Source organism: Vicugna pacos, chromosome 13, assembly GCF_048564905.1.
Source record: "Vicugna pacos chromosome 13, VicPac4, whole genome shotgun sequence".
Taxonomy (NCBI): domain Eukaryota; kingdom Metazoa; phylum Chordata; class Mammalia; order Artiodactyla; family Camelidae; genus Vicugna; species Vicugna pacos.
In genome coordinates, this window is record NC_132999.1 from 18,617,439 (window position 1) to 18,678,386 (window position 60,948).

At 42.2% G+C, this 60,948-nt stretch overlaps 1 long non-coding RNA gene and 2 pseudogenes across 2 annotated transcripts; 1 reads left to right on the plus strand and 2 right to left on the minus strand.

Moving 5' to 3' along the window:
• Positions 1-12,200: 12,200 nt before the first annotated feature.
• Positions 12,201-24,844, plus strand: LOC140700886 (uncharacterized). Of its 2 annotated transcripts, none has more exons than XR_012079623.1 (3): positions 12,201-12,389; positions 19,833-20,024; positions 24,004-24,844. It is a non-coding gene; the product is annotated as an uncharacterized lncRNA (long non-coding RNA). The 2 variants fall into 2 exon arrangements; XR_012079624.1 differs by lacking the exon at positions 12,201-12,389 and adding an exon at positions 19,620-19,692.
• Positions 24,845-38,510: 13,666 nt separating this feature from the next.
• LOC140700850 (saccharopine dehydrogenase-like oxidoreductase) lies at positions 38,511-60,498 on the minus strand (annotated as a pseudogene).
• On the minus strand, positions 50,319-51,638 carry LOC140700837 (EMI domain-containing protein 1 pseudogene; annotated as a pseudogene).
• Positions 60,499-60,948: the final 450 nt, after the last annotated feature.

Sequence of the window (60,948 nt, forward strand, 5' to 3'; positions counted from 1 at the left end):
CAAAATGCATCATGAAAAAGCTAAATTTGTCTGCTTTCTTACTTCCATGTCCTTCCAGTGTCTGGTGTATGCCCTCCATCGCCCTCAGGATAAACGGGAACCACTGTAACGGTGTATGGGCATCCGGCTGCAGATTCCTAAGAACAGCATAATTCATGTTCCCAGGGATTGGCACCTAAGGATTTTAATAAAATGAAAGGACTTGATTTGGAAAACTTGTACAAGAAATAATACTTCAAACAATAAAATACTCAAAACATTTTAACCCAAGACCAAGTCAAGAAGGAGGTTCTATAATATTGGGACCTAAGGACATGCCACCATACAAATTGTTATAAGAGTTGATGAACACTTCTCTGCACATGCCCTCACACCTTCTTGAAAAGTCCCTGGAATGATTCAATCCTCCAGCCCCTATACCCCAGAAGCTTCCATCGCCCAGGTTCTAAGGCCCCAACCGACTACCCTCTGTCAAGTTCTACTGAAGGAACATGAATTCCTTCAGCACTGTGGTGAATTGGTTAACTCTTGATCTCCACTTCGCAAGCTACAGCTGAAACTAACATGCACTTTTCCCTACAGGAAATAATGACCAGTTTCTTCAGATCACCTGCTGTTGGTGCACAGAAGAGCTTGCAGTGGTCAGTATTTCCCTCCACGTGGTCCCAGCGAACGTTCAAAGTTCTGGTGGCAGGGTCATACACTCTGTAGTTCCTCACGGTACTCAAAGGTTCTGAAAGGCACAGAAAGCACATCACATGTGATCTGACAACCCAGCACACATGAAGCCCAGGTTTACTGAGGGGTCCCAGGAACCCTAGAACACAGCAGGACCCCTGTAGTAGGCACCCCACAAATACCTGCTAAAATAGTGAATAAAGGAAAAAAGGTCTGTGATCATCTGGGTCATGCCTCATCCCTTCACAAGGTATTTTGGCCCCAGAGCATAGTTTGTTTTCTTGTCTGTGTTATCCTAGAAAGTAATAAACACCCTTCTCCAAGACCAGAGACAGGTAAGTCCACTAAGGATATTAAAAACAATTAAGATCTTGGGGGGAGGGTATAGCTCAGGGGTAGAGGGTGTACTTAAAATGCACGAGGTCTTGGGTTCAATTCCCAGTACCTCCATTAAAAAATAAAACCTTATTACTACCCTCTCATAACACAAAACAAACAAAAACAATGAAAAGCATTACTAACATGCATTTTAAAAGCTTAGCAAAACCCTGTGTCACCCCAGTGTTTACAGTGGAAGACGTGATTCCATCCCCATGATGGTTACTAAAAAAGCCACAGGAGTCCAGGTTCACTTACTGGTCTTGCATCTTCCCATCATCAGACCTCCATCCGCATCAGGACACAGGGAGGACAGGGTGATGGTGTAAGGAGCATCAGGCTTCAGCTTCTGCAGGACCACACTGTTCTGTTGTCCGCTTATCCTTGTCTGGAGAAAAACAGGGATAAGTGTCAGCTTTGCTCTCTCCACCTCACTTGTCTGTTAGAAAAAGCTCTTTCTACGGGGGAGTTGTTTGAGACCTTTGCCAAGATCTGGAAACATGTCCCGCTGTGAAATTGTAAAATATATCTTAGGGTATCATTTTACATGCAAACTATGTACCTGAAATCATAAAAAGGATTTTTGAAAATATATTTCAACTGGCAAGGCAAGAAGCCAGGACTGCAGAATTTTATCCAAAACATATCTCACAGATCTCTTCTCCAAAAAGGCATTAGTCCTAAGTGAGCTGCAAAGTAACTTGAAGGCAGCGAAGAGCTGCATGATAGTACAGGCCATTTGGTATTATTCCCACCTTTTTACAAATGGTTTTTATTTGCTTTAGAAGCACATTAAAGTGATTCAGCAAAAGATCTAAAGCTTTTTGGTTTCCCCCTCCAAAACTGACCCTCGACCAGCATTAGCTGTGCGGACTGTGTGACAGGACCCCCTGCGGGGCCACACTCAGTGCAGAACTGCGCTCTGTGACTCCAGCCTGCTGGTATGAAGCATTTTCAATATCCTCGGATTAGAGTTTGAAGGTTTTTGTTTGCCTTAATTCACTGCTTAAGGCCATCTAGCTAACTTGTCGAAAGAAAACTTGGATACTTTAACAGCCTATTGAATTCAGATGTTTATGCCATATGAAATAAAATCACCTGAAAATAGCAGGCTGCCTGCAGCGGGTGCACATGCGGAGAGCTGGATGCACTAGCACAGTTCAGAGGCTTCCACTGAACACCGTCCACTCGAGCAGCCTGAGTTTCAAAGAAAACCTCAGTGAATCACAGAACTCATCCTCACGATGAGTAAGGATAATTTGGACAAACTTAGTAAATTTTGAAATTTGAGATTTGCAAATGTTAAAACCAGATAAAAAACAAATCTGTTGTGTATAGCACAAGGAACTATACTCAATACCTTGTAATAACCTTTAATGAAAGAGTATAAAAATGAATATATGTGTGTGTGTATATATATATATGTGTGTTTATATATTATATATGAATGACTGGGACATTATGCTGTACACCAGAAATTGACACATTGTAACTGACTGTACTTCAATTAAAAAAAAAACAAGAAAAAATTAGTATGTGAGGTTATGAGAACAAAGCATCGATGTAATATTTGTTACTTAACAAATCTGAGAGCATCCACTTAGCAGAAGCAGCCTCACGATGAAGCAAAAGGGCATGCGCCTACTTCTCCCATCCAACTCTCCAAAATCATTCCAGTGCCAGGGAGTTGTCACTTTGATTATTCCTTGGACTAGCAGTAAAATGCAAATATGCCCAAGAATAACAAATCTTAAAGGATTGTCACCTAATGTACTACACAGATAAGTTTATGAGACTGAGATGCTGTCTAATTACAATAAACAGCTGAGAGACAGTTAGAGGGCCACAGTTGGAGGGTCAGTATCACCAACAACAGAAATGCTGAGGACAAGCTTTGCCTAAATATGGCCTGACACAGACAAAAGTTCTGTTTCTGCTATTAAAATATCAATCCATCAAATGTGTCTTCTTTTATATAAAAGCCAGCTGATCACTGTTGGTCTTTAGTTTATTACTGATAACCTGTAAGACAGATCCTCAGTCCAAGTATATCATACTACTTAAGTCTAGTTCCATGGAAACCGCAACAGGGCAACTCACAAGTCACACTGGGGACAGAAGGGGCACTGATTCAGCTAAACCACTTACTGTGCAGTAGAGAGACCTGTAACCACTGCCAGCATCCACCTCTGCTAATATTCGAGCATGGTAACAGGTATGAACATTTGGTGGAGCTCAGCAAGTCAAATAATTAAAAGTGAGTAACTCATCACTCTCTCAGGCTAATTGAGAAAATATGACCAAAAAAATCGACAAATTGCTGGCCCTCATCAACAGAGGCATTTGGAATAAATCAGAAAGCATCACCCTGTCTGTGTAAAATCCTGGTGCTTCCTGACCCCAGGGGAACAGGTGTGGTTCTAGTCACATGTCTCATAAAGGCAAAGCTGGAGAAGGTTCAAGGACACACAACTAAAGCAAGCAAGGTGAAGTGGACAAGGGTTCTGTTAAATGGGGTGGGCTGGGAAAACAAAGGAGACAAGCTTCCAAAGGTGGAGTAAACATGTCAAACAAGATCTGGGAGCCAAGGAAATGCCTTACCAAGTCCAATAATAAGACACTGACCTCTGGGTTCTGCCTATTCTGGCTTTCTGGGAAAACACTGAAAACTCTGCAAAGCACACCCCAGACCTGGAATAAAGGGAACTGTGAAAGAGGGACAGCAGCTGAGAGTGCCTGTGACTGAGACCACAGTCACAGTCTGAGTGGTCTTCGAGGACACCCCTGCACTTCAGTCCCATGGACCCTGGTCTCACCCGCCTGCCTACGTGGCATCCGTCTTAGCAGTACCAGACACGCTGTAGGATGACCTCAGACCTGGTGTCTTTCGCCCTCCCCCGAGGCTGCACTCCAGTGTTCTCCTGGGGCAAGGCCAGGCATGGGTTGTCCTCTGGGGCCTCAGAACAAGACTGGGTAGGTCTGCCCAGCCCAGTGCCACCCCCACTCCGGTGCCCTGCACACCTCAGAGTGGAAGAGAGCAGCCCGTGGACACTCAACCTGTTAGAGCAAGGCCGGGATGGAGTGCGGAGAGGCTCCCGCAGGACCTGCCACAGGGCTCCAACCTTCCCTCAGGATGGAGGCTGGTCCGTGTCCTTCCGGTGGACTCTGCGGTACTAGCATTAGCTTGAGTTTCTAGGAGTTGTGAGGAGAGAATCCTGAGGGACAGACACCTGCATCCATCAGATGATAACCATGTGATTGATGGATCAAAGGGGGACTCGCAACACTGGGTTCAGCAGGTGCTTCTCTGTCCTATTCACTTTACAGTATCTTTGAAATCTTTACCAGACGGATGATGCATAAAGGTTCCTTTAAGACATTAAATTACACAAGTGTTACATGCCCTAAGCAATTTATAAATCCAGAACAGCCGCGTACTAGACACTGTTGTTAAATAACCAGCCACCCACTTCTGATTTCTAAGAGGAGTGGGCTTGGTCCCCAGGGCTGGGCCTCTTCCTCAAGGCCTCAGGGCACCAGACACAGCTCAGCCCAAAGGTGTCTTAAGATTAATCTAAACCCCAACGATGGTCCCATCCTTCCTGCTACACCTGGCCCAGCGTGATGGGGCAGGAGGGAAACACTCCTGAGGAACCTCCAGGTGAGGTGTATTCACTCCAAAAACGATACCAGGAGGGCTTCACAGAAACAGCCCGTCACAAACCCCTTCTGCTTCTTCCCTGCCTCCTTTGAGGCCTTGAGGCCAGTGCGCACGGGACAGAGGCTAAGCTGGACCAGAAGAGCCCACGTGGCCCCCAGCTCGCCCCGCTCTGGGCTGGATGAGGGTGACAGTGGCAAAGCCACCAGGCAGGAAGAGCCTGGTTACAGAACGACCCCTCAAGGGACCAAGAAGACCTCCCAACTTGACCTGAGCTGAGGACAACTTGTGCTCTGTTTCCGCACACGTGCTCCAGAGGGTCTGATATGGCAGCTTGGGGACCTCAGGGAGGGACAAGTCCCCGTTCCACCAGTTGTCACAACTTAGAGTGATGGCTTTGAATGGTGATGGCCCTCTGCAATGTGGGGGGTCAAGCCACCACTGCGAGGGCTGCAGAGCAGGAAGGCGAGGAGAACTGGGGTTCTCGCATATTCTGCCCCAGCCTCACTAGGAGTTAACAGACAGTCCTGGTGAGGCCACTTTGTCTGGGACTTTCTGTGACCTGAGGCCAAACATTCTGATGCAAATAGAAAAAAAGGAAAAAGAAACCAAACCATCTCCAGGCTTGGCACCCCTGGATAAGGAGTGTTGGTACTTTGATTCTGTCCACTTGCTGAGCAAGCACTGCAGCTGGGTCCCCAGGCCAGCACCCTGCCCTGACCCAGACACACCACACTGCAGCCAGGGGCCCTGGGGACAACAGCTACAGATCCAGCTGGGCAAGACCCCACGCAGGACTGCCCCTCTTCCTGGTCTGGCCCCTCTTCCGAGCGGCTGGCCTCACAGGGGTGGTGCCACGAACAAGACAGTGCACATACCACACTCCACAGGGCACGTGACACGGAGTAAGAGCTCAGGAGATGCCAGTCATACCAGCAGAACTGGGGACCAGACACCCACATGTAAGGAGTAAATCCTGTAATACACTGGCTAGCAACTGGGAGGTAGGGAGGTAGGGGAGTGATGGAGTCCACTCACTGAGGAAGTGCCGCATGGGGAGTGACCCTCAATGTCTGGGGAGCACACGCGGGCTGGTGAGGCCCATGCAAAGGCCCTGACACCACGCCTCCCAGGTGGCAGCTCAGGGAATGGCCCAGAGAGAGGCCCCCCACCCCAGCAAGGTGCAGATGCCACTGGATGAACAGCCCCTCACTCCCTGGCCCCGGGGGTCCTCCCAGACTGCCCTCTGCACAGCAGCTTCAGGGAAAGGGGACCACACTGTGCATCCTGTTTTACAACCTGCTTCCTCCACTTCGTGTAATAGGAACACCTTTCTGTAGCATCAAATACTGCACTTTCGTCTTTGTAATGGATGTGTATCTTTTTTCAAACTGCTTTATCATAATGAACTTATCCAATCTCAGTCATTGCTAGCTTCCAATATTTTACTGTGAAACAAAATTGGAGTGAGTATCTTTTTAGCTAATTTTCTGTAAATTCATGATTATTTCCTCAGGATACATTCCCAGAAGTGAAATTGCTGGGACTAGTTATATGCAAAAGATTTTTTTTTTAACTGAGTGCCTGCCATGACTCTTAATAAAGTATCACTAGAGGACAAGCCAGTGGATGAACTGAAGACTCAGACGTGCCGTCTGGTTGCTTTATAAAGCTGTAGAACCCCTGCTGCCCTGGGTACTGGTTTCCTTTCCAGACTGGCCACGCCGCCCCACCCTCAGAGGCTGTGCAGTGTTGGCCCTACATCCTTCAGCTTTACTTCCTAAACTTCCCTCAAAGGCAGGTACCATTCTTGGCTACAAAGAAATGCCATGTTCCTCACAGGGGCACTTACTCCTGAGCGAGGGGTGTGGTCCTGACTTCCTGACCCCACTAGGACCCACCCTCAAGCAAAGAGTGGGCCCACCACAGCCAGATCCTAAAAGTGGGCCAGGCTGGCTCTCCAGAGAAATCCCCATGCAGCTGTCCTGGGAGGCTGGATGGCACAGGTCACGGAAGCTGTCCTAATCGGACTGGTGAGCTCAACTCCTTGGAGACCCTCCAAGGAAGATGGAGCCTTCAAGAACACACACAGTCCACCCCAGCATGGAAACCATCAGCGCCAAATCCGGAGACGTGGTCCCTGAGAGCCACCCAACTGAAGCTCCTTGTGGGAAGTGTGGGAACAGCCAGAAATGGGCATCCCCCTGATGGGGGGCTGAGAGTGGGGGACCCCTCGAGGGGCTGCCTGACTCTCTTATCACAGGTCAGGCCAGTGCACAGACCACACAGAAAAAAGAAGAGCTGGCTTGCACGTGGACTCCCACTGCCTTTCCCAGGAGAGCAACACCAACTCAAACCTGCTGTTTGTAGCTGGTGTCAAGCCCTGGAAGGGACTCGTGCAGTAAACGTAACCGCCCTTCTGACAGCAGGTGCAGTTAAAGAGGAGTCTGCACCCCCACATCCCCACCATCCACCCGAGGCCCACAGCTTAGCTCCCAGAAACCAGTGCATTTGTTGTGAATAAACAAAGTCACCCAGAACAGGCTTTGTGACCGAAGACAACGGCACCTACTTCAAAAGCTGGCGATCAGCTGGGAAGATGGTTACTGAATAAAAACAACTTATACGTAAACCTGTGGTTGATCAGAATGATTCTTAACCACAGAGAACGCTTTTCCTGCTAACTTCCTGTTTGGTGGCCCATAAATCTTTTATAACCAACATGTGGCAATGCTTGAAATATGACTTCCATCTGGCCAAAATGATGAATCGTTGTTATTTTTATTATGTCCAGTGAATGACCATGGCATACCCATTCCAAGGGTCGATAAATAATATGTTTGATTAATTTCCCTTTAAAATCTATAACCAATGTATCATTCAACTCCTTGGAAAACTGAGAAACCATGAAGTTCTTTCTCAAATATAAAAGGATTACAGCATTTCTTCAATCTCATCGTGCAGGCACATGATGGGAGATGCTCTGTTAAAACCACAGACAACAAATCCTCTAACAATCTTTAAAATATTAGAATTTAGTTTCAGAATTGGTTGGATTCTGGGTGTTCAGAATCCAATGTGACTCAAATTTGGCAAAGTGCTTTTTTCCTTTATATTAAATGTGAAATTTCCACCAATTTCAAAAATGAAGTAGACAAAAATAAGAGAAGCAACAGATTGCCACAGGAAGACATTTACATTGCCAGAGACAAATCATGCAAAGTAATCTGAACTCCATTAAAATAAACACTTTGTTATTAATTTATTTACAACTGAGGAAACCTAAAGCTCACAAAAACATTGCTAAATAAACCCGTGTTTATTTCTGACTCCAGCAGCACCACTTAGGACAGCTATACTATAAGTGCAAGCAAAGCTCTTTGGAAGGAAAGGGAGAAAATGATTAACAGCATTGAAAGCTGACTTAGATGTCATATTTCAGAAAGCATCTTTGTGGTGAGAAACCTCCAATTACCTCATCACTTTGTATGATCTGATAAAGAATTCACTGTGCTCTTGAAGCTAACCCTGATCACTGGGGTAAGTCAATGAACACCTACAGACTTCTTAACCAAGAGCAGAGAAGTTAGTGAGGAGAGGCCAGAAGGGGGAAAAGGGGCTCACAGACACAAAGCAGCCTTCCTTGACAGGTGATCAGGGAGAATCAAGGCCCCACGTGTGGAACTCCTGACCTGGGACGAACTCGAGGTGGTGGGGGAAAGGGGCCGTGTGCTCCAGGACTGCAGTGTTTCATGCTGTTCCCATTCAGTAGGTCCACAGCCCTCCCAGCCCAGATGTGCCTGGGCAGAGTATTCCCCACAGCCTGCTGGTCATGTTGCCAGATGTGGGGTGTGAAATATTCTAAGGCAGTCCCTTCCAAGCCATGAGAAAGTAACAGTCACCCAGCTGCCTGTACCAGACAATTTGGCTACTGGAAAATCCTAATTAATGACATTTTTTAAAACACCAGGGTAACAACCTGACCTGCCAAAAACGACTTTTTCATCATTTCATCATTTTTTGCTTTGGTTACCTATTATCTTCTGCAGAGAATACAAAGGAAGTAAAATGAACATGGTGTTTTTAATGTACAATAACCTCAAATTAAAATGCTGTTCCTTCCAAGGTGTGGGAAAGGGGAAAGGGTTCTGTGGTGTTAGCTTTGAGGGAATGAAGGACTCCTTTTAGATGAGGCTCTTGGGCTCCTTCAGGCCATGCTGAGATGCCAGGGGATTTTCTAATAACTAACACTATTAATTGACACCTGCAAATCAGAGTCCTCTTGAAGTCACAGATTACCAGGCCTCCGAGTTCCAATCAGACACACTGCCCACCAGGACGCACCGTTACTATGAGCAAAGTCCCAAGACTCCCGGGGCTGAGGCCCCTCAGGAAAGCCGTTGTCTGAAGTCCTCCGCAGACAACAGAAAACCCAGGTGAGCTTTACATTTCCGGCTCCAAAACCACCCACAGCACAAGAACAAATTCTTGCAGACAACTTTATTTTCGCTCCATAGGAGCCAATCGCGGAGTTAAGTCCCGAATCCAGAGACCTGCCAAGTCGCCATTCATGGGGGAAGCGACACGCAGTTGGCCGGAATACTTTTGGGAGAAGAGAGAGAGCCAAGGGAGACACTCCTGAGTTTCTGACGCAAGTCGACCCCGGGGGCTGGTTCTCACTGTTCTCCCCCTGCAAACCGGCTAGGCCTCGGGGCTCTCGGCCCAGTTGCTTCTCTCCAACCCCGACTCTTTCCCGGTCTCCACCGAATCCCATGTACTCCGCTCCATTTCTTCCCACGCAGCACGCCCAACTGGGGTGCCAGGAGCCAGGCACTCCCCTGGCCCGGCACGGGGCCACCATGTCTGCCGCCTCTACCCGTCACTGAGAAGACTGTAATAATTACATCTTCCAGCTGCCCTTAGACAGCCAGGCCAGAATGGCAACAGCTTCCAGGGGAAATTTCTAAGAATCCTTAGCCTCGCTCAACAACCGCTCCTAAAAAATCCTCCAGGCTCCCCTTTCACTTGGAGAACTCGTGGCAACCTACCCGGCGCAATCCATCAATCCCCTGGTAGCCATGGACTTCAAACCCTGCACGAATGACACCTCCCGCCTTCCAGCCGCGCCCTCTATCCTCTGCGCACTCCGCGCCCTCTACACGAAACCTAGGCTCCCGGCGCCTTCCATCCATTTCCAGAGACGGTCGGTCTACCCGCCTGCGCTGGGGAGAGAAATGGGGTGCAGTTTGCTGCCACTACCATCCAGTTGCGGTGCCTAGCCTGAGCGGGGCACGCAGCCCCTCGCCAAACAGCGATCCCATCCCGGGTGTACGCGGGTCCCTCAGCTTGCCAAGCCAAGAGAAAAATTTCACATCTCTTCAAAGCCACGCTTGGTGCTTGCTCCCGCACCCCTGGGAGCCTCCCGCAAAGATACATCTGAGTACCTTACCTCTAACTAGCAGTCGAGGCGCCACAGCTGTCCGTCTAACTGCGCAGTCCTCTTTTCTCCAACTCCAACTGGCTCCCACGTGGCATCGGTCCGACGGCTGGCACCTTCCGCAGGGGAGACAGCCTCAAGAACTCCAGTTAAGAAGGTGCCCAGGAACAAGGCCCACCGCTCGTCAATCAGGCGAACCAGAGATCCTTGCCGCTGCCGCCGCTCTGACCAATGCGAGCTCCTTGACCCTGCCGGCATTATGGATGCCGCCTGTGCGCAGGGAGCGCAGGGTAGCACCACGCGTGGCACACAGAAGCGGTGGCCAGCGCGAGGCCTCCGGAGAGGAGAGGGGCGGGGACCGCGCCGGTGGGAGCGCCAGGCCTCGGACCCGGTACCCCTGCACGCGCACCCCCCGGGCCACCAACTGTGGCGTGGGGAACGGCGGGTGAGGCGCGGGAAAGCGGGGGTCTCGAGGCGCCCGAGGATGCCGCCGGGTGCCCGCCGAACCCCGCTCGCGGTGCCTTCAGTGGCGCGCAGTGCGCAGGCGCCAGCCATAAGGCCCCACAGTGCAAAAAAGCTAGAGCAGGTCGGAGCGGCGGTAGCGCTGAAGACCCCTGGCCGGGCGGACTGAAAAGCTGACCTCCAAAGTCGCCGATCACCTGCTGCCCTCATCCCTTCGCGGTGCCTAAGCTAAGCGGAGCGCGGAGCCCCACGGCAGCCGGCGCTTCCTCCCGGGTTCCCTCGCTCCCACCCCACCCCCCCCTCGACTCGCGGGGCCAAGTTGAGACTGTGACCTCTCCGCGAAGCCCTGCTTGGTCCTCGCTCCCATACCCATGGGGGCTCGGGTGCCGGCTCCCCACGCAACTCTGCCCCTGGGTCCCTGCCACGCCCCAGCCGCCCTCCAGGCGCCCCAGCTTTCCGTCTCGCCGCGCAGCACTCGAACCCCAACCCCAATGGTCCCCACGTCCCGTGCCGGTCCCCGCGTGGCTTTGGCCCGCTGGCTTGCACATTCCTCACCAGAGACATCCTCGGGCGCTCCGTTTAGCAGGTGCCCAGGAACAAGGCTCAACCGCTCGTCAGTCAGCCGCCCCCCGCCCCAGGAATCCTCGCCGCTGCCGCCGCTCTGACCAAGGGGAGCTCCATGCCCAGGACGGCTTTATGGATGGCGCCTGCGCACTGAGAGCGCAGGGCGGCACCGCGCCTCCGGAGAGAGGAGCGGGGATGGCGTCTCCGGGAGCGCCAGGCCTCGGACCCGTTACCCCGGCACGCGCATCACGCTGGCATCCCAGCCCGATTGGCACTCAGGACCTGGGGAGCGCGCGCACCCCCCGGGCCACCAACTGTGGCGTGGGGAACGGCAAGTGAGGCGCGGGAAAGCGGGGGTCCCACACCCATGGGGGCTCGGGTGCCGGCTCCCCACGCAAGTCGGCCCCTGGGTCCCTGCCACGCCCCAGCCAGCCGCCTTCCAGGCGCCCCAGCTGTCCTTCTCGCCGCGCAGCAATGGTCCCCCACCACCCCAATGGCTCCCACGTCCCGCGCCGGTCCCCGCGCGGCTTTGGCCCGCGGGCTCGCACCTTCCTCACCGGAGACATCCTCGGGCGCTCCGTGCAGCAGGTGCCGAGGAACAAGGCCCAACCGCTCGCCAGTCAGCCGGCCCAGGGATCCTCGCCGCTGCCGCTGCCGCCGCTCTGACCAAAGGGAGCCCCTTGCCCAGACCGGCTTTACGGATGGCGCCTGCGCAGCGGTCGCGGAGAGGAAAGGGGCGGGGCTCGCGCCGGTGGGAGCGCCAGACCTCGGACCCGGTACCCCGGCACGCGCATCACGCTGCCGCCCAGCCCGCTTGGCACTCAGGACCTGGGGAGCGCGCGCACCCCCCGGGCCACCAACTGTGGCGTGGGGAACGGCGGGTGAGGCGCGGGAAAGCGGGGGTCTCGAGGCGCCCGAGGATGCCGCCGGGTGCCCGCCGAACCCCGCTCGCGGTGCCTTCAGTGGCGCGCAGTGCGCAGGCGCCAGCCCTAAGGCCCCACAGTGCAAAAAACCTTGAGCAGGTCGGAGCGGCGGCAGCGGTGAAGACCCCTGTCTGTGCGACTGAGATGCTGATGGCCAAAGTCGCCGATCACCTGCTGCCCTCATCCCTTCGCGGTGCCTAAGCTAAGCGGAGCGCGGAGCCCCACGGCAGCCGGCGCTTCCTCCCGGGTTTCGTCGCTCCCACCCCGCCCCCTCGGCTCGCGAGGCCAAGTTGAGTATGTTACCTCTCCGTCAAGCCCGGCTTGGTCCTCGCTCCCATACCCCAGGGGGCCTCGGGTGCCGGGGCCCCGCGCAAGGCTCCCCATGGGTCCCTGCCCCGCCCCCAGGCGCCCTCCAGGCGCCCCAGCTGTCTGTCTTGCCGCGCAGCGTTCGTCCCCCCAACCCCAATGGCTCCCCCGTCTCGCGCCGGTCCCCGCGTGGCTTTGGCCCGGTGGCTCTCACCTTCCTCACCGGAGACATCCTCGGGCGCTCCATGCAGCAGGTTCCCAGGAACAAGACCCAACCGCTTGTCAGTCAGATGATCCAGGGATCCTAGCCGCTGCCGCTGCTCTGACTAATGGGAGCTCTTTGCGCTGGCCGGCTTTATGCCTTGCGCCTGCGCACTGGTTGCCTGGGGGGAGGCACCGCGTGTGGCGCACAGAAGGGGTGGCCAGCCCGAGGCCTCCGGAGAGGGGCGGCGCTCGCGCGTGCGGGAGCGCCAGGCCTCGGACCCGTTACCCCGGCACGTGCAATCATGCTGGCTGCCCAGCCCGCTTTGTAGGCACGACCTGTGGGGCGCGCTCACCCCCAGGCCCACCAAGTGTTGCGTAGGGAACGGCGGGTAAGGCGCGGGAAAGCGGATGTTTGGAGGCACCCGAGGGCCTCCGTGCCAACATTCTTGGAATGGAAAGGTTCGTCCTGATGTGAGACAAGCATAGTATGTCAGTCAGGATAGTGATAATCCCAGTTTACATGACTTTAATGCCACTGTCAATCACACTTCGTTCCCAGAAGCATCTGGTTTGGGCACTAAATTACATGCTGGGTCTGAACTTAAATCCCCATTACATTTGCAGAGCACAGATCAAGTTGCAATTGTTTCACGTTCTACACCTTTAAGAATTATACCTGTACCCAGTGTTTGTCCCATAAATAGCCTTTATCCTAATACCTCGGGAAATACACTTGTATATAAACAATGTAGATATAAAATCATGATTCTTAGAAAGTTAAAGTAGGCACAACATAAAAGATGGCTGGTTCTACTTTTCACTGGGCAGCTTGATTGTCCAGAGATCCTTAGTAGGATAATAAAATAAAGAAATGTATGACTCATAAATTACTACTAAACTCATAAATATAAAAAGGTGTTAAATATTCTTGTCATAAATTCATTTTTCTTACCTTCATTTCTGTTAAATCACTAGTTATATTGAGATCAACAAAATGTTTACATGGTTTATGTACTAGTGATTATAATACCAAATCAGATGACCTTTCTTAAAGAATTGTCCTTCTGTGTTTTTCTTAATTTCACTTTGGGGGAACTTCACTCTCCTGAGGCAGTCACATTACACCTGTTGATAAAACTCTTAGAGTAAAGTTAGGCTCAGAATTTAGTTTTCAGGGCACATCAGAGTGTCTGAAGTCATAGTGGTTCTGAAGTGTATATAGATCAGAAGAAAAACAAACAGATCACACAGTATCCTTAGAAAATAAGACTATTCCACTCTTCAAATTTCCTGTAGTGCATCATCTAGAAAGAGTCCTCCCTGAGCTCCCCTGGCAAGCCCTGGCAGACAGAAGTCCTGAAAAGCCGTCCCAAAGGAGACAAGGTTCTTTTTTGGGTAAAGGTCTTTCCCATGGATGGAACTAAAAATACCCCAAGATTCCAGAGAACGAAAGAAATGCAGAAAGGGTCCTAGGGGGTCCAAACACTACGGAGAAGGACTGAGTACTGCAGGGAGCAGGATGGGAAGGCGCTGAGGGAGAGAGGAAGGTAGGTGGTGAGGACCCGCCTTTGGTGAGGAGGGGCGGGAGACTCCTGGGACCCTGGAAACACGGGGGCACAGGTGATACACAGACCAGCTCCCCACATCACTCACATCTTTTGCTGCCCACTGGGAAGAACTTCCAGAAACAGGACTCTCAACACAATGAACAGATACCTGTCCACAGGAAACACACCTGGAAGCAGTTCCCATCAGTCCTCATCCATACAGATCTGCTAGCAGAGGGACAGACTGAAAATCAACACATTGCAGGTAATTAAAAGTCCCTCTCCCAATTTCCTCTCTTCAAAAAAAGTGTAACTCAATTACTCCAAGATCAACTAAATAGCCTCAAAAACATGTGATTTTTTTTAATGAATTAGAACAGCAAGCATTAAAAACAAAAATGGATCAGTAACAGAAGAAAGGAAAAATTGTTGATTGGACTCAACAAAAAAAAGAAAAACACAAATTCAGTAATTTAGTCTCAGAAATGAAGGCTAAACTACTAGATAATGGGAAAGAACATTCAAATAAAAATGTAATGAGACAGTGAAGGAAGGCAGAAAAGCAAACAAAAAACAAAATGAGGCAAAAAGTAAAAAGTATCAGAGAGGAATAGGCTGAAATGGAGAAAGGGGCTACTGAAGAACAAAACCCAAACAAAAGAGCAGGATTCATCTGCCCAGCTGTCATAGAACATTCCAGAAATAAACTGAAGATGGACAGGTCCACCAGGTGCCTGGCATAATTGACCCAGAATGATGTTCTTAGAGACATATCCTGTTAAAACTCTCAGATTTTGAAGACAAAACTTTCCCTGGAGCTTCAAAGCAGAAAGATCAAACACTTTCCAAGGGCAAGAGAGTTAACTGTGCATCAGACCTCTTAAAAGCAACATGCAAGCAAAATAAAAAGAGCAGCAATAAAGCAATATTTTCAGGAAAATCAAGGGAAAAAACCAAACCAAGGATTTTGTAAACAGGATTTTTGGCAGAATTTTGTAAACAGCCAAAGTGCTATTTGGCTTTCAGGCCAGAGAAAAACAGTCTTATGGGGACTCCTACACACCATCTCTGGCTTCACTACAAGCTGCCTCCGTCTACAAGGTGGCTGCAGGGAATCAGAAAATCCTGCAGTGAGAAATTAACATCCTACCCTGCACAAGTAGGACTAGGACAGGAAGGGAGGGTGACGGGGAAACACCCTGTGTCCCACCACTTACACCTGTGTCTCTTGTTCATGTCTTTTACACATTTTGCTATTCTAATCCTAATGATTTGTACTAGCTTTTTAAAAATATGTAAATAGTAACACTTTGTTTATCATCTAAAGTTTGTGCTTATTTCCTTTGTAATGTCCACATGTTTCTGATGATGTTTGTGGCAAGGATTTTAAACTGACTGCAGCTACAGGAGGTACCCTGTTGCTTTCATACTCTTTTTCACACTATGTGTTTAAAACTCTTCCCTATTTACTTGCGCATCAGATATTTTTCTCTTTTTCTGCATATTACTATTTTTCACCCTTGATTTTTAATCTGCAAGGACATTATTTCAGAGTATGATGTGAGGTAAGGATTTAACTTTTATTTTCATGAAGGTAACCAATTTGATCTGAAATAGCTGAGGAAGAAACTTCCCTTCCACTGATTTACATTGCTAATTAATTATGCAGGCAGTGCTTACACACAGGGAGACCAGGTTTGAAATTGTCTGTTTCCTTTTAACTGATTTGTCTTTTGTCGTTGTTGCTGCCAGGACTGTGTCATTTTAAATGTTGGGATTTTTACATTCCTTTCACACTTTTTCTTACGAAAGTGATCCAATGAGTGCATTTGTTGAAAATGTAGAAAATAGAGAAGCCAAGGAAGAAAATGGAAACCACCTATAAACTTGCCATCAAGAGGCAACCACATCTATTGTTTTGGTTTATAGCCTTTCAGGCATTTTTCCACATACACATTCTATGTATTTACTTATATATTTAGTTTCTCTTAAATTGAGGTCGATCTATACATGGAGTCTGACTTGCTCCCAAGTGCAGCCCCTCGTCCTCCCTCTCTTCTCCCCTCCCGCCCCTCCTCCAGAAGCCCTTCTGGCTTTTGATGGGAAGACCTTGGTGAAACCAACGACTCCGTTCTGCTCTGAGTCACAAACATTCTGCCCCAGAACTTTTCTGCTCTATGATCTCTGCCTCCCAACCAGTGTCCTCCAGGAGGACATTTTTCTCGTGCCGGATGGAGTCTGGTTGGACCAGATGCATCGTCCTGTGCAAGGACTCCTCTCATGTGTACAGTGGTCCAGTCAACTTGATGCATTATCTTTTCCAAGCCAGAGGAGAATGGCAAAATGGGTCATCACATTTAATTGTAAATTAACTTTGAAAATCTGAGATGTCTCCAGATACCAGGGCATGAACAAGGGAGTATCAGTAGTCATGGAAACGGGAAATTCCTGTAAGTCCTGCAGACGAACACGTTTCCCCGTCAGCAGGCCCGGAGCTCGACAAAGGTCAGGAAGCTCGTTTTCTCCTAGACTCGGGCCGTAAAAGAGAAGCAGCTATCACACACGTAGTCAGCTCCCACAGTAATTTTTGCAAGGATGGCAACACTGGGACTGAAATGCAAGTGTTAGGGATTTATTGTGGAGGAAGAAAGCTGCTTCAGCTTGTCAAGGACCTGCCTCCTGATGGAGGTGGGGCACTTAGACCAATGTCTCAGCTTCTGTGATGAGCCTCCCAGCTGAGGGTTAAACAGGTTATCTCTCCAGCCGCCATGTGCACACTCACAGTGAGTTTAAAACCTCCTCCAAAGGAATCCTGCTGGGAGTGTTGAGGCCCACAATTACAGTAAGTGAAGATTCAGAATTAGCAGAAGCGTTTCACTAACTAGAAGCGTTGAATAAGTACCAGCACATGGATGGTGCTGCAGTCTTCCAAGGGGAGAGAAGCAGCTGACCCCAGCAGACGTTTTATTTACTTGCTTTCTGAACATTATGTGGCAAGTAAAGGTCTCAAGATGATTTATAATTAGTAGATTTTTAAAATGTAACTTTATGACAGAATGAAGATTAGAATTCAGGATATACTTGATAAAATCACAGAAAATAACAAAATAACTTCATAATATGAAAATGTACATTTTCATTTAATTCACACAAGATGAAAAACTCCAAGGAATGCAATTAAATCTTTCAAATGTAATAATTTCTGACTTGTTCTGGATATAAAAGCCTTACTTATATATCTACTGTCATTTATTTAAAAAAATTAAAAACACTAAGTGGAATCAGTGTGGGCTATGTAGATGTGACCTCAATTTATGAGGTTTAAAATTTGTGATTTGATTTCTGAAATCTTTAGGTTTTAGATATATATTTTCTGTCCAATTTCATGAATTTTAATAATATTTGGCAAATAACTTTTAACATCTAAGCTTGCTACCAAGGAAATAAAATTTGCTTTTTAGAACAGTCCCAATTCTTCAAAGTCAAATTTATCACTAACTGAATGGCAGGATCAAAAGAAGGCTCCTAACTGACCCAAGGTCAAGGAAAGTTTTTGGCCTTGGCTAGATTCTATATTGCACTAGGACTTGAATATAAATGTATAAAAAATATATTTGCCCACAAATTAAATGGCATGATGGTTTCAGAAATGGATAGCACTGTGGGCAAATAATCAAGAATCAAAATGATACTCACTTCCTCAATAAATACTCATATGCTCATTGCATTCAGTCTTTGTCAGTGTCCTACGATAGATACACAAACTCAGCAGAGGAAATAAAATGGTCTATGCCCTAATGAAGTTTAAATTCTAAAGGGAAAGGTAGGCAATAAACATATAATTACAATTTTGATGAGTGTCATAAAAGGCGATGCAGAGAGATCATTTACTGAGGCACCTAATCAGCTCTGAGGAGATTAGCAAAGAAGTGACAAGTTAGTTAATACATAAAGAATGTTGTAAACTTATGTATGTGAAGATGTAGTGGTGAAGAAGAGGAGCTTCTGGAAGAAGCAATTTCCTGCTGTAATGCCTAAATGTGAAAAAAGCAAACATGTGTAGAAACAACTGATGTCCCACTGACCTGAAGCACTCACAGATGTAGAAGTAGAGGAGGATGAGAGATGAACTTCAAGAGGTGGGTAGAGACAATATCTTAACAATACTTGTTATCTGTATGAAGCATTTGGAACTTATTGTAAACAACAATAGAAATTAGGAAGGATGGTCAAAATGCTCTATCTCTAGTCTCAGGAATAAAAGGCAGTGGTTCTCTGGTCTACAGCAATAGCAGTGGTGGTAGAAATGTGACAGACTGAAGAAGGGGTTAGATCAATAATATTTGGTGATAGAGCTGAAGGAGGAGTGAGAAAGAGAGAGGAGTGAAGACTGATTCTGAAATTATTGCCTTCAGAAACTGGATACATCATTTTATCACTGAATGAGAAAGAAAACAACTGAAGGAGGGGCTAGTTTGAGAGTTTAGATAAAGGTCATGAGTCTCTTAGTCTAAGTCATCTTTCAGACATCTAAGTAGAGAGATTAGTGGGGAACTGGCTATGTAATCTGCAGGTCAGGACAGTTTCTAGGTTGAACATGGAAATTCAACAGTTCTCAGCTTTTTCTGGCAGAGGAATCCTTGGGAGTGGATGAGATTATTTAGAGAGGATATTAAAAGACAACAAATACATGTTAAGACAGGTTAAATCAAGACACAGAATTGAAATGAATGATATTCTTCCACTTTACTAAATGATCTAAATGGAGTGATTCACAAAATTATCAAATACCTAGGAACAAAAAGAGCAACATTCTTTTCTAAAAAAACCCAATTTTTAACAATAGGTGCTGATTTAAAGAACAGAAATGGTCAATTTAAAACAGCCTAAATAATTATAGAATATAAAAATTAAGTAATTTTAAATTACTAAGTAATATAAGCAACTAATTCCAACAGAAATGACCTAAGTAAGACACTGACTATAACAGCCTAGGACTAGGACAGTGATGTTACGCATCCCAGCAATAGACTATCAGTGGATGAAACTGTGTGTCTCTTATCAGATTACAAATAAAAGACTCTTTGTCTAAAACAACGTTTTCTTCAATATAATCTCTAGTTGTGCTCAAGAAAAGGTAAGGTGAAAAGTTAAAATAAAGTTTCATTTCTACCATAATGTTTTATTTGGAACAATGGCTCTTTTAACAAGAAAAAATAACAACGCACATGTGCACAGTTTTGTAGGAATTAACTTTCTCTCTTGAGGACTCATCCTTATTACTCTTATTAGCACTTAGAGATACTTTAGTTATTAAGTTGATGATCCTAAGAAAACTTGGTGACTATGTCTTTAAAGTAATTTGAGCTAACTTTGTGAGGCGGAAAAGCCCACTAGAGTTACAAGACCTATGTTAATATCCTGATTTTACCATTTACTTAAATTTTCTGAACCTCAGGGTTTTCACCTGGAAAACAGATTAAAAACACTTTGATCACCTTAAAAACCAATTTGTGAAGAACAAAATGAGACAAGGTAAGTGATAGATTTTATTACAATGTCTAAAGCAGCTTAAGTGCCGTTTGGAATTTAGTCATGTAAATAAAAGAACATTACTATCACACAAATCAAGGAGAAAATAAAAAGAAAGACTTCTGTATCATAACATTTTGCAGAGCACATAGAGCAAAGGAGAAAGATCACATCCATGAATGCACTGATGATATTTCTTGAAGAAAGCCACAACGACATCAAAGAATACTATTCACTTCCATCTATGACACCTCCATGAAGGAGGAACACGTGAAGACAGGAATAACAATGTGAACATAATGGAGCTGCATAATCCAAAACTAAAGATTAAAAAGGTACGTGAATGTCCTTGAAATGCTGAAATTCTTTGAAAAGCTGGGAAGGGAAGTTTATAGGCAAATAAGAGCCTTGGAAATCTCACATCCTATATAAAAATGGAAGAACAAAGTGAGTTTCCTTAAGTAAAAGTTGTAAATTGAATTAGCCTTTTCTTTTCATTAAATTTATAAATGTAGTAAATAAAACTGACTTGCTTTCCTAGGAAGATGACTTAACATAATCAGTACTTTTAAAGTGGCTTTCCCCCATTTGACTTATTTGCTCACACTGGTCTTCATTTTACATTTATATCTTAGGCACACTGGCAGTCACAGAAGTTGACAGTTTAAGTAACTAGCTTTCCTGAAACTTTTGCTATAGTTTCACATCAGTATCTACTCTACGTTACAGACAAGTAGCCTTACAAGAGCTATGAGCAATGTGTAAGAAGTGTCTGCAGTACATGCAAACACAAGTGAAATTAGCTCTCATTTCTCCAAAGTCATTAAACAGTAGATGTGAATGATGTAAATTACTTCTTTTCATATTTTTCCATGTGATCAGTTGAAGGATCCCTCTGTAAAATGTGGGGAAGAGGATAAGTCCTGGCAATATGACGCCCCTTTATGCTCAGTTTGAAAATTTGTTCAATTTTATATTCACAGTACTCTACTGTCTGATGGTCTCTTTTCAAAATGGGATTCCTTTGACAGTCAGGCATCTTATATCTTATTCCTCCAACTAAGATCTCTATTTTTGCTGCTTCCTTGGAAAATCAGAATTTCTGTCTTCCACAATATTAAGTAGAGGCTTTTTGAAAGAGTTTATGACTTGGCAAAAAATGCATTAGCTGTGAATACTGATGAGAATTTGTGCTTGTGGAGACTGCAAGGAGGAGCAAAGTCTCTTACTAACTTATTGCTTTTTGTTATAAAATATGACTCCCATTAGTTTTGGGCTACAGCCAAGTCTCTTCTCACGGTTTAAAAAGGAGTTACCTTGACAACATTCAACTTAAATCACATCTTGATCTATATTATGAACACAAAATAACCCTTTCTGCATTAAAAGTGACAATAAGAGTCTGATTTATAATCCTAAAGCAAAGAAATTCGGAGTTAAATAAATCAAATGACTTAGCATGTGTCCCTAGATTTTTCGCAAGGGTGTGAAATCTATGAGGAAAAAAGAATAAATGCTGTAGCAAGTATTTCATCTGTAAACTCAAAGCATCATATGGGTGTATTAAGTGTGCATTTTCACTTTGGTGAATTTCAAAAAGAGAATTAGAAATAAGGCAACTGTCTCCTCAGAACTGCAATGCAATTTGTGATGTTTCTGGACTCATAATAATTGTTTTGTTTTTCTTTTCTCTCTCTCTTTTTAATAGGAGCATGATACAGGTTTACAACTAGTTCACATATTTCATAATCTTAAACACCCCCAGGAAAATTTACTTCGGGTAAACTCAGAAAGTTAAACCACCTAGTATTTGTCTAAAGCCTCCAAGCCTAACAACTCTATAGTATATAAAAGAAAATATCTCCACAGAAAACAGAGCACAACCTCAAGGAAAAGAGACAAACATTTACTCATTTAAAAAATCCAATCAGTATCAAGCACTATTCTGAATGATGGCAAATTTAACAAAATCCATACCCTCATGTAGCTTAAGTTTAAGGATGACTCCAACACAAATATAACAATTATCTAATAGTTATCTCCTGGGATGGAGGGCAGGCTAGAAAATGGAAGGGACAGGTGGGGTCAGGATAAAACTTTCAAAAGAAAGTAACATTAAATTGTCTTACATGTGACTAGAGGGGAGGAACATGCTCTGAGCAGAAGGCACACTGTGAAAGAAAGCATGCACTTGAAGAAGTGTGTGCTTGAGGGATCCTGAAAAGAGCAGCTGAAGGGAGATGAAGAAGAGACATCAGAGTCCTGAGTCAGAGTCCTGAGTTGTGTGTTCAGGATCTCTGGGGTAGGAGTCTCCCACACGGCTTTGAAAACGTAATTCGAGATTTAGGATGAGATTTCTCCATAAAGAAAACCAAATGAGAAATGCTGAGCACAGACAGCTAGGACAGCTCCATCCCCTTCAGAGAGAACGTTCCAACCGCTAAAGGAGAAATAAAACTTCATTCACTTTCCTTTTTGATTTGAAATGCTTCCCAATCTCTATCACATCTAATAACTCTCTAAAGAGTGACCCAGTTAGAAATAATTACAAATAATCCTGCAAACTAAATTAAACACTTTTGATATTTACATGCAATTAAGTTTTACCTATTAATAAAATCAGTAAATATTTTTGGAAAATGTTTTAACACTAAGATGTATTAGACACTAAGAAGAAGTGTTAAGAGGATGACTTCTTGGTCAGCACTCTACTAGAAATCCAGTTCAATTTAAAAGTGCTTAGTTTCATAAGCAATATACTTTCTAAATTATTAATGCTGTTTCTATGCCTTTATAAAACGAACACAGTATAAGTCAGTACTTGAATTAACCTTTCAACATTACTTGCTTTTTGATGAATTGAAATCTAATATAATATATTTATTCTAAATTACCAAGGTATATTGAAAGTTGCATATAATTACTCACACACACCCAAGTTGAAATATTAGGCCTTTACTTTGCCACAGTATAGCTACTCTTGCAAGGAAATACGTTATAGTAAAAAAAAAAAAAAAGAAAAGAAAAGAAATCAAATCAGCAGTCCTTTATACTACTGCTACCAATGAAAGTGTACATTTTGATTAACACAAAACAAAGGAGCTAATTACTTTCAGACTGAAATTCACACTGCAGGGATTGGAACTAACATTTGTTTTACAAGTTTTTAAACAACATACAGGAAGCAATTGCCATGTTTACACTAATTCAGTATTTTGTACTTAAGTAAACAATTCTAAAATGAAAGAACAGTTGAGGTGGAAAATGATCTTTGGACCACAAAATTCCACTTCATATTTTTCAAAAATTGTGCTTTATAGACTGAGAAGCTAACACTCTCTCACAACTTGCTAGTATCAGAGTTCAGACTGGATCCAGCTCTTACTTGTAACCAAGGAATCTGTCCACCAGGTCACACTGAGTCATTACACTGTGGGACTGCAGAACACTTGTGATGATGACTATAAATTGTAGCCTTAACCAAGGACAGCCCAAAATGATAAACCATCTCTCTGCCATCAAACTTTTAATGCAACCCAGTGAAGGATTCTGCATTACTTCACACAGACCACTTAGGTATTATGAAGAATTGAACAAATAAATACACAGTTAAATAATTTCCTCAAAATGTTACCATAACTATAATGACTAAGTTAGACCATATTTCAGAAATAAATTCTCTAGAATTATACAAGAAGATAAAGGAGATTCTTTTGGATCCCAGACTTCTTTTGTCTTTCAGTTTAACACTATTAAAACTGAGTCTATAAGCCATAAGCTTAATTGATTAATAGTCAATTATGTTCAAATAGTTTAACCAAAATGGTTACTTGACTTCATGTACCACTCAGTTGACTGAGGGCAGATGCTTAAGGTTGTCAAAAAAAAATCATTTACTGTTTTATGGGAAGAAAATAAATACTCTGAAATATTTTGAATAATGGGAACCTAATAAAAATCATATACTAGGCTTAAAAGTAGAAGATGACTTTGAATCCAAGTTCTAACACTTCCTACCTAAATGTTTTTTGCTAATCCATTTAATCATTTCATGAGATCAGTATTTCCTTCTTTCTATTCCACAGGAAGTTTAAGGGATTAATACAATAATATATTCTAAATTGTCTTGTAAATCAAGGCATGTTATATTTGCATTGGAGACTATGAGAGTTGGTTTAAAAATACAGAAATAATTTTAAAGAGTCCATCAAAAATTACTGTGTATAGACTTTCTTCAGTGTTTTCCCATGCCTCTCTGCTTTCCTAACCTTCCAAACCCTTGTTTAACAAACTTCCTTGTTGTCTGGCTACTAGTTGGATCCAGCCAAGAACGCCAGCAGAAGCTTAGAGAGAGGAAGAAAATTGTGGTACCCATCCTCACAGCTTTTTCACCACCCGACTATGTGCTTCAGTTGAAGATGATCACAGATCTTGTCAAAGTGCTTTCTCTCCTGATTCCTGTAACTTCATCTTTCCCTTACTTTTCTAGTTTAAGGGTAGTAACAGTGTCCATATTACTACATCATCCCTTTAAATTTTGCTATAACTTGCTACCCCTTTGTAATCACTTTTATTAAACTCTCTTCAAATTCCCAACTTGCCAATGCAATCTGTTCCCTACTGGGGACATGACTGATACAAAACTTTAACATTTGATAAGAATCCAGAACTGCAGGGTACGACATCCTGGTGGTGGTGGTTGTTTGCTTTTTTCCTGCATAGTAATACCTACTCGTTTGCTCAATTCTATCTCCATTTTCTCACACAATCCACTTTAAAATTAATAGCTCATGTTTTCAAGTAAGGGCTCTCTCTTAGGCTCTACTATGGACCAAATAAAGCTAAATGCCATATACCTTAAACTCAATGCCCATGACTTACAAATGTTAAGAAGACGAATGATAGTGTTCAATAAAGCAATCCACAATGCCTCTTGACAAGCTGTCACCGCCAATTTTTCACCAGTCTGCTGTAGATTTTATAAATGATCAAGAAACCAATATACATGATAATGGGACAATTATCATGAAAGCCTTCCTTCTAGCATGTAGAGTACAGTGAAACCAAATGGCAGCTAGGAGCGATATCCTGGGGAAACTAAGCTGCCTGAAAGTTCTGTTTCTCCACTGAATTAGGAGTTTGACTGCACAGGTCAGTATTTTGAGAAAATAAATAGCAACATGAATTCTAGTGCTGACTCCGTGGCCACCTGTACTTTTGTGAAAAATACTGTAATACATTTTTTTGGTTAAGCTTGATTTTTTATTTTATATACTTTTACTCATTTGATATAGAAAATACATAATCATATCAAGTAATGACTCTGAGAAAGTAACATTATCAGCACCTAAACTACTCCCCCATCTTAGAAAATTGTGTGACATTTCCATACTGCTAGAATACAGTGAGCCAAATTACTTAGAAACAGAATATAGGTTTTGGAGTGTTTGTATAGACAAGTTGGCATTCATGTGGATAGTTCCACGTCGTAGGTCAGTATTTGATGTTATTCTCTACTTAAAATTATCCTAAATCTCAAATGAAAATCCAACAAATGCCTTTCTTAGTAAAGGAACCAGCATTCAGCTTTGGGTCTCACTCCTGGTCACTAAAAACTTTAAAAAGGATGAAAAAGCTACATAAGTGATACAAACTTTATATAAAACTTCATGAAGTGAATCTTCTTTTGGAGAACTTCAGAATGGGGCAGAAGGCAAGAAACTTTTATAGAATAAAGAATAAAGAACAAGAAAGAGAGAAAAAATAAAATATCTGATTGACTGAGGCCACATAGTCAACCTGGTTTTGGGTGAGAAGACTCAATAGTTGACTTGTCATCTGGGGTGGGCAAGGAGTGCCAACAGGGGAGAGTCCAGCCGGAGTCCAAGCTGTAAGTCCTTGGCTTGAGGATGGGGAGGGATTCATGCTACATGTTCATTGGTCAGGAGGTAACTCTTAGTCTTCTGTAAATCAGGAGACTCAATTCTTAAAGCCGATTTTTCTGAGGGTGCATGCCTGAGATTCTCCATTTCAAACCCTCTGGTTCCATTTTAGATTGAAATCCTTTCACTCTTGATCATGAGGAACATTTGCACAGACACAAAGTTATCTAAGTTTCGGTTTGCTGACATGGATCCCCAGCAGAAGCAGTACCATGTTGTGCCTAGAAAGTTATTTCAACACTGCAAATGAAATTAAAGACATACTTGAGGCTGGAATATCTGGATTTGACAGTAGCATCAGATGCTCTCCCACAGTGTCTTCTGCGTGTAAAACTACAAAAATAATTTCTCTCTCCCAGTTGGTGATAGACTTCAACACTAGCAGGTACTGAATGCCCCTGACCCTCCCATCACTCCAAGAATAATGATAATGATATGGCTCAAAGGCACTACGAGGCCACAGTACTGTGGGGTAGATGCTTCAGGTGCAAGTGAAAGATTAATTCCCTCTGAATTCACATAATGGGCTCATTTTGGATTCTCCCCATTGTTTTCTTTTGACTGCCACCCCTGCAAGCAAGTGAGCCTGGCTCCCGTATTACCCAGGAAGTGGAAGTGACATGGATTCCCTCTTATAAACTGTTTTTGAACACTCTGTCCTTCATAGGTAGTAAAATAATAATAAAGTGAGCATTTTAAATTTCTAAGTTATTTATATGTATCATTTTATTTAATCCTTATTAAATAATAATGATTACTAATCTATACTGAATATCTACTATAGGCTAAGCACTTCTATGAACTTTACATGTGTTAACTGAATGCATCTTTAAAATAATTCTAGGAGTAAGCACTATTGTTATTCTCAATACTAGTTATCATAAAGCAGTGTTTCATAGTGGTCATGAAAAATGTGGATGCTGGATCCAGACTAGGTTTCAAAACAGGCTTTAAGTCACTTACAAGTTATGTGACCTAGGCAAGTTACTTAAGCTGCCTTTTCTTTTGTTTTTTTTTTTTTTATCTGTAAGATGAGGACAATAATAATATCCTTTTTATTCCATTGCTTTATGCATTAAGTGAAGGAATATCTATAGGGTCCTCTAAACAATGACTGCCATGTAGTAAGTGCTTAATAAGTATTAATTAGATATAAAAGAAGAAACTGAAGGGCAGGAGGGTAAACAACTTTTTCAAGCTCAAACATGCAGAATTGGCCTTAGAATCCAGATCTCTCCATCTTCAAAGTGATAATGGCAGCCACTAAGCTGTGCTATGTTGTGGTTCTAAGGCTTTTCCTGCTCTGGGAGGGCCTGGGGTTGAAGGAATGTACCAACTTTGTTCTGATCTCAGGGAAAAACACTTCTTTTTCCCTGAGTTCAGAATTAGGGTATGGGCTTGGGGGAAAGAGACCAAAGACTCAAGATAATGTGTTAGAAAGAATCATCATAGCTCACACACTGTCCATCCCAGACTGGTTCAGTAGGGATGAGAGCTTTACATTGGAGTTCAGGGTGAAAACATTTATGTAATTTGAGATAGCATCTCCAGATACCCTTCTGCATGTCACTCTCTGAACTCCAGCATGGCAGTTTGTGGTTAGTTGGTTACTTAAGAATTTAGATCCTGTTAAGTCTCCTCTTTCTGGTAATAATATATATATATCTATATGTATATTATATATATATATTATATACATATATATACACACACACATACACACATGTATATTATATATCATAATGATTATAACACTAATATAATGAGCCTATTAGAGTATATAAATTGTGTGAGTTGGGAATCAATGTGGGTTTATCGAAAAAAGAACAAAAGGAAGGAAGATAAAGAGACAAAGACAGAGAGATGCTGAATGTTTTTCTATACAAGGTAGAGAAACTTGGATTTGGCATTATCATATGATTCAATGAAACCTATACTCCATCAAACTGAAATACATTTCATTTCTTAAATAATTCACACACTTCCACACTTTACTACTACAACCCATTTGTCCAGCGTGGAATCACCTCCCCTCATACAGGCGTCCTCTTCACCATTCATGACCACCAGTCTAAGCTCCTTGAGGGTGACAACTGTGTTACCTTCCAGGTATTCATAATTCCTAATAAGTGGCTGGCAAATAGAAGAAACATAATGCTCATTTACTGAATGAATGCTTAGATCAACTACCATTTCATCTGTGAATTGTGTTCTAGAAGTCCGAACTGAAATGACCTTAATTAGGTTCCACTGCATTTTTTCCCCCAAATTTTATTTAGGTACATTATAAACAGTGTTTTAAGTGACTAATTTTAAGTTGCAGCTCAAGTAGAAGTTTGAATATATACATCCCCACTTAATCGCCTAGACCAAGATATAGAATATTTCCATTACCTCATAAATTTCCCTTGGGTCCTTTCCCAGTCCATGTGTCTTCCAGGGCAATCCCTATTCTAAATTTTATCACAATTGATAACTTTTGCCCCATCTTGAACTTCATACAACTGAAATCATATAGTAGATTCCCATTTGTCTTGGCTTTTTTCCTTTTTCAGTCACTATAACATCTGTGAGATTTATCCATGTATATCTAGGGTTAGCAGATACTGCCAGTGTTCCAAAGTGATTGTACTTGTATACTCTGTCCGGAGTATGGCAATGTTCCAGTTTCTCCACCAGCTTGGCAAAACTTGGTATTATCTGTCTTTTTAGTTTCCAGAATTTGGTTGAGTGTAGTGCTATCTCATTGTGGCTTAATTTGCATGACCTTCATGATTAATATTTTGAGGCCCTTTTTCATTTGCTTTTTTGGTTTGTTTTGGCTACCCTTTCTTGTGAAATGAATTCAGCTGTGTGTGTGTGTGCGTTTTTAATATGATGATTTATCTTTCTTATTGATTTCTGGTAGTTCCTTATACATTCTAGATGTATTTGTCAAACATTTGTAGACTTTTTTTCTATTCTGTATTTTACAATTACCTCAATTGTGTCATTTTATAAAAAGACCCTTGGTGGGTTTTTTTAAGTCCAAGTTATCCTTTGTCTTCCTTATATGGTTAGTACTTTTTTTATGCTACTTAAGAAATCTGTGTCTATAGAAAAGTAAGAAAGACAATCTCCTGTGTTTTCTTCTTAAGGCTTTGTCGATTTACTTTCTTCATTTAGTTAGGACCATGATTCATCTTGAATTGATTTTTGTGTATGATATGAGGTAGAGGTTGAAGTCCATTTTTCCACACGGATATTCAGTTGTTTCAGCACCATTTCCCCAACTGAATTGCAGTATCTCACCACATTTTTTCTTCTACTGTTGCCATAGAAACTTTTTCCCCTTTACTTTTTTTTTCCCCTTTTACTTTTGTTTGTTTGTTTACAAGAGGTGATAATGGCATGAAGAGTTGAATTCAGTCCTTTTATCTTCATTTACTGGATGCATGATTTTAAACAAAATAATTTATTTCCTTGGCCAGCAGTTTCTTGTGCTAAAAACAAGGGCTCATGACTGAAGTGTTAACTTCTATTACCTTCCAGCTTTAATATTTTGTTTTTCTCTGTGACCTTCAATAACAAATTGGTGATGTACAAATACACTAAGATATGCAACTTCAGACAGAAGGATTTAAAGTCTCACCTTGGTTTAAATAACACAAGTTCCACTTATTCATCTAAAACCCCAGAAATAAAACAAGAAGAAAACCTACGGAATGGGAGAAAATTTTTGCAAGTGAAACCGACAAAGGCTTGATCTCCAAAATATATAAGCAGCTCATACGACTCAATAAGAAAAAAATAAACAACCCAATCCAAAAATGGGCAGAAGACCTAAACAAGCAATTCTCCAAGGAAGACATACAAATGATCAAAAAGCACATGAAAAAATGTTCAATATCACTAATTATCAGAGAAATGCAAATCAAAACTACAATGAGGTATCACCTCACACCAGTCAGAATGGCCGTCATTCAAAAATCCACAAATGACAAATGCTGGAGAGGCTGTGGAGAAAGGGGAACCCTCCTACACTGCTGGTGGGAATGCAGTTTGGTGCAGCCACTATGGAAAACAGTGTGGAGATTCCTCAAAAGACTAGGAATAGACTTACCATATGACCCAGGAATCCCACTCCTGGGCTTGTACCCAGAAGGAAATCTACTTCAGGATGACACCTGCACCCCAATGTTCATAGCAGCACTATTTACAATAGCCAAAACATGGAGACAGCCTAAATGTCCATCAACAGGTGACTGGATAAAGAAGATGTGGTATATTTATACAATGGAATACTACTCAGCCATAAAAACCGACAACATAACGCCATTTGCAGCAACATGGATGCTCCTGGAGAATGTCATTCTAAGTGAAGTAAGCCAGAAAGAGAAAGAAAAATACCATATGAGATCGCTCATATGTGGAATCTAAAAAACAAAAACAAACAAACAAACAAAAGCAAAGCATAAATACAGGACAGAAATAGACTCATGGACAGAGAATACAGACTTGTGGTTACCAGGGGGGTAGAAGGTGGGAAGGGACAGACTGGGATTTCAAAATTGTAGAATAGATAAACAAAATTACACTGTATAGCACAGGGAAATATACACAAAATGTTATGATAAATCACAGAGAAAAAAATGTGACAATGAGTGTGTATATGTCCATGAATGACTGAAAAATTGTGCTGAACACTGGAATTTGACACAACACTGTAAAATGATTATGAATCAATAAAAAATGTTAAAAAAGATTACACTGTATAGCACAGGGAAATATACAGAAAATGTTATAACTCACAGAGAAAAAAATGTGACAATGACTGTGTATATGTCCATGAATGACTGAAAAATTGTGCTGAACACTGGAATTTGACACAACATTGTAAAATGATTATAAACCAATAAAAAATGTTAAAAAAAATAAAATAAATAAAACCCTTGGGGCTAGATGTGCTTCATAATTTAGAATTTATCAAGTTTTGTAAGGTTAATTTGATGCAAATATTGTGTATTGTGTAATTCTCACAGAGTGGTTGGCACTCTGCACAGTAATCAAAACTTAATGTCTATGCAGTGAAATGTGTGAAGAGAGATGAACACTGTAAATAGTGATATCCATTTGTGAAACATTCTATTAAAAATTAGTTCCAAAATATTTTTAGTTTTCATATTTCTGCATTGCAGCATTGTAGATAATGGATTGTGGACCTGCAGTATTGTAGATTCATGACACAGTCAATGAAACATTAACGGCATTAGTTCTGGGCAAAATCTTAGCTAATTTTCTTCAAATTTTACAGTGAAATTTTGTTACAGTTGGTAGAATGTTTTCTCTTTGCCTATATAAAATATGCATTAGCAAATGCAGAATGAAAGCTATAAAAATATCAAACAATATACATACAATGACTTTTAAAATGAATAATGTAAATTTAAACAGTAATAATGAAATCATAATGTAACTATTAGATGTGAAATGCAGATATAAATAAGATATGAATATCAATAATGTTATGGTATTTATACTCATACATATATTAAAAAATCTATGGCCATTTCAAACATAAAACAGTAAACAATTTCCAAAACCATGCTGTTTTCCTCTCTTGCTTAAAATGTTCCTTTCCAGTACTTCCCCATCTACCATGCCACTGCTGCTTCCCTGTGTGCACTGTGTATCAGTTAGTTTCTCCAAGACAAACACCTGTACATGAGGAACTTCCCCAGTCAACCTTGCAAAAGGATACAATTGTATTTAATTACTCCTAAGCTTTGGACATAATAGGAATCTAGCGATTCCTACTAATCTCCAATTGTTATTTTAGATAGAAAAGATATTAAACAGTTTTTAAAAACTGCTTAACGCCCTTCCCAACAGAGCACTGTGGGTATTATAACAAACTCAGGAGCCAGAACCATGGGCTCTAAGTAATCCCCACAATGGAGTTCACAGCACATAAAAATGCTAATAATTTTTTAGTTTGATCAATCTAACTTCTTTTCTATTTTGTTATGGATGGTATGAAAGTAAGTTAGGTAGCTGTAAATAATTATTTCACTATTCATAGCATGTTGATGACATATGAAACCAAGTTGGCCTCCCTGAGATCAGAACATAAAATCTAGTTGAAGATGTTATAGAAAAATTGGGTACTTAACCAGAGTAAGAGTAATTATTAAATATCTGAAGTCTTGTATAACAATCATGCATTTAAAAGTACTAGTTGTGAAATATGTGGATCCAACCTTTACTAAATGAAAAATATTTTGCTCCCTAAAATCTATTAGAGAATTTAGAAATAAACATCACTAAAGTACACTTAGTTTACTAAAAAAAAATTAAATATGAAGACAAGCTTTAATAAGCACTAAGTTTATTCCTTTTAGAAAAGAACTCTTTAAGTCAAAAAAAGGGAAATTTAAAAAAATTATATGACTTCCCTAGAAATGCAATATACCTCCCTGATGATTAGAATTCAAGACATTACTTCAAAATTAAGATATGTGTTGAAAAATAAATTAAGCATATTTATCTTCCAATGACTAAAATAATGGAAATAAAAGAATTTGCTTAGTCAAATAGGAAAGTCACAAGCTGACGGCTATAATCCAATAACTCTCAGACTACATGAAAAAAGCTTTCAAAACATTCTACTCCATGTAAGAGATTATAAGTGAAAAACAGTTTCTTGTGTAACAAATTCAACTATATGAACCAATTCCTTAGACTCAAGGTTGCTACACACTAGGATGGATGGTTATTCTTGAAAATAGTCTTGGAAGTACTCTCACATACCTGAAATAATGTACTTATGACTGAAGGAAGAAACCAACTAAATTTCTTAGGATCCTTCCAACTCTATAGGACTACCATTCCAGTTAGTCTTCAAATTGATAACTCAGCATGGTATCAAAGCTAAATCTAAAAATCTGAGTATGTAAATCAGAGTATATTGATGAATGAAGAAGTTCTTATTTTCAACAGTAGAACCTGACACAGACTTAACTTAGCACTTATACCTGGTTCAATTCTTAGAACACAAATTTCATAAATTAAGCTTGATTCCATGTAAAAAGTATACTTGGTATAAGTCAAATCAGTGTTCACATGTCAATCTTCTAGAAGTACTAAGTTTCATAATCAATTCTTTGTGGAATTTTCCAGAAGAAATAGGAATAGAAAATTTGCTGTATACTTCTCCTCAAACAAGGGAGGTAAATGATGTTTAATGCAACTTGAATATCTTCCTTTAACCTTAGAGATTTTTATAAAATGACATCTCTTCTGAAGACAGATTGATAATAACTTATGGCTCTGAGGTCTGAGGCCAGTCTCGATACTATTGCCAGTCCAAGGACAATTATCTTCTGAATGACATCCGATCTAGCCTTCAGCACCTGATCATTTAGAAGGCTCAGAAAGCCTAAAGTGCAGATATTAAAATAACTCAGATTATATATGCTATTCTTAGAAGGAAAGAAATAATAAGATCAGAGCAGAAATAAATGAACTAGAGACTACAACAATAGAAAAGATCAATGAGCTGGTTTTTTGGATAGATAAATAAAACTAATAAACTTTTCACCAGACTTATCAAGAAAGAGTCCCCAGATAAATAAAATCAGAACTGAAAAAGAAGTTACAACCAATACAACAGAAATACAAAGGATCATAAAAGACCACTACAGTTATATGTGAATAAAGTAAACATAGAATAGATGAACTTTTATAAATGTAAAATCTCTCAAGATGCAATCAGGAAAAAATAGAAATATGAACAGATTGGTTACCAGGAATGAAACTGAAATCATAATTAAAAAAAAAAATCCAATAAACAAGAGTCCAGTACCAGATGGCATCATAGGCAAATTCTACCAAACATTTAAAGAGTTAATGCCTACCTTTCTCAAAATATTCCAAAAACTGCAGAAGAAATACTTCCAAACTTGTTCTATGAACCTGAATCACCGTTACCAAAACCAAAGATACTACACACATACACACGTGCGCACGCATGCGACAGGCAAAGTCACTGATGAACACAGATGCAAAACCTGACACTGAAACCAAAGATATCACACAGACATGACAGGCAAAGTCACTGATGAGCACAGATGCAAAAATCCTCAACAAAATATTAGCAAACTAAATTGATCATAAACTATGATCAAGTGGGATTTATCCCCAGTATGTAAAGATAATTCAATAACCACAAATTAATCACTGTGATACACACTAACAAACTGAGGAATAAAAACCATCTGATCATCTCAACAGATACAGAAAAAGCTTTTGACAAAATTCAAAATCCACTTATGATAAAAAAAAACCTCTCCAAAATGTGGGTATACAGGAAGCATACTTAAACATAACAAAAGCAATATATGATAAACTACAGCTAACATCATAGTCAATGATGAAAAGCTGAATGTATTTCCTCTAAGATCTGGAACAAGACAAGATTGCCCACTCTTGCCACTTTTATTCAACATAGTATTCGAAGTCCTAGCCACAACAATCAGACTTAAAAAAGAAACAAAAGGAATCTAAATTGGAAAGGAAGAAGTAAAACTGTCACTGTTTGCAGAGGTCATGATACTACATATAGAAAATCCTAAAGATGTCACCAAAAAACTATTACAACTAATAAATGAATTCAGCACAGTTGCAGGATACAATACTAAGTTAATACACAGACATCTGTTGTATATCCATGCACTAACAACAAACTATCAGAAAGAGAGATTAAGAAAACAATCTCATTTTCAATCATGTCAAAAGGAATAAAATACATGGGAACAGATCTAACCAAGGAGGTAAAAGACATACTCAAAAAATTATAACACACTCATGAAAGAAATTGAAGATGACATAAATGGAATACCATGCTCTTGGACTGGAAGAATTAATATTGTTAAAATGATCATACTACTACTCAAGGCAATTTACAGAGTCAATGAAATCTCTATCAAAACAGCAATGGAATTTTCCCACAATGAGACCAAATAACTCTTAAATTTGAGGTCAAAATAGAGAAGGACAAATATATGATATCACTTACATTTCCACCAACAGTGTAGAGGGGTTCCCTTTTCTCCACACCTCTCCAGCATTTATTATCTGTAGACTTTTTGATGATGGCCATTCTGAGAGGTGTGAGGTGATACCTCATTGTGGTTTCTATGATTTGTATTTCTCTAACAATTAGCAATGTTGAGCATCTTTTCATATGCCTGCTGACCATCTGTACGTCTTCCTTGGAGAAATGTCTATTTAGGTCTTCTGCCCATTTTTTGATTGGGTTGTTTTGGTTTTTTTGATACTGAGTTGTATGAGCTACTTATATATTTTGCGTGTTAACCCCTTTTTGGTTGCATTGTTTGCAAATATTTTCTCCCATTCCATACACTGTCTTTTCATTTTATTGATGGTTTCGTTTTCTGTGCAAAAGATTTTAAATTTAATTTGGTCCCATTTTTTAATTTTTGCTTTTATATCTTTTGCCTTGTGATACAGATCTAAGAAAATATTGCTACAATTTACACCGAAGAATGTTTTGGCTATGTTCTCTTGTAGGAGTTTCATGGAATTATGTATTATATTTAGGTCTTTAAACCATTTTGAGTTTATTTTGGTATATGACGTGAGGGAGTGTTCTGGTTTCATGATTTACATAAAGCTGTCCAGCTTTCCAAATACCACTTGTGAAGAGGCTGTCTTTTCTCCACTGTATATTCTTGCCTCCTTTGTCATAGACTAATTGATTGTTTATTTGTGGCTTCATTTCTGGGCTCTCTATTCTGTTCACTGATCTATATGTCTGTTTTTGTGCCAATACCATGCTGTTTTGATAACGGTAGCTTTGTGGTGTTGTCTGAAGTCTGGGTGGGTTATGCCTCCAGCTTTGTTCTTTATCTTAGGATTACTTCAGCAATTCTGGGTCTTTTGTAGTTCCATATAAATTTTAAAGTGATTTGTTCTAGTTCTATGGAAAATGTCCTGGGTAATTTGACAGGGATGGCATTAAATCTGTACATTGCTTTGGATACTATGGACATTTTAGCAATATTCTTCCAAACCGAGAGCATGGGATACCTTTCCATTTTTGTGAATCATCTTCAGTTTCCTTTTTCAATGTTTTACAGTTTTCAGCTTAAAGGTCTTTCACCTCTTGGTTAAGTTTATTCCTAGGTTTGTTTGTTTGTTTGTTGATGCAATTTTAAATGGGATTTTTTGTTTTGCTTTTTCTTTCTGATATTTCATTGTAAGTGTAAAGGAATGCAACAGATCTTTGTATTTTAGTCTTGTATCCTGCTATCTTGCTGAATTCATGTATTAATTGTAACAGTTTTTGTGTACAGTCTTTGGAGTTCTCTATATGGAGTACCATGTCATCTGTAAATAATGACAGTTTTACCTCTTCCCTTCCAGTATTGACGCCTTTAATTTCTTTCTCTCATCTGACTGGAGGGCCTAGGACTTCTACTACCATGTTGAATAGAAGTGGGCAGAGTAGGTATCCTTCTCCTTCTCCTGAATTTAGCGGGAAGGCTTTCGGTTTCTGATCACAGAATATTATGTTGGCTGTGGGTGTGTAGTAAAAGGCTGTTATTATGTTGAGATATGTTCCATCAATATCCACTTTGGTGAGAGTTTTTATCATGAATAGATGTTGAATTTTATAAAATGCTTTTTCTGCATCTTATTGAGATGATAATATGGGTTTTGTCTTTTGTTATTTGTGTATCTTTGAACCATCTTTTTGAACAGGATCAGATTTGCATCACAGTTCTCTTGTACAGCAGTGGGAAGATGAATTAGAAAGAACTCACAGGAAAGCCACAAACAGTTCAGCTGAGAGATAAGGGCCTGCACTACTAACAGAGTGAAAAGACAGCCCACAAATGGGGAGAAAATATTTGCAAATCACGTAACTGATACGGGATTAATATGCAGAATATATAGAGAAGCCCTCCAACTCATCAATACAATTTTAGAAACGGGCAAAAGACTTGAGTAAACATTTACCTAAAGAAGTTATAAAGATGGACAATAAACATATGAAAAGTGCAACATTGCTAATCATCAGGAAAATGCAAATATCAAAAGCATAATGAGAAACCACCTCACACCTATTAGGATGGCTACTATAAATAACAGGCAATAACAAGTGTTGGTAAGGATGTGGAGAAATTAGAAACTTTGTGCACAGTTGGTGGGAATGTAAATTGGTGCAGCTGCAGTGGAAAACAGTTGCATAACTCCTCAAAAAATTAAAAATAGAATTACCACAGGATCCAGCAATTGCACCTCTGGGTATATACCCCACAGAATTGAAAGCAGGATCTCAAAGATAAATCTACACACCCAATTTCATAAAGGCATTATTCAAAACAGACAAAAGGTGGAAGGAACCCAAGTGTCCATGGACAGGTGAATTGATAAGCATAATATGGTATATACAGTTAGCTCTCAGTATCCATGGTTTCACCTCCACAGATTCAGTCAATTGTGAATCAAAATTACTTGAAAAAAACTCCAGAAGGTTCCAAAGAGCAAAACTTGAACTTGCTTCATGCCAGCACTATATACATAGCATTTATAATTATTTACATGGCATTTACACTGTATCAGGTGTGATAAAGTAATCCAGAGGTGATCTGAAGGAAACAGAACAGTGTCCACAGGTTATATGCAAATACCATGCCATGTTATGTAAGGAACGTGAGTACCATGGGTCTTGGTGTCTGTGGCGGATCCTGGAACCAATCCCCTATAGATACCAAGGGACAAGTGTATATACAAGGGAATGTTATTCAGCCTCAAAAAGAAAGGAAATTCTGACACATGCTGCAACATGGATGAACTCTGAGGACATCAAGCTATGTAAAATAAACCAATCACAGAAGGACAAATACTGCATGATTCCACTCATGAGGCACCTAGTGTGCTCAAACTCATAGAGACAAAGTAGAATGATGTCTGCCAAGAACTGGGGAAAAGGGGTAAAGGAGAGTTCTTTCTTTCATGGGTATAGAATTTTAGTTTTGTAAGACGGAGAGAATTCTGGAAATGGATGATGGTGGTGGCGGCTGTATAACAATATGGGTAAACTTGATACTACTGAACACTTAAAATGGTTCAGATGGTAAATTTTATGTCATATGTATTTTACCACAATTAGAAGGTAAAAGAGAGAGAGAGAGAGAGTTAAGAGCCTGAACTAAGGTAGTTGTGATAGATCTAGAGAAAAATCTAGAATGTTGCTTATGTTCTTGACTGGGCAGATGATAGTGTCACCATCTGAGATGCGAAACAGAGAAGGCAGAAGAGGGTTTGGGGGAAAGAAGGTCAGATTTTGATGTGTTAAGTTTGAAGTGCCTGAAGCAGTCACATCATGGAGGATACTGGACAGGTGGTGATTCAATCTGTCTACCATGGGGATCCAGGGTGTGGGGAAGAGGAAGGGAAAGGGAAGCATGGGGGAGAGGGAGAGAGGAGGTGAGAAGGAGGAGATAACAAAAGAGAAAAACAAAAGAATAAAAATATTTGAAATCTCTGCAAAGTAAAGAGAATACAATTCCTGCAGCCAGAAGGCTGGGTTCTTATCCTAGCTTGGTCATTTACACACTACAGGGTTTTGGCAAAGTTCTTAGCCTCCCTGTGATTCACTTTCCTCATTTGTAAAATGAAGATAACACCTACCTCAAGGAATATCTGAAAAGATTAAGTAACCTAATTTATGTAAAGAACATAAAGCAGTATCTGAAACACAGTAAGTGCTCCAGCAAGTCTTAGCTATAATTGTCACTGCACTGAGGAAACGTACAAACGAAATTAAGAGAAGTATTACTTCAGAGACCTGGATACAAAGAAAAAGGTTACCTAGTTTTGTACTGGACCTTGCTTTGAAAAATATCCAAAGGAGAAGGGCCATGGGAACTAAAGGAAGAAAAAAAATCTTAGGTGATATTTTTTAAAATTCATGGAAAGTACTTCTAAAGGTCTAATTTCATTAAAATATTACTTTTATGAGAAGTTGCCTTCCAATGCCAAACCTCATAAAGAATAAAAAGAAAAGTGCAGCAAACATCACCTTAATAATAGAGGTGATGCCTGAATGATAAACACTGGAGGAGGTGTGGAGAAAAGGGGAACCCTTCTACACTGCTGGTGGGAATGTAGTTTGGTGCAGCCATTGTGGAAAACAGTATGGAGATTCCTCAAAAGACTAAAAGTAGACTTACTATATGACCCAGCAATCCAACTCCTGGGTATATATCTGGAGGGAACTCTAAATTGAAAACACATCTGCACACCAATATGCATAGCAGCACTATTTACAACAGCCAAGATATGGAAATAACCTAAATATCCTTCAACAGATGACTGGGTAAAGAAGATGTGGTATATTTATACAATGGAATACTACTCTGCCATAAGAAAATAAAATAATGCCATTTGCAGCAACATGGATGGACCTGGAAATCATCATTCTAAGTGAAGTAAGCCAGAAAGAGAAAGAAAAGCACCATATGATATCACTCATATGTGGTATCTAAAAAAAAAAAAAAAAGACACTGTGAACTCATCTATAAAACAGACTCACAGACTTAAAAATCTTATGGTTACTGGGGAAAGAGAGTGGGAGGGGATAAATTTGGAGTTTGAGATTTACAAATGTTAGCCACTATATATAAAAATTGATTTTTAAAAAAGTTTCTTTTGTATAGCCCAGGGAACCATGTTCAATATCTTGTAATAACCTTTAATGGAAAAAATATGAAAACAAATATATGTATGTATATGCAAGACTGGGACATTGTGATGTGCACCAGAGACAGACACATTGTAATTGACTGTACTTCAACTGAGAAAATAAAATAACAGAAGTGCTGCCTCCCACAGTCACAGCAGCAGCATACTGAACCTAAGTAAAGCATATAAAGCCAGGATGTCACTCTCTACTTTCTTAGACTAAGTAAAACAAGAATGTTACCTACTTAGAACTTACTCTATAGTCATAAGTATCAAACAAAAGCAGTTTCCACTTTATTAATGTGTTATGTTCTAAAAGCTAGCTGAGAAACCAGATACTGGAAAGCCATTTTTGAAAAGAAATTGTTGCAAATGCTAATTAGCTTCCCCTACTCGAACACAAAAGTCCATATAATCCATCTATAAAAAGTCCGTAATATACCAGAGTTTAGCAACTATACATTCTAGAATGTAGGCTCCACTTAAAACCTCTTCAATGAGAAAATACTATTTTTTAATTTGAGATAGCTTCCTCTTCAAGTCTCGGCAGTGCGAGTAATTACTTCCCTCACCAAAAGGAGTAGGAGGACACTTCAGAGGCAGTAAGGAGAGAAGAGAGAAGGCAGACAGCTCCATAAGCCACAGGCAGGGGATTCCAGCAGCTGAAATTCTCAACAGGATTGTCAGATGTTTACAGCACCAGAATTTCCCAAACTGAACTTGTTGCCTGAACAGGTATTCAGCAGGCCAGATATGAATTACGGGAGGAGGCTATCACCACCCCCATAGAATGCAAAATGCTCTATGCTATTAATTCTTTATGCTTCTGGAAACTAAAACATGCATTATTTAGCTCTTTCTTTTATTTTATTTATTTTTTAACATTTTTTATTGATTTATAATCCTTTTACAATGTTGTGTCAAATTCCAGTGTTCAGCACAATTTTTCATTCATGGACATATACACACTCATTGTCACATTTTTTTCTCTGTGATTTATCATAACATTTTGTGTATATTTCCCTGTGCTATACAGTATAATCTTGTTTATCTATTCTACAATTTTGAAATCCCAGTCTATCCCTTCCCACCCTCAACCCCCCCCCCCCCGGTAACCACAAGTCTGTATTCTCTGTCCATGAGTCTATTTCTGTCCTGTATTTATGCTTTGTTTTTGTTTGTTTGTCTTTGTTTTTGTTTTTTAGATTCCACATATGAGCGATCTCATATGGTATTTTTCTTTCTCTTTCTGGCTTACTTCATTTAGAATGACATTCTCTAGGAGAGAAGCTCTTTCTTTTATTGCTTCATAAACATTACAAACCTACATTAAACAGATAGGGGAACTGAAATAAACACAGAATACTTTGGTAAAAAATGAATCATATACACTTACAGGTGATTGCTCTAAATTTTCACACAAGTAACACTGAGTCCATTTCACAACACATACATCTGCTCCCAAGAAAGGACTGGAATAACCGGTGAGTTCTCTGCAGTAAGAGCTTGGCGGCCAACTGCAAGACAGACCCACGTTACACCTTCTCTACTTACAGTGACCACAGCTTTAACTGGCAAGTTTCTGAATAAAAATCTTAACTCTTCTTGAGTCAGTAATAGCAATGAAGATGGCAGATCTACTCTTAATTAAAATTTACTTCAGTATTTGTCCTTCTCTACACTTACACTCACACCTAAGCAAGTGACAAGTTGGAACAATGTAGTACCCTTCACACCATGGGCACTTAACACATATAGTTTAACCATTTTACACCCCATCAATTTCCCTAGATAATGACAAAAAGGACACTCATTTCAATAGCCAAACTCTGATTTCAGAGCTCTCACGCATAAATACTATTACGAGATTGGTTGATTAATCTACATAAGATCATCACATTTTTATTGCATAAAATTTAACTGATGTTTAATTTTGATCTAGATAGTGAAAATTCATAAAATTAATTTTTTCCCCGAGTCCAAATATATTATGACACATGAAATACTTAAGCTTAGGGTAACATATTAATTATATTTTATTTACCTTTGAAAACAATCCTGACCTCACTATGAAAGTCTCCCATGAAAGAGCCAGCTCACCAGCTACCCTCTGTGCTTGAGGCTCCAGTGGGTACACCTGCACCCTGCAGAGGTGTGGCCCCAGACCCGGGAGTCCAGTAGGGGCCATGTCATTCGCAAGACCCCTCATGCTCTCCATGGTGGTTGATGCTGTTGATGAGATGGATGCCCACCTGAGTGTGGTTGTTGATCACAAAGACGATGTCCAAGACAACCTCACTCTTGGGGTACAGCTCCCACAGCCACCTATTCACAGCCTCCAGAGCCTGGACGGGAGGGTGGACCCTCCAGCTCAGACCCCCAGGGACTGATACCTAGAGGGGGTAGCCAGGGCTGGGGAGGTGGGGTGAGCTGGGATCCAACAGCGGGGAGAAGAGGGGAGGCCAGGGGCCAGGTTCACAGGTTCAGGGTAAGATCTCTGCCTTTGTGGGGCTTAATTCTTGCCCAGGGCTGCAACACTAGAAGGGTGAGGGGCAGCCGAACCCAGTCCATGTTCCATGCACCAAGCTGGACACCTGGAGTGGGGCTGCATCAGTCCAGAGGATGGTGACCTCTTATCCCACAGCAGCTGTCCCCTCACCAAGCTGTGCTCCTGTGGCATGTGCCCAGCGGGGACCCCTTGTCCTTACCCACACACCCATGGGAGTGCTTTCATCTAATGCTCATGAAGGCGCCGTGCAGCCAGGGCTGGGGCTGCCCCCTCCTTCACGAAGGGGAAGGCTGCCAGGGCTCCAGGGCTCATTCTCGTGTTCCAGCTGGCAGCACACAGCGCACAGTCTCCTCCTGCCCTGCTCCTGCTCCGGGGAGATCTGCTGCTCCCATTTGCACGGAACAAGGCTCAGGACCCGACCATGGTGACTGAGTTCTGAGGCTGGGGCTGCAGGGGTGCAGGAGAAAGGGCCGTCCCTCAGACTCCCCTGGAGGCAGGTCTCATGTGCCAGTCCCTCTGGGGACTTAGGACAGGGAGAAGGCCAGATCCAGCCTCTGCCCTCAGGAGCTCAGCCCTGGGTCCCGTTCAGTGCAGGCCCCAGCTGGGGAGTGAGGAAGATGCTGGCTCCCCACTGAGGAGGACAATCTGATGGGAGGCATATGCCCTCGGGGCATTTGCAATCTCGTGGGCCATCTGGACACAACAGAAAAATGAACACAGTGTATGTAGCCAACGTGGGACTGATGCTCAACACAGCCTCCAGATGGTTTCCATTGTACAAGGAGAGCTACGTGCCCTTAGGGAGAAGTGGTGCCTAGAAACACGACCATTATATAAGAAAAAAGTCTCTCAGCTTTTCTTAGCAGCGTACATTATTAACAGCCTGATCAACACAATATGCTTAGATTAGATAAACCAAAGAACAGATTTTGAGATAACATACTTTCTTTTCAATTTGGGGCCAACAATTGGGACAGGCTTCAGATTTGACTCATTTCATAGTTTTCTGAAATTACTCAGATCTCCAAAACCATAAACTGCTCACTTACAGGTACCATCATGAATGCATAACCCCTCATGAAATAATTCAAGGCTTAAACATATCTTAAGGGATAATTACTAAAATGTAAAACCAAATAACTTATAATTAATACAAACAACATTTCACCTCTATTTGAGCAAGGCACAATCCCTTATTTTTTTTTTTTCTGTATTCTATGTTCTATATTCTGTATTCTGTGTTCTGTACTCTATATTCTATATTTTGTGTTCTGTATTCTATGTTCTGTGTTCGGTATTCTATATTCTATATTTTGTATTCTAAATTCTGAATTCTATATTCTATATTCTGGATTCTATATTCCATATTCTATATTCTGTACTCTGTATTCTGTACTATATATTCCGTGTTCTATATTCTGTATTCTATATTCTATATTCTGTGTTCTGGATTCCATGTTCTATATTCTGGGTTCTGTATTCTGTATAATAATTCTAAATTCTATATTCTATATTCTACATTCTGTATTCTGTATTATATATTCTATATTCTGTATTCTGTGTTCTGTATTCTAGGTTCTGAGTTCGGTATTCTATATTCTATATTCTGTATTCTAAATTCTGAATTCTATATTCTGTATTCTTTTTTTTTAACATTTTTTATTGATTTATAATCATTTTACAATGTTGTGTCAAATTCCAGTGTTCAGCACAATTTTTCAGTCACTCATGGACATATACACACTCATTGTCACATTTTTTTCTCTGTGATTTATCATAACATTTTGTGTATATTTCCCTGTGCTATACAGTGTAATCTTGTTTATCTATTCTACAATTTTGAAATCCCAGTCTATCCCTTCCCACCCTCTACCCCCCTGGTAACCACAAGTCTGTATTCTCTGTCCATGAGTCTATTTCTGTCCTGTATTTATGCTTTGTTTTTGTTTGTTTGTTTGTTTTTGGATCTTAACTGGACCCTCATCCATCCACTTATTTTTCATCTCTTTGATGAGATTCTTAGCTCTTGGTGCCTTCCATTCCTTCCAATACTATTACACCTTCCACAACCCATACCTCCAACTCTAATTAGGAATGACTGGCAGAGGAGGGGGGTTTAGCTCAGTGGTAGTGTGAATGCTTACCATGCACGAGGTCCTGGGTTCAATCCCCAGTACCTCCATTATTTAAAAAAAAAAAAAAAACCAGCCAAAAAAAAAAAAAACAGATATGAATGGCAGAAAGGACAGCACAGGGGAGGTTGTAATCTAAGAAAGTACTGCCTTACTATTGTCCCTTCTTTACCTAATTTTAATTCTCTATTATGTAAATATTTTAAACTTCATTTATAATTTTGATTGTACATGACTGTGTTATGTCCTGCCTTATATACCATCTACCTTGTTTGAATGAACTAAGTCATTTAGAAAGATCCAAAACCAACTTCATCACAAGGCGTTGAAAGAGGAGTACCAGTAAGGCAGATGTGAAGATATCACTGATTGCTTTAAGCAGAATAAAAGAAACAATAAAACCATCAAAAGAGTCAGGATTTCATTTCACAGCCTTGGTGACACTGAAAGGTAGGGAGACACCAACCTGATTTCCGTTTTGGTGAAGATTAACTTCCTCTGTTTTGTTAAAAGTAAAACAGAGCTAAAAGTCTTAAGAGTTTATGAAACTATCCTAAATCTCTGCCTAGCCAATGTGACCTATTTGCAAAGACTTTCAAAAATCAGCAGAAAAGTTTTTGAAAACCTAAGGATATCTTCTTATAAATATAAGCCATCAAAAAGGCAAAAATTACATTTCATTTAAAAACAGTTTTTACTTGATTTCATTGAAAAATAGAAAAAGTATTTAAAATACAAATGTATAATTTAATGAAATTATAAAGCAAACATCTATGTAAGCCCAGAAGGCCTTTGTGGTAATCAAGAAACATCCCTGCTTTTCTTTAGAGTTTTACTACCTAAGTAAGTATTCATTCCTAAACAGCACAGTGAGCTTTGCTTGTTTCAGAATTTTACCAAACTGGAAGCATACACTATATTCTTTGAGTTTGGCTTCTTTTGCTCAAAATTGTGCTGTTAGGATTCATCACGTGTTAGAAGTACCTCCTACTCTGCAGCTGAACTTTCCATTTTCTCAGTGGTGTTTTTTGATAAGCAGACACTCTAAATTTTAAATTTATACAAATGTATCACTGTGTCTTTGTATTTAATGCCTCTGTGTCTTTTTTAAGCAGTCATTCCCTGTACAGCCTGGTGACTACAGTTAATACTATACAGCATATTAGAAATTTGCTAAGAGAGAAGATTTTTAAAGTTCATCTCAAGAAAAGCAATTTGTAACCAGTTTGTGGTGATGGGTGCTAACAAGCAGTGATCATTTTGTAATATATACAAATATGGGATCATTATGTTGTACACCTGAATAGTACACTGTTATCTGTCAAGGATACCTCAAGAAAGATAAACTAATAAAATAAAAGTTAATTCTGGAAAATGGAAGTCATTCCCCATTCCTGACCTTGAGGCCATGAAATATGTCATCTTCTCAAAGCTTACTGTTCTTCCTTATGCCTCCAGGTCTAAAATCCACCTAAAGTTGACTTGTGTACATAGTGCAAAGTATGAGTCCAATTTCATTTTTTCTCCATATGGATGCCCATCATCTCCTGAAAAGCCCCTTTACCATAAGTCAAGTACGCGCACATGCATGAACTACTCCGAGCCCTTCACCCTGTTCCCCTGGGCTAGCAGTGCGCCCCTGCCAACACACTGACTTAATAAGAAGTCTTGATATTTGAGAGCATCTTTCTACCTTATTCTCCTTTAAGAACATCTTGGCTATTCTGGGCCCTCTGCACCTTCATATACATTTTACAATTAGCTTGTCAAGTTGCACACCAGAATAAAACAAACAAGGAAAAATTTAAAAATCTGCTTGAGATTCTGACTGAAATTATGTGGGATTATAAACCAATTTAAGGAAAACTTGACAGTTTAACAAAATCGTCTTCCAATCCATGAATAATGGTGAATTTTTCCATTTATTTGTCTTCTTTAAGGTCTCTGTATAACATTTTATAGTTTTCTTCATAGAAATCTTATATATTTTATATCACTTATTCTTCAGTACTTGATTTTTTTAAATTGAAGTAGTCAATTATAATGCGTCAATTTTTGGTGTACAGCATAATGTTTCAGTCATACATACACATACATATATTTGTTTTCACATTCTTTTTCATTATAGGTTATTACAAGGTACTAACTATAGTTCCTGCGCTATACAAAATAAACTTGTTTTTACCTATTTCATATATAGTAGTTAATATCTGCAAATCTTGAGTTTATCCCTTACCCTTGGTTACCATAAGATTGCTTACTTAAGTACTTAATTTTTAAAAACTCCAATAAATAGTCTCTCTTTTTAAGAAACTCATTTTCTAATGGGGGCTGGTATACAGAAATGCAACTGATTTTTGTATTACTGGTGTAACCAGCAACAATAAAGATTAGAGCAGAAATAAACAAAAGAGAGAACAGAAAAACAACAGAGAAATCAAAACCAAAAATTGGTTCTCTGAAGAAATCAACCAAATGTCAAAACCTTTAGCTAGACAGAGAGACAGAAAGAGAGAGAGAGAGAGAGAACTCAAACCACTAAAACCAGGAGTGAAAGAGGCACTACCAACCTTCCAGACATAGAAAAGGGCGTAAGGCAATACTACAAACAACTGTATGCCACCCAGTTAGACAACCTAGGTGAAACGGACAAATTCCTAGAAAGACACCGTTATGGATTAACCTGCGTGCTCCCTCAAACTCGTATGTTGAAGATCCAACCCCCAGTACCCCAGAACATAACGTTATTTGGAAACAGGGTTGCTGTAGATATAAGCTGAAGCCATACTGGAGTAGGTGGGCCCCTAATCCAAAACCACTGGTGTCCTTACAGAAAGGGGAAATTTGCACGCACACACACATCTTGGGAAGACAGAGAGGTCAGAGTGACGCATCTGCAGGCTAAGGAACGCCAAAGACCGCCGGCAAACCACCAGAAGCCAGAAAAGACACATGGACAGATGCTCCCTCACAGCCCTGGGAAGAAACCAACCTGCCAACACCTTGATTTTGGACTTCCAGCCTCCAGAACTGCGAGAACAATAGACGTGTGTTGTTTCAGCAACCCAGGTTGTGGTCCCCTATTACGGCAGCTCTAGAGAGCTAACGCGGACACAAGCTAACAAAACTGACTTAAGAAGCAGCAGAAAGCAGGAACCTGTGAGAAGTGAAGAGGCTGAATTCTTGTTATCTTCTCACTGATCTCTAGTAGAACTGCATTATACTCTACAACATACTCTAGAAGAGGGGTTGGCAAACTGTTTCTGTGAAAGGTCAAACTAAGATTTTCAGGCCGTGCGGGCCACGTGTGGTCTCTGCTGCACACCCCTGTCTAAGTGTAAGCCACCCCTTCCCTGAAGCCATGTTAAGCACAGGCCGCAGGCTGAGCCCCGCTCTCCAGCTACACCGCGCAGCACAGAAGCCATCACACAGCACGCGCAGAGCACCTTCGTCACCGTGGGGACCGCTACTGCACAGTACTGTTCCTGACTACATGATTTCAAACCATGAATTTTTGAGTCTTGTTTCATGGTCTAACAGATAGTCTATGGTTCAGTTTTTCATGTAAAATTAAAAAGCTTAAGGCGAAAAGGAGGATAAGAAGGGGCAGGAGAGCAATGCAGTGCCAAGGGATGCAGAGAATCAAGGGTGTATTTCCGTCCCACCCTTGTGAGATGAAGGCTCTGCACTTTGCTTCACAGGGAATCAGAGGGAGCTGCACTGATGTGGATGCTTCAACCACCTGGCCCTCGGTAAGCCCCAACTTTGAGCCCTTATAATAATAATACTTACTGACACTTGCTGAGTGATTATTAAGTGCCAGCCACTGTCCTGATTTGTATTCACTGACTACTTGAATCCTCAACAACTGTATGCAGTGGGCACGGCCACCATCTCCTGTCGTAGAGCGCCTCCTGCTGCTCTTTCCAGGAAGCCCCTCTCTAGCTCCACCTGTTTTCTCCGTCTCCCCAGGGTGGGCATCTGTTTTTTGTCAGTCCTGCACTAATCCCCTATAACCCCTGCTCCATCTTCTGCTTACCAAACTCTTTTCTATTTGGAATTTGTTCCCTGTTGTTCAGAAGGGCTTGGCCCTATGATCCCCCTTCCAGAGGCCCACGACTCAGGCCAGGGCAATCTGATTACTCTGTCACCCCAGGTCGCACTGACAGGTTTGAGAAGGACCAGAGGACCCGGTGCTTGACTCATCTCATGATATACAAACTCTGGCAGCTGTTCCCAGGAAATCGTGAACCTTAAGGACAATGGGGCTACCAGCACCTTCTCTGTCACTGCGAGAGCCCACAGACCCAGAGGAACACAGAAGACATGAAGAGACAGGAAGAGAAAAGGGACAAAAAAAAAAAAAAAAGAGTTCCAATAATACCACTTACACATCTAGATCCAGCCACGCTGTTTACTTGCAGACATCTGGTTATGTGAATCAACACACTCCTTTTTGTTTTGTTGGTTTAAACCAGGTGAGTTTCTTTTTGTTGTTGTTTGTTTGTTTGCTTTTTGAGGGGGGGTATTAATGGGTATTTACTCACTTATATTTAGAGGAAGTGCTGGGATGGAACCCAGACCTCACGCGTGCTGAGCACGCTCTATGGCTCGAGCTACACCCCCACCCCCCAACCCCGGGGAGCTGAGCTGCTAACACGCGCTGCCCAGGGCTCCATGCACGTCTCTCAGACTTACTTTGAAGCCGCTGTTTAGGCTACTGCCTCTGCCCTTCCAGACGCTGGTCACTGTTCAAGGTCAAACTTAACAAGGAATCTGTGAGACACTCCCAGCACCTCCCTTTATTCTGACGCTCCCGGCATTTTAGCACGGTTTACAGAGTTCTCTGTGTTCATTAATCTGAACCCACAACCCAGACAAACGGAACCATACTTCAACACGCTCCACACCATCCCAGTTTCATCTTTACTAAACTATTTCCTCTCCCTAACTCACAGCTCACCTTTAACCCACCAACCTTTAAAATTCAGTCTATATCCCAGCTCCTACCAAACACCCTTCGCCTCTAGCCTCCCCCCCGGGATGTTCTCTCCATTCTCAGAATCCCACAGTGGTTCACCTGCCGCTCTAATCACAAGCCTGCTCATCTCCTGCTGAGCCAAATCATTACCCCTTCAAGGGCAGGGTTTGCATCTTATTCATTATGTGCCACACTACCTTGCACTACTACACAATATTTGAAATACTGAAGGCATTTAAAGACAGCAAATACTTATGGAGCCTCAATTACAGACACAAATTGGGTTAGACATTACTGGCCATAAAAGTGCTATCATAAAGCATGGTCCTTTCCCAGAAGTCCAACTGTCTTATGTTCTCTCATAGACCACATATTCAGTAAGGTTTCGTTTACATCATACATTTCTTGTGTGGTCACAGGAGCACCTAACTCCAAGCCAGGCACGTAACAAAAATGCACTGATTTGCACAAAGGTGACAATGCTCTTGGCTGACCACATTCATCACAAAACAAAGGGTGATCTTTAGTGTTAGGATGATGGTAATTCATTCTAATAGAATGAATTGTGCAGCTCTTGTAAACAAAGTCTATTTTATGTTTTCTTCTGGAGGAAATTGCACTGGGGGCCTCTACTGGCTGGTACACATCTACCTCCTGGTGTCTGTCACAAGTGTTTCTGGGAGCAGGGGGCCCCCTCCCTCTCCATATACTCCCCCTACCTGGCCACGGGAGGGACTGAGGGATCAGGGCTCAGAATTGAGACTGAATGAGACTAGGAGCCCTGAAGGTCCAGTCAGATCAGGTCACTTGACCTCAGGGGAATGAGCACCGGAAAACAAGGAGAGGAAAGATAAAGGCGCACCCCCAGGTTTGGCTGGGAAGAAGAGGGAGCTGCCACTGCCCTCCCTCATCACCCCTGCCTGTGCTGGAGGGAGTTCTGACTCCCTCAGTTGCCTGGAGCCTGGAGGGCCAGGCAGTGGATAAGAAGACAGAAGCGCCACACCCGCCATCCCCACCCCGCAGGCCTGCATCACCCCTTTGCAGAAGGAAACTGAGGCCTAGGCCCTGAGCCAGGCCTCACATCTCCCTTGGGCCACGCCTCCCTCTCGGGCCCCAGTCTCCACTCAGCCCCATGGGAGTCAGACATGCACAGGGTGCCAGAACCAAGACCTGCCCACCACAAAGGCCTAGGTGGCAGAAGGGACCCTGAGAATATTGATAAATATGGACAGTAGCACCCTGGAGGCAGCTGGCCAAGCCCAGGCTGGGCAGGGAAGCCAGGTCCAGCCAACCCGGAGGGACCACCACCACTCTCAGTCACTCTTGTTTTGGCTCCTGGGGGCCACGATTGGCCACATGTTCTCCCCTCTTGCCCAGCAGGAGACTGGGGGTGCCTGTGCCAGCAGGGCCTGCCCCAACACCTCTGGTTTGTACAGCCCAATCATTGCTTCCAAGATTAAAAACCTCTCAGCTAAAATCCTCAAAGCCTCACAAAGCTGGTGCAACCCCTCTCCCCAGTGGTTCTTCTCACCACGGTCCCCTTTGGGGCCGGGTTCTCCCCACTGTCCCATGGAGCCTTGAGGAGCCAGCTCCCCACACAGTCCTCTCTCGCCCTTCTCTCCTGGGTGGCCTAAGATTCCTTTGGGTCCAGAGGGGCCTGGGGGTCCCATGTGTGCAAAACTCCCAGGGATGCCCATGGGACCAGGAGGTCCAGGAGGACCCATGAGCCAGTGGCTGCTGGTCTCAGTGAAGGTGTTGGACAGAAATAGGTCCTCATGGCTAGGAGATCCAGGTGGATTATGGTCCAAGAGGGGCTGGGGGTCCAGGGGCCTAGGAGGCCCTGGAGGTCCCCTCTCTCTAGGGGCACCCACAGCTCCGGGCTGGCCAGGGCTCCTTTGGGGCCCTGCAGACCTGGCAGGTCCCTCATCCCCATTGGCCCCAGCTGCCAGGGTCTCCCTTTGGGCCACTGGGCCCAGGAAGCCCCCAGGTGCCAACTCAGTCATCTCCATGAACAGTGAGGCCTTCACATTTTCTCTGGAAGCCTCCATCCCCAGGGCTGCCCTGGGCAGCTGGGGAGCCCCAGATCAGGGTGGAGTCCTTGGGAGCAACTGGGGTCGGGGGCAACTGGGGTCAGGGGCACTGCCCACTTGGTGGCAGTCAGCACTGCCACCTTGGCCTCCAGCAGCTTCAGCCGCTCCATCCGCTCTGACACTTTGCTGCAGTTGAGACAACCTGAGAAGGCTACGGGCCAAAGTGCCATCCGCCACACAGTGCCGCCCAGCCACCCGGGCTCCATGGGGCCAGAGGAGCTTGAAACTTCCCCGCAGCTTGCCCCCAAGTGCCCGGGGCATCACCTCCACTCATGGGCCATCACTGTCTTACATGTCACCTTGTGTGCGGGTCTCACCACAGTTCTGTAGCTGTTCCCAGGGCAGCTCAGAGTCCAGGGGCAATTCTGCAGCACTCGCTCAAAGTAGGTGCCATACTGCACAGGGCACGAGACGGCGCAGGTCACCATGAATGAGCATCAGTTCCTGCGTTCAGATAATGGGATCCCCGACGCGCCACATGACGCTGCCCCCAGCGAGCAGGAGCCTGAAGCAGAGCAGCATCCAGCGCCCCCAGCCTGGCATCTCCACCCTTGTCCCTGGGATGCACAGATCCCGGTTTCAGGCCCCCAGTGCAGCAGCAGGAAAGCGGGCAGGAGGTAGGCGCAGGGCCCAAAAAAGTCTATTTTAAATCAAAATTATTCTCAGCCATATTTTAAAAATTAGGCACAGTGACTTTCATACACTAAAAATTAAAACTATATATAAAATTTAATCTAAATCCTACTTAACAGGTATGTATCATTTCCAAAATATTTTTAATATTAACACAGAAAACATGGGACAAACCAAAACTAACCTCAGGTCCTGAATGTAAGGTCAGGAAACTTTCCGTAACAGTCAATGTACCTAAAAGAGGAAGAAAATGGTAAAGTAAAATTAAATAAAAATCTACTGACCCAGGACAAATAATAGTAATCTATTCCTATTTATTTAAGGAACATTTTTATTAAGCCTACAGCTGATATAATCATAAAAATCTGCACTTACAACAGTATTAATAGGTTATTGTAAACAGATTTAAGAAAGAACTAAAACCAGGTAAATTGTCAAAAAGAGAGTAGTTTAGCATAAACTGACTGTCGGTACTGACAAAAGCTTTTCTAGTATTCAAACTGACAGTGCTGAAAGTCTCTTCCAATAAGGCAACACTTCAGCTCACTCATTCTGGAAGGCCATAGGTTCTCAAACCCACATCCATGGGAATTATTCTATTTTCCAGTATGAGAGTTTTCAAGAAGACTTATTAGTAGTGACTTACAATGAATGTACAGAAAACCTACCAAAATGGGCCTTTGTGAGGACTTATAAAATGCTACAGGAAGGCTGTTTTAATTAAATAAAAATATAATGAGTAAAAAATAAAAATAGAAAACCAAGACCAGAAAAAAGTGGAGAAATCAATTGACCATGGGGACTAATATATAGAGATAGTGGTTTAAGTATTTAATTAATAATTTTTGAGCTTATCAAGAGCAGTAAGACATAAAGAAAAACATAACAGACTACCTAATTCTCAAAATCTGGTAAAATGAAATTATCAATTTCTTAAGAGACAATGTTACTAGTTTTTTTAAGCCCAAGAGAAAATTAAAGCATGGGGCCTTAGGAAGTTCACGCTGAGCCAGGTAATGAATGACCACATCATCAACAATGATGTGACAGTAGAAGAAAACCAAAGCCACATAAATGCTGCTAGCCTGACCACTGAGGAAAACTAAGCCTAGATCATTAAAATCAACTCCCTAGAGATGATTCTGAGGGTTCAGAGAACGTTGCCCGGGAATATGGCTCTGTGAGATAAGGCTCTCCACAGAAAGAACCTGCGCCACCTAAAGCAGTGATAATAAAGATGGGAACCACCTGCAGCAGACATCAGCTAGGGGGCGCCAGGCCGCGGGCCCCCCAACAAACCTGGGCTCCAAGCTCACATGGCCTACCGCCCCCAGGACGTGTTTCTCATGATCCGATGCCACAAGACCGCCGTCTTCACTGGCACTAGGGATTCAAGCATTGCGTTCCAGCTGAAGTGCAGTGTCCAGGGCATCCTCAAGCGGCCAGTGGATGACCAGCTATTGGATGACAGCAAGACACTGGGCGAAGTGTGGTTTCACCAGTCAGACAGCATGGCTGCAGGCCCCAATAAAAGCGATCTGGATGTCTGCCCTGTTGCTGCCTCTTTCTGCGCACCCTCACTGGGATGGGGCCCACTCCAGCCCACTCCTCAGGCCTACCAGGCTGCCCTGCTGGACAAGCCCTCTGGCTCCAGCTATCCCTCAGGCCAGCCTTCAGGCCAGCGTGAACTTCCTAAGGCCCAATGCTTTAATTTTCTCTTGGACTTAAAAAAACTAGTAACATTGTCTCTTAAGAAATTGATACATTTCATTTTACCAGATTTTGAGAACTAGCTAGTCTTTTATGTTTTTCTTTATGTCTTACTGCTCTTGATAAGCTCAAAAATTATTAATTAAATACTTAAACCAGCCTTCAGAGTGGCACCTCCCAGCACACTGGTTCCCAGCTAGAGCCAGTGTGTCGGTTTGGGAGGGTTCCATGGGGGATCCACAGCCTAGAGCCACCCCAAGTGGCTCCTCCCCCCAAAACAGTCTGCAGGAACCCCCTCCCCCAAAATCAGCTAGGGTAGTTAAAATGTTTTCAGTATCTGGAAACAAAGTTTTAAATCCGCCATCTTGCTTCTCTGAGGGAAAACAAATCTGAAAGTAATATTTCTCCCTTAAAAAGAAAATGACTTATTCAAAATAAAAACTATCAAATATTTAAGAATAACCTCTATAAGAAATACGCAGGCCCATCATGAAAAAAAACTATACTTTTTAGTAATTGGAGATTTTTAATAAATGGAAATATACCAGATCCACTGATTGGAAGACTACATAAACATTTTAAAGATGTTCACTTCATGCCCTTCTCTTTGCTCAGCATGGTTCCAGCATTCCAGCATTAAGTACGATGACTACTACGTTCTGGCATTGACTGTGTTAGGCAAGTGTTCTATTGCTCAATTTCTAAAAGTCAAAAGTTAGTAAATGGCATGAATTTTCAAATCATTTATTGAAATGTGCATGTAGCTTTTTGCCTTTGATATTCTGATGTGATTATGTAACTTCCTAATACACCTTGGCCTTGATATATTATTCTTTTACAATGATATTGGAATTTATTAAAATGACATTGGAATTTATTAAAATTCTATTTAGTATTTTCTTTTTACTATTAATTTCACAAGCAAGACTGATTTGTAGCTTTCTTCTTTTTGCGTTTGTGTGTGTGTGTGCGTGCGCGCACATGCGTACTGTGCTATCTCTGCTGGTCTTTTCAATATAAGTTGGAACAGTTTCCATCTTTTTAAGCTCTAGTATGGTTTATACAAAACTGGACTTACTTGCTTCAAGTTATTTCTAGATGGACTCTTTTTATATATGCACATTACTAATACCCATTATTTTATTGTAAGAGTAATTTTTCCAGTCTTTTTGTTTTGATTTTTTACATTTTTAAATTGTCTCCATTTTATAAATGAGGAAAAAAGATGTCAAAAACTTTGTTCAATACTTTCTAGCTTTGTTGGTTAAAAAAAACTAAAACTTCTAATTATAGTATCTATATAAAGTATACTTTAAGATGTATTAATTCCTAAACAAAGCAAGTTAGAATTCATAATGCCTGCTGAATTTTTTTCCAGAAACTTTATAGCTGTAACCACAAACAAATTGAAACAATGGATAATTCCTTAATTGGAACACTTACAGGACTAACCATATCTCAAAAAACAATAGTGTCAATAGCATTTCTAATAAGTATAGCTATATTAAAAACAGGGGAGTTTTTAACACTCCCCTTTTATAGTTGTTTCTTTTCCCAAGCAGATTTTAGTTCATCACAGTTACAAACGTGAAGTCTTTCTATTTCAAATTCCGTGACTGCTTAATAAATAATTACCATCCATTCTATGTTTGGGACCTATTACTCCCAGATCTGCTAGAATGCAGTCAGAGCCACTGCTTCCAATGATATAAACCTCCTTTTCCACAGCTTTCTCATGATACTTTCAATATGTTAGTTCCAGAAACTAAACATTCATGAAAAAAAATCTGAATCAGAGCTTTACAGAAACATCTAGACCAATATTAAAATATTTAAGAACAAAGCAATTAAACTTTTAAAATGCTAACCAAAATGGCTCTACAGGAAAAAAAAAATAAGGGCTTTCAAGGTAGTAAGACTCAAGTTCACACCTTAAATCCATCACCTACTCAACTATAGAATTTATTTACAAATCACTTACATGGGCTACTATATTAATATACATTTAAACATACATAAAATGGAAACAAAGTTGAGATTAAAATAAATACAACTCAAAATTCTATTTTCTTTCTGTACCCAATAAATCCCTTTGGGTAATCTTTACACAGAACCATTTAAAATTCATTTAGAGGTTTCCTTGTCCTTTCTCCTGGTCATTTTACCTCCAAATATCCCAAATTGGCCAGCAGTCCGCCAGTGCTAGAATCACCTGTGCCACTCATTAAACACGCTGGTTACTCAGTCCCTCCCCACATTCCCCAGGAACAGGTTTTCTGGGGTAGACGCCAGTAACCTGCATGTGCAGTGGGCCCCACAGGTGCTTCTTTGTCCATTAGAGGAAGAGACTCGCCCCGCCAGACATGCTCCCTGGAAAATCTCACTTGCTGTCCTGACTCCAGCTACATCATGCCGATGGCTTCCGGCTTCTCTCTCCAGAGCTGCACACTGATGAAGGTGCCATATCTGTGGCCTCTTATTACAGAAGTCAGGACTCACAAGAGTACAGGACTTGGGGCAAAATCAGTTTCACTTTGGCTTCATTTTCCCTCCACTATTTTCTCTTCAGCCAAGTTTCCTCACTTACTTAAAAAAATAATTCCACTGTTTTGTACGCATTTCCTGTCTTAATTCAAAAATATCTAGCAGACACCTCAGTTTCAGCATGTCCAAAATCAGAATCATCTTTCTCTTAAAACCAGCTTTTTTCTCCTCCAGTTCCTGGCATAGGAGACAACAAAGAATAATGTTTAAAAGCAATCATTCAGTCTTTTCTGTATTTTATGATAGAATGCTTGTTTACATATGCCTGATCAGGTTTACAGATATCATCTGATTCTCACTAAATAAACTGTCACAGATTAGAGAAATGAGTGAAAAAATCAAACAAACAAAAAAACCCTGCAAAACAAATTACGACCCCCACCTGGCAAAGTTAGCACATCTACCCCTGGGAGTACAACTCATATCACAAAGTGAAAACAGACATGCAAGTAGCACTTAGGGGTGAGCAGGTTTTGGGGGCAAAAGCTAGAGATGCCCATGAATCATCCACATGGAATCAGCCAGATGAAGGTATCTAGATCCACCAGCCTGGAGTTTAAGGGGCAGGTTCTCACTGGGAATAACTTAACGTGGCATCACTGACATATAGTATTTATAGCCAAGGCTTTCGGATCTTTCTGACATAACCCCAAGAAATGCATTTCACATAGCAGCTCCATGCACGAATATATCTAGCTGAAACAAAGTGTTCATGAACCGGTCATTTACCAGTATTATGTGTAATTCACCCTATTTTCTATTTCAGTTTATCGGATACTTCCTTTTTAATGCCTGGTCTCAACCCACTGAATTGATTTCACAGTTTAAAAAATAGTGGCTCGTGGGGGAGGGTACAGCTCAGTGATAGAGCATGTGCTTAGCATGCATGAGGTCCTGGGTTCAATCCCCAGTGCCTCCATTCAGGAAAAAAGACACATAAAAATTTTTAAAAACTACTGGCCCAGTTACAGTTTCTGTGTGTGATGATGAAAAAGTTCTGGAAATAAAGTGGTGACAGTTAACACAGCATTGTGAATGCACTTAATGTCACTGAAGTATATACCCAAAAATGCTTGAAAAGGTAATTTTATTTTATGTATATTTTACTGCAATAATAATAATATTAAAAAGTGGTCAGGAAGTATAAACAGAGAAGAGATTCTAAGGCTTAAGCTCTGAAGTCTCTGGCATTTGGAGGAGGATAAAAAGATCCAAAAGAGGAGACGGAGGCAAAGCTGGTGGATAAAAAATAGCTAGGAGAGGGCAAGAATTCAGGGCCACGTGAGGAAAGGAGAGAGTGATGGACTGGGCTCAATGCAGGAAGACAGGACTCAGGAGAGGACTGAGAACTGCTGATGGGATGTGACAGGGGGACCTGGGCAGAGCAGTTTCTTTTGAGGAGGAAGGATAAAAGCCTCACAAGACTTCTTTGAGATAGAGGACAAGGTGGGGAAGGAGAGACAGTAAGTAAAGGGAGCTCTTTCCAGGAGTTTGCTAGATGGCAGTAGTGGGAGGAGTGTGGAGAACTAAGGGAGGTTTTTCTTACAATGGGAGAGAGAATCCCATGTTTGTATGTTGAGGGAAATAACCCAGTTGAGAGGGAGAACATGATGATAATTGTAAAGCTGTAAACATGAAGGTTTTGAGTCCCATGCCCAGCAGAAGCGGAGGCAGCGCCCTGCGATGAGAGGTGACAGGAGTCAGGGTGCGATGCAGGTGGGTGGGTAGGAAGACCTGGGGTAGGAAGAGAAGGTCTCTTCTGACAGCTTCTACTGTCACAGTGAAAAGGAAGAAAGAAAATCACCGGATAAGAGTGCGGAAAAAGAAACAGGATGCTAAAAGTGTGGGGAAAAGAATAAAACTGCTGCTTCAGAGAGTAGGGGAGAATCGCCTGGAGAAACAGAGCAGAACTGCTGGAGGTGCTGAGGCCCTGGGGGAGGCTTGTCCCCACGTATTAAAGTGGGACCAGTCAGCAGGGGGATATGCAGGTACAGAGTGAGCAGGGAGCTGGAATAACCAGGGCCGGGGTTTTTCCAGGGCACTGGGAAGGGAAGGACTTGGGAACTGGCTGAGAACGTACGTAAGATAGTGATTCAAGCAACGAACTACAGAACCACATCCTAAGCTAGTTAAGAATGAAATAAATCTAAGTAAACAACAATTCAAATACATTTTTACTTGATAACAATCATAAAGACCTTTCTGCTTACATTTTTCAAATTATCAATAACTTTCAGACGCTTAGTTTTCAAATGTTTTGCCACTTGTGGTAGCCTCCTCAGAGAAGTAAACGTCACCAACATTCACCCTGTTCCACGGACCAAAAGTGTCCCCCTCACATCCAGTCCAATAGCAGAAGCTATGATTCTCCTCTCAAAACACCTGAACTCAGCCACTTCTCAGCACCTCTAACACTCCTGCCCTGTGCTTGGCTTGCTTTGACCATCCACTCTTGGTCCTCTACCATCTACTTTTCTTCTCAAAAGCCAAAGAATCTCAAAACTGTAGATCAAATCATGCCCTTGCTTTCAACCATTCAATGAGTCTGTCATATTTAGAAGACAGTTCAAACCCTGATCTTGACCTTTCAGACCTAATGACCTAGCTCCAGGGTACCTCTCCTTCTAACTTCCCACCTCTCTGCCCAGCTCACCCAACCACACTGGCCTCTGGCACATTCCTCGGTTTTGCCAAGCAAATGCTCACCTCAGGACCTTTGTATCTGCTCTTTCCTGGAAGACCCTTCTCTTCAAATACTCAGGTGGTTTTCTCCCTCACTTCATTCTGGTCTACATGCAAATTTCAATTCCTCACAGAGACCTTCCCCGGCCATCCTTCTAACAGAGACTGATGCGCCAATCTCTTTACCTCCTTTCCCTGTTTTATTTTTCTCCAAAGCACTTGTCACTACCTACTGCTTCAACCTTATTTCTCTGTCTCTCCCACTGACTGAAGGCTCTGTGAGGGATTTTTGGTTTTAGGCACATTATGTTCCTAGACTAGTGCAGTGTACATATAATAAACATTCAAGAAATACTTTTTGCATAAATGAACAAGTCCTTTTTTAACCTCTGTACATATTTTAACATATATACTGGTACAGTAATACAGAATGTAATTGGAAATAAATAAATTTAGATTAGGGGTATATGCTCAAACTTTTTTTAAGAAGTGTGGCAATTATAGCTGTAGCCACTAAATAAATCAGCATGCATTCCTTGAGTCTGGTGTCATTCTCTCTCTCAGGAGACCTTGGTCATATTCATTTGCTTGTCACAAGAAGTGAGAATTCCCCATATGGGATTAAGGCCCTGAAGCAACTCTTCTGTCCCCTGCCCTTATGTTTCTCTGGAATATAAAATACCAGATTCTGCTAGAAATGAATAGGTTGTTCTGATAAAAAGAGAGGCTGATTACTTACCTGTCCTACACGATTGAGGACAACTGTTGCCGGTGTAGCCATTTCATCAAGTGAGGCTGGACTGGTGATATCACAAATTATTATTCCAACTTCAGATGACAGTGTTGGTTTTCCTAAAATAAGAAATAAATTGTCTTAAGCAAATCCTGATACAGTATTAGATTTCCCAGATCTTCTTTTCATAGTAACCAGTGATGGTAAATTTACTAAATATATTGAAAGCTAACTCTCCCTCTCAAACAAAAGACGAAAGGGTTTTTAACCAGGTAATAAAAAAGGAAAAGACTATGAGGAAAATGGAGTTAATTCTAAGGATTGCTAAAAAACATTACTAACCTTTAAAAGAAAATCTAACATAAGGAACATGTAAACGGCGGGCCTTCTAATTTAGAGGTCTCGCTATCGGCTAACAGTGGGACTGCTGGAGAATTCTTCCAAGCAAAAAATAAATGAAAAATAAAGCTTCAGGAATGTTATCAGTAAAACTCTGAAGCATTCTCTCCCATCTCCAAAACACAAGGCAAAGTACAAACAATTCCAAAGAAACCAGCGCTCCACTTTCGTTTCTATCAAATACCGAGTGAACTCCAGCCCCACCAGCTACTAAACGGGATGGAGCTGGGAAAGGAAAACCTGAAGTTCTCACTGTTTCCCCAGCGGGGCTCCCCAAGTAAAGGAAAAACTCAAGCTGCGAGATTCAATCTGTTTTTCTGTTTCAAGTAGGGAGCGAAACAAAGCTGACACTACTGAAGCACCGCTCCCCTCCTCCCGGCCTCCAGCAGGGCTGGGGACACGGAGGGGCGCCGCGGGAGGAGGGACGCCAACTTCCGGCGCCCTGAACCCCTCAGTCCCGAGAAGGGGGCTCCTGGGTGCGAGCGGCGGCGGTGGCGGCGGGGCCGAGCCCGGGCCCAGCCCGCCCTCCTCACCTGGCTTCACGGCAGCCTCTCCGGCACTCGCCGCAGCTTCTCCGGGGAGCGGCCCGCGCGGCCCACGGCAGGTGGGAGGTCCGCTCCGGGACACCTGCTCTGTCATGAGCTGGCGGGTGAAGTCAGAGGCGCCGAACACCGCCAGGCGGAAAGGCCTCTGCTCGGTCATCAGGAGAAGCCCACAGCGATGCGAGGCCCGGGCAGGCTGCGTCCACGCGCCGGCGCCTCAGGCAGCGACCCGAGTACCGGGCGCAGCAGCCCCTCCGCCTACGCGCCGCCGCGCCAGAGCCCCGCCCACGGCCACGCCCACTCCTCCCACGGCCACGCCCACTCCGCCTCGCGCCCTCGCGCCCACGCCTTCAGGCAGCCACCCGGTACCGGGTGCAACCGCCCCTACGCCGCGGGCGCCGTGGTCTCCCCCGCCCGCGCTGCCGCGCCAGAGCCCCGCCCACGGACGCGCCCACCCCGCCTCCCGCTCCGTCCCCGCGCCTCCTCTCGAGGGCTTCCCGCACTGGCGTCGGCGGTCTTGGCTCCGCGGCTGGTGTGCGTCCGGGGCAGGCAGGATCTGACAGCGGCCCATCGTCGCCCGGTCGTGGTTCAGGCACAGTTCTGCCGGCCC